At 42.4% G+C, this 72089-nt stretch overlaps 1 protein-coding gene across 1 annotated transcript; it reads left to right on the plus strand.

The window, feature by feature from the left end:
* The first annotated feature begins 12470 nt into the window (after positions 1-12470).
* On the plus strand, positions 12471-50520 carry RASGEF1B (RasGEF domain family member 1B). Its single transcript, XM_065914477.1, has 14 exons — positions 12471-12606; positions 24735-24917; positions 26590-26712; positions 27061-27198; positions 32866-33078; positions 33559-33633; positions 35677-35772; positions 35884-35986; positions 37448-37527; positions 37674-37769; positions 44162-44257; positions 44626-44749; positions 46556-46628; positions 49117-50520. Exons 2-14 carry the CDS (start codon positions 24741-24743, stop codon positions 49139-49141), a joined length of 1419 nt encoding a protein of 472 aa, XP_065770549.1. The 5' UTR covers positions 12471-12606; positions 24735-24740; the 3' UTR covers positions 49142-50520.
* Positions 50521-72089: the final 21569 nt, after the last annotated feature.

Raw genomic sequence — 72089 nt, forward strand, 5'->3', positions numbered from 1 at the left:
ATATGCTAGTGGTGTTAATGTGTATGAGGTTTGACTTTAAAGAAGATGTCTATCCAGACTCAAAGCTCTTTTGTGGGTTTAATACTCATAATACACATCACAGACTAAGAGAATACACACACAGTCACGTCACAGCAGGAGAAAGCTCATCTTGATAAACTCTGTGAGATGCATCACATTCTTTAACAAACTTTTCACATATATAATTTTGTGTGTGTATATGTGTTCATGTGTTTATATGCACGTGTGTGTGCTCATTCGTCTCCGACTCTGCAGCTCCATGAACTGTAGACTGCCAGGCTCCTCTGTCCATGGAATTTCCCAGGCAAAAGTACTGGAGTGGATTGCCATTTCCTTCTCGAGGGGATCTTCTAGACCCAGGATCAAACCTGTAGTCTCTTGCGTCTCCTACATTGGCAAGTGAGTTCTTTACCAGCTGAGCCACGAATTCTCTGGGCTTTTTATTAAGTTATACTTTATAAATGTGATTAATCAATGAGCAGGAAAAGGTAAAACAATAACTTGACCAGTATATGTTGCTTTAAAATGCAAACCTTAAATACAGACATTTAGGGAGTTCCTGGCCTAGTGGTTAGGATTCTGAGATTTACTGCCTAGGTCTGGGTTCAATCCCTGGTCATGGAACTGATATCCTGTAAGCTGCATCAATTCAGATCAATTCAGTTCAGTTGCTCAGTCATGTCTGACTCTGCACAGCACGCCATGAACCGCAGCACGCCGGGCATCCCTGTCCATCAACCCCTGGAGTTCACCCAAACTCATGTCCATTGAGTCAGAGATGCCATCCAACCATCTCATCCTCTGTCGCTCCTTTTCCTCCTGCCCTCAATCTTTCTCAGCATCAGGGTCTTTTCAAATGAGTCAGCTCTTCCCATCAGGTGGCCAAAGTATTGGAGTTTCAGCTTCAACATCAGTCCTTCCAGTGAACACCCAGGACAAATCTCCTTTAGGATGGACTGGTTGGATCTCCTTGCAGTCAAAAGGACTCTCAGGAGTCTTCCTCAACACCACAGTTCAAAAGCATCAATTCTTTGGCACTCAGCTTTCTTTATAGCTCAACTCTCACATCCATACCTGACAACTGGAAAAACCATAGCCTTGACTAGATGGACCTTTGTTGACAAAGTAATGTCTGTAATGTCTCTGCTTTTTATTTTTATTTTTTTAATGTCTCTGCTTTTTAATATGCTGTCTAGGTTGGTCATAACTTTCCTTCAAAGGAGTAAGCGTCTTTTAATTTCATGGCTGCAATCACCATCTGCAGTGATTTTGGAGCCCCCCAAAATAAAGTCTGACACTGTTTCCACTGTTTCCCCATCTATTTGCCATGAAGTGATGAGACCAGATGCCATGATCTTTGTTTTCTGACTGTTGCGCTTTAAGCCAACTTTTTCAGTCTCCTCTTTCACTTTCATCAAGAGGCTCTTTAGTTCTTCACTTTCTGCCATAAGGGTGGTGTCATCTGTATATCTGAGGTTATTGACATTTCTCCTGGCAATCTTGATTCCAGCTTGTGCTTCCTCCAGCCCAGTGTTGCATGGCACAGCACAATAAAAAAAGAAGAAAAGAAATAATTTTAAGGTTATGTAACATAGTTATATGAAAACATCCAATTTTCACCATAAAAATCTTTTGTGTTTTTGGAAGAAATTTATAAAATTTAAAAAAGAAAAGGTATTGACACCTGTGTAGTCACCACCCACAAATGATAATATCGAACATCTTGTTATATCTGTTTTATATCTTTCTTTATTAAAGAAATAAATACTGTATTGGAAAAGACCCTGATGCAGGGAAAGATTGAGGGCAAGAGAAGAAGAGAGTGACAGAGGATGAGATGGTTGGATGGCATCACTGACTCAATGGACATGAGTTTGAGCAGACTCAGGGAGATAGTGAAGGACAGGCAAGCCTGGCGTGCTGCAGTTCATGAGGTCACAGAGAGTCAGACATGACTTAGTGACTGAACAGCAACAGCAAAAACACAACACATAAAGCTGGAGTCCAATTTGTCTCCCATGCCCAGCCCCACCCCACCCCTTCCCAGGGACAGCCATTCTAATTCAGTGAAATAATTAGATCATATGATCTGCTCCATATGTTTTTGTGCATAAAAATATACTTAGTGTTACATTTTTCACAGCAATATTTAAATATATTGAACAGAAATGCTGCTGTTACTATGAAAATAATTGCTGTCCATGAGTCAAAACATCTGGACATTTTACAAAATTAAACTTCACAGAATTATCTAGAAATCACAACAATGCTATAATATTTATGAAAGAGGATACAGTCATGAAAATTATTTTATTAAATTAAATAAAAAATACCTTTTAGGTATACGCTTTCATGATGACAACAGCAAATGCTTACTAAAGAAGGTTTTTAATTTCTTTTTTGCGGGGTGGGCATGCTACACAACTTGTGGGATATCAATTTCACAACCAGAGGTTGAACCCAGACCCATAGCACTGAAAGCTCAGAGTCCTAATCACTGGACTGCCAGGGAATTTCAGAATTTCTTGAGTACAGTTTATAAAGTCTGATTAATAGTCCAAACTATGGTTATGTTAATGATAAAGCAACCAAGAGTTTACTATATTAGTATCTTGAATATTAAATAGATATATGGTATTAGCACTATTTAGAGAAATCTAATAAAAGGCATTAGCAACATCTAAAGAATTCTTCTTTATCATTTCATCAACAAGTATTTAATAGAGAGTATTTGTCATCAATATCTGAAAACAAATTATACTTCCATAACCTCAAAGTTCATCACCAGATGGTCAGCACTGAAATCAGTTTGATTATATTCTTTGTAGCCAAAGATGGAGAAGCTCTATACAGTCACCAAAAACAAGACCAGGAGCTGACTGTGGCTCAGATCATGAACTCCTTATTGCCAAATTCAGACTTAAACTGAAGAAAGTAGGGAAAACCACTAGACCATTCAGGTATGACCTAAATCAAATCCCTAATGATTATACAATGGAAATGAGAAATAGATTTAAGGCACTAGATCTGATAGACAGAGTACCTGATGAACTATGGACAGAGGTTCGTGACATTGTACAGGAGACAGGGAGCAAGACTATTCCCAAGAAAAAGAAACCCAAAAAGACAAAATGACTGTCTGAAGAGGCCTTACAAATAGCTGTGAAAAGAAGAGACGCAAAAAGCAAAGGAGAAAAGGAAAGATATACCCATTTGATTGCAGAGTTCCAAAGAATAGCAAGGAGAGATAAGAAAGCCTTCCTCAGTGATCAGTGCAAAGAAATAGAGGAAAAAATAGAATGGGAAAGACTAGAGATCTCTTCAAGAAAGTTAGAGATACCAAGGGAACATTTCATGCAAAGATGGGCTCAATAAAGGACAGAGATGGTATGGACTTAACAGAAGCAGAAGATACTAAGAGGTGGCAAGAATACACAGACGAACTGTACAAAAAGATCTTCACGACCCAGATAATCACAATGGTGTGATCACTCACCTACAGTCAGCCATCCTGGAATGTGAAGTCAAGTGGGCCTTAGGAAGCATCACTACAAACAAAGCTAGTGGAGGTGATGGAATTCCAGTTGAGCTGTTTCAAATCCTAAATGATGATGCTGTGAAAGTGCTGCACTCAGTATGCCAGCAAATTTGGAAAATTCAGCAGTGGCCACAGGACTGGAAAAGGTCTGTTTTCATTCCAACCCCAAAGAAAGGCAGTGCCAAAGAATGTTCAAACTACCGCACAGTTGCACTCATCTCACACGCTAGTAAAGTAATGTTCAAAATTTTCCAAGCCAGGCATCAGCAATACGTGAACCGTGAACTTCCAGGTGTTCAAGCTGGTTTAGAAAAGGCAGAGGAACCAGTGATCAGATTGCCAACATCCACTGGATCATAGTAAAAGCAAGAAAGTTCCAGAAAAACATCTATTTCTGCTTTATTGACTATGCCAAACCTTTGACTGTGTGGATCATAATAAACTGTGGAAAATTCTGAAAGAGATGGGCATACCAGACCACCTGACCTGCCTCTTGAGAAATCTGTATGCAGGTCAGGAAGCAACAGTTAGAACTGGACATGGAACAACAGACTGGTTGCAAATAGGAAAAGGAGTACGTCAAGGCTGTATATTGTCACCCTGCTTATTTAACTTCTATGCAGAGTACCTCATGAGAAATGCTGGGCTGGATGAAGCATAAGTTGGAATTAAAATTGCTGGGAGAAATATCAATAACCTCAGATATGAAGATGACACCACCCTTATGGCAGAAAGTGAAGAAGAACTAAAGAGCCTTTTGATGAAAGTGAAAGAGGAGAGTGAAAAAGTTGGCTTAAACCTCAACATTCAGGAAACAAAGATCATGGCATCCGGTCCCAGCACTTCATGGCAAATAGATGGGGAAACAGTGGAAACAGTAAAAGACTTTATTTTGGGGGGCAGCAAAATCACTGCAGATGGTGATTGCAGCCATGAAATTAAAAGACGCTTACTCCTTGGAAGGTAAATTATAACCAACCTAGACAACATATTAAAAAGCAGAGACATTACTTTGCCAACAAAGTTCCATCTAGTCAAAGCTATGGTTTTTCCCGTAGTCACGTCTGGATGTGAGAGTTGGACTATAAAGAAACTCAGTGCCGAAGAATTGATGCTCTTGAACTGTGGTGTTGGAGAAGACTCTTGAGAGTCCCTTGGACTGCAAGGAGATCCAACCAGTCCATCCTAAAGAAATCAGTCCTGAATGTTCATTGGAAGGACTGATGTTGAAGCTGAAACTCCAACACTTTGGCCATCTGACGGGAAGAGCTGACTCATTTGAAAAGACCCTGATGCTGGGAAAGACTGAAGGCTAGAGAAGGGAATGACAGAGAATGAGATGGTTGGATGGCATCACCAACTCACATGAGTTTGAGTAAACTCCAGGAGTTGGTAATGGACAGGGAGGCCTGGAGTGCTGCAGTCCATGGGGTCACAAAGAGTTGGACATGACTGAGCGACTGAACTGAACTGAACTGAACCTCAAAGTAGCTCCATAAATTTCAGCCCTGAAATAATTAGGAAGTCAAATAATGTAGTTTTTGAAGTCTTGGACTTACCATCCAGGCTTTTTGACTTGTATAACCTTGGCTCTGACGTTTTGGATGGTCTTGGAGAGATCATCTAATCTCTTAGTGTTCAATTTCCTCAACTAAAAAATGCCTTGTTTGGTGGCATTGAGGTGGGAAAAGATGAACAGAGATGATCATTAATTTTTCTCAGCTGTAAGATTTTATTATTCTATTATTCATTTTCTCCCTTCCCTACAACACTCAATGTTCTAGGACATAGACTGATAATTAGTCAAAACTGAGGGGATTGTCTAGCAAAATAATCATACAATATTAAAGGATATAAGAATTTGAAACATAAAAACTTCTTCTTCATTCATTATAAGATCAACTCCTTCACAAGAAACCAGACCAAACCACTATAAAGAGAAATTTGAACTAGAGAAATAGTATGTTTACCATTCACTATAAAGATTTTACAAGATGAAGAGTATTTATCTAAATAAATTCATGTTAAATATAGTTGAATCTCCACTCAAAAGAATGATTTATTGTTGTTTAGTTACTCAGCCATGTCTGTCTCTTTGTGACCCTATGAACTGCAGCACACCAGGCTTCCCTGTCCTTCACCATCTCCTGGAGTTTGCTCAAACTGATATGTTATGTTAAAATAGTGTTTAAGGTTGTGAAATATTTCTTTTTCTGTATTAAAAAAAAATCACTATGCATTATATAATCAATGATGATAAGACTGTCTCATAACCTTATGATCAGGCCAAGCAATATTACTTCTCAATATCAATATCCCTTCTGAGAGTATTGCAAAAATTACTTGGTACGAATAAGTAAGAATTGGCAAATGAACAAAATAATGATGCTTATAAAGGAAAAATAATATATTTGCCTTCCTGTAGTTCTTATCTAGTATAAATGAAATAGTGGTAGCTTTTACATCTTCTTAGGGCACTTTGAAAACCTACTATGAAAACATACCCACTTTGTGGAATTTTCCATGCAGTTGTGACATTCTTCTCTACAACTTTAAAGTCCAGTAGACAAACAGTGACAGTTTATCACCTAGAGGATCACCTAGATGTGTGGAAGAGACTTCCCTGAAGTTACCTTTTCTAGTCAATTCCCTTTTACTTAATGGTAACTTCTTAGCAAATCTAAATGAATGGCTCTCTATAATATTTTTGGTGATCCCAGGAAAGGAAAATATATGCCTCTGTAATAACCACCATTAGAACTGAGTGACCTTCACGAACTCAGTATTCTCCCTAAATGAGACAGTGCTGTGAAGGAACATTGTAAGTGATAACAATTGTTAGGAATTATTATTGAGGAGACCATTCCAAGGTTGACCCAGTCTTGTGTTTCATTGCAAAAATTCCTCCCAAATGGTAGGGTTCATTTTATTGTTATGAAGGGCCAGGGACTCAGAATCTTGAATATCTAAATTTTCAAGTCCTGTGTTCACCATCCTTCCTTCAGGTTCCAGGAAAAGGTAGGAACAGAGGTCAGTGTCAAACACATACACACTTTATTACTGTGAAATTCCAACATGACCCCCTCATAGGGTAGGAGGGCCCATGGGCAGAATTCGTTTTACTCAGGCTAGAATGAGGAAGAGGCCATGAAACCCAAGCATGCCAAGCAGCTTCCTTCCCTGTTTCATTCTAGGCTCTCAGATGAGGAAGGGGAAGTCAGGGGAAATCATGCTAAAAAACAGGGGAATATGAGGGGGTTTTTTGTAAGGTCTAGAGCCAGGCTGGTCTAATTGACCTGATCAACATCTCATCATACCATTATAGCCAAATGGGGGGGTGGGGGGAGAATCCAAACAGAGAGGATCCCAATAAATCAGACCTCTGGTTCCAAACTGTCTTTGTCTCTACTGAACCACACCACTGTAATATTTCAGCCTCCCTTTGTGAAAAGGGTGCAGTACGGGGAAATCTTGTGGTTTTCTTTCCTCCCTCTTCCTTTAAATTGATTCTCATGCAAAAGCAATCACTTTTCCTGCCCTTTTATATAAAATAATGGTATCTGTGCAGTACCTAGCTATTATAGAGTTTGGTTTCTTTTATCTGTTGATTTAGTTCAGACAAAGGACGAATTAACCAGCTACAAACTTACACTAACATACCTTGCTTAGGAACTGTTTAATGATTTTTCTCAAAATGGCATCTGGTCATTCTTCCTGTTTCTGCTTTCTGAAATTCTTGTAATCTTCTGTCAAAATATACGTGAGGCAGTGTACATCATACTTATAAAACATGGGTTTGTCTTCCTTGGCTTTGAAAGTGAGAAGGCTGAGGATGTGGTCTAGACTGGCTGTTGATAAGCAGTGTGACCTATGCCTTTGTTTCCTGCCATTTGTAAACTGGAGCTAAGATTCCACATCCTTGGGCTCTTCATCTTCATACTTCAGAGTGACACTAAGAAGCTAAATGAAATAGAATATTTGGAAGTGTTCTGGAGAGTTACTTGGCCATTTTGCAAGGCCCTTTAAGATCCAGAGAGAGGGAATTCAATACCAAAAAAGGCTGCTGTTCTATTGGGAGCATTGTTGTTCAGTCACTAAATCATGTCCAACTCTTTGTGACCCATGAACTGCAGCATGCCAGGCTTCCCTGTCCTTTAGCATCTCCTGGAGTTTGCTCAAACTCATGTCCATTGAGTTGGTGATGCCACCCAACCATCTCATCCTCTGTCATCCTCTTCTCCTCCTGCCTTCAATGTTTCCCAGCATCAAGGTCTTTTCCAATGAATCAGCTCTTTGCATCAGGTGGTCAAAGTATTGGAGCTTCAGCTTTAGCATCAGTCCTTCAGATGAATATTCAGGACTGATTTCCTTTAGGATGGACTGGTTGGATCTCCTTGCAGTTCAAGGGACTCTCAAGAGTCATCTCTCCAGCACCACAATTCGAAAGCATCAATCCTTTGGCACTCAGCCTTTTTTATGGTCCAACTCTCACATACATACATGACTACTGGAAAAACTATAGCTTTGACTAGACAGACCTTTGTTAATGTTTTTCTTACGCTGAAGCTTTGGTCCATTCCTTTATACTTTTCCCTATTTGGTTCTATTTGGTGTTCTGGAGCCTTATTCCTCTTTGATAAGGTGCTTTAAGCATTTGAAAGCAGTTATTCTTTGTGAGAATAACATTTAAATTTAAATTTCTTGTGTCTTAAGAAAATCATAAGCCACAAATAATGATATTTAATTTGTGTCTGAGACAAGTGAGAAACCTTGCTTTGCAATGAAAAGAACTGGTCTCTGGTTTATCTACATGTATCTACCAGTTTTAAGAGCAATGAAAAAGCCAGACTCTGGTTTAATTTATGTACACATAGCTACCAGTTTTAACAGAAATATCTTGGACATGTGAAATGACCAAGAAATAGAGGATTTTTTTTTCCAGATATTATTTCAAAAATCTTACAGTAATTATATCCATTCTGCAGAGTGGATTGGAACATTGGAATCAGAGAGAAACAAGTTTAATTCATGGCTTCTACATTTGAATGTTCTTGTCAGCTATTTACCTTCTTAAGCCTTAATTCCTTATCTCATAAATAGAGAAAACAGTACCTATATCTCAGTTTTGGTGAGGACAGACGATAATGTAAACAAATATGAAAGTGAAAGTGTTAGTCAGTCCATAAAACAAATATGATGAAATACTCAACAGCGAGTAAACGAAATGTACAACATCAATTTATGTCAACATGGATGGATAGATGATCAAAACTTAGATAAAAACCACGAGAAAGAAAATGAGATGGATTGCACAATAATGTTTAGGTAAATAAACTCTTGTGGTGCTCACATAAAATATATGTCATCGTTCGTGAAAGGCAGATCCAAACATCTGCACCACATCTGTAAGAAGGAGTAAGTGGCTTTGGGTGAGAAGTGGGGTCTTAGATGGGAAATGAAAGAGAGTGAAATAAAAGGAGGAATGTGGGACATGAATCAGTCGTGACGACTGTTCTAATTTTGTGAGCTTCAGGTCCAAAGGGAAGGGAAGGAAAAATAATGTTCAGCACAGAGCTGGCCACATAGCAGAAGCTCAATACAGGTGGCTGTTTTTATTACCCAAGTGAGGTCCTACTCAGCAGGGGTTTATCTGCATCAACTTGGCCAACATTACTGAGCTTACCAACATGTCAGAGACAAGAACTGAGCTAATGGAGTCCAAAGACCAGAAAAAAACTATAACAAGTAAAGGATGGAAAGAATATCTTTTCATGATAGAAAATAATTAAATACATACTCATAAAAGCTATTATCTACCATTGGCAAGGCATTCATTCATTCAACCAACATATAGATAGTGTTTATTGTGTGTTAGACACTGTTCTAGACGTTGGAAACAGCAGAAAGACCACAACTACAACAACAAACCACAAACGTGGCTCTTATGGAACTTATATTCTAATGAAGGGAGGGAGGCAAACACTAATAAGTAAAATAGACAGTATGTTAAATGGTAGAAAGTGCTATGGAAGAAATAACAAAACAGAGAAGGATAAGATGGATGGGGGGTGATTACAGTTTTAAATAGGGAGATCAGGGGACTTCCCTGGTGGTGCAGCGGCTAAGATTCCACTCTCCCAATGCAGGGGACCCAGACTGGATCACTAGTCAGCGAACTAGATCCCACGTGGTGCAAATAAGATCCCACGTACTGCAGCTAAAGATCCTGCATGCCACAACTGAGACCTGGCACTGTGTGTATGTGTGCTCAGTCGGGTTCACGGTCTATAGCCCACTAGGCTTCTCTGTCCGTGGGATTTTCCAGGCAAGAATACTGGAGTGGGTTGCCATTCCCTTCTCCAGGAGATCTTCCCCACCCAGAGATCAAACCTAGGTCTCTAATGTCTACTGCATTGGCACTGGATTCTTTACCACTAGCGCCACCTGGGAAGCATTAAATAAATAGTAAAATGAATTTAAAAAATAATAATGAGGTCAGATAAGGCTTCTCAAAGGGATGCTTTTCCAAGCTCATTTTATGTTATCCCTTTTCATCTCGTTCCATGAAGAATTTGCTTTTATAAAGCATGACTGCTATTTTTTAGATGGGTCAGCTGGGCCTCAAGAATCCTTCCTTGCCTTTTCTAAAGCTTGATCGCTGGCTAAGAGACAGAGGATTAGAGTTTGAGCCCCCTAACTCTGGAGCAGTGTCCTTATGTGTTACTCTCACACAGAGAGCTGGAAGAGGCCTGGGGGGATGAGCCAGAATGGGGAGCAGGAATGTGGTTTGGAAAAGCACCGAATCAATAGTATCATAGTATCTATTTTAGATTTTTGAGAAATTAAAACAAACATCTTTTATTTGGATGGAAGAAAGAAAAACTGCAGAATGTAAAACTAGGCAAATCTTTTGGGCTGGTGGGTATATCCGGAGGCTACAAAGGATGCCGAACACTTCCATTAAGAAATCATGATTTAGTCCAACTCTTATTTATTGCTACAGGAGCAGGAACCTCAAGATTGGAAATGACTTGCCCAACCTCTTATGGCTTGTTTGCCACAGAATCAGGGTGGAGAACTGAGCTCGAAAGACTAGCCAACCAGCACAACCACAACAGAGCTGGGCCACCCAAGCCTGGTGCTTTACTCGGAATAGCTACCTGGCCATGCCAAGATGTCTTGGCCTTATGGCTCCTTCTTTAAACTGTAGAGAAGCTCAGATACGTGAGAGTGGCTTCCTGGAGGAGGGGGGGATGGGAGTGGAGGGGGGTGGGAAGGTGGGGGAGACCCATTTGTAGAAGAGACGGATGGAGTATAATTAGTGAAAGAGAAGCCCCAGAAGGCACCGATGAAGAAGCTGAGGGGAGGGATGAACTAAGCATAGGCAAGGTGAACTTCAAGAGCACTGTTTCCATCCCAGGAAGGAAGAGGGAGGGAGGGAAGATGGCACAGAGACAAAAAAAGTTCCTCCATCCCAGTAATCCTATTTATAGTCCTATAGGCCAGGTATGAATAGTGTTGTTTTATACATGGGAAAACGGAAGCTCAGAAAAGCTGCTTTACTTATCCAAGGTCACATAGCAGGCAAGAGAGTCTGTTGATGTGTGTGTGTGTGTGTTTTAGCTTTTTATATTGTATTGGAGCATGTAGCCAATTCGGTTTCCCTGGTGGCTCAGACTGGAGCCATGTGTCTGAGGGGCACCCCCGTGCCTGCTTCCCCATCCACAGGTGGCGTTCCCTGTATCTTACCCTGGCCATGCCTCTAGGCCCAGTTCTCAGCTGAACCCTCCTTGCCTACCGCCTGCAATCGAGACCTGGGTTTGATCCCTGGGTTAGGAAGGTGCCCTGGAGAAGGGAATGGCTACCCACTCTAGTACTCTGACCTGGAGAATTTCATGGACAGAGGAGCCTGGCAAGCTACAGTCCATGGGGTGGCAAAGAGTAGACGGGACTGAGCTACTTTCACTTCACTTCACTTCATATAGCCAATTAACAATGTTGCAATAGTTTCAGGTAGACAGAAAGGGACTCAGCCATACATACACAAGTATCTCCTGATGCTTTAAGATTTTGTTCTTTTCTTGCATCTCTTCCTTCCCCTATTTTTCATCTTTTCTTCCCTCCAGGCTCTTTTTCTTCATACAAGGCGAAGTACTGGGGGTTTTACCTCTTTTTCTAAAATAGTTATCAAGTATCCAATGATAAAGTATGAGGTTACCATGACAGCAAGACATTTGCCTCCAGAATCCTATTTCACAGCACAGTTCCCTTTCATTCTGGCACTTGTAACAGCCTCAATTTTACGTTTTGTTCGGGTGACGATTTTCTGAATGTTTGTCCTCCACTAGACTGTAAGCTTCATAATGGCAGGGACCAACCCGGAGTGTGCCCCCAGCGTTTGGCACAACTCTAGCACTCAGGCTTTCCGTAAATATTTGCTGAGCGAATGTTCTTGTGGTTTCTCTCCGCTCTCTTCTGAAAGTTACACGGACAGTAACCTCTAGCTCATAATTATGTTAACAGAGACGGTATAACAAGTCGGGCCGGTATTTACACAAGTAGACGAACACACACAGGCACACACATGACTGCACAAACAGCCTTCGGCAGGTGCACTTGGGAGGAAGCGCACGCCGTCCGAGCGAGCCGAACCAGCGTCGGTAAACACTGCGGCGCCGGGCTCCGCCGGCCTCCGCAGCGTGGGAGGTCACCGAGGCAACCTCGCTGCTGGAGTCCCGGGCCCCTGGGGACGCGTGGGCGGGGCCCGGGCGCCGGGGGCGGTGGCGGAGTGGGCGGGGATCTTCGCCGTGATTGGCCCGTGAGGACGGGCGCGGGGCGGGGCTGCCGGCGGGGGCGGGCCCTCGGAGCCAAGTGGGTGTGCGCCCCGGCCGCGGCCGTAGTTTCAGTATAAACAAGGCACCGGACTGGTTGGACAGAGTTGGGTGTTTTTTTCCCCCCCTTTCTTCCCGCGCGCTTTCGCTCCCTGTCCTTTGGTTGCGTTGGTGGGCACACAATCGGAAAGCCGAGGACGCGGGGTCCATCTGCAGGTGAGTGGTTTCCTGATCAGTAGTTCTCCCGGGCGAAACCAGAGCCGGGCTGCGGGAACGCGCGACCCTGCTGCGCGCTGCCCTCTCCCAGTCTCTCGGACTCGCTCCGGCCGTCGGTGCCCCTGGAGGCGGCGGGAGAGCCAGGCGAGCGAGGGCTCTTGGTGCAGAGCGTTCCGCAAAAGCGAGTGGAGTGGGGAGTTCTCCTGCCTGGCCGCCGAGGGCGTCTGGGGCCACCCTGGGAGCGGTCACGGTGTCAACAGGTGCGGGACCCAAGCCGATGGGGTCCAGGAAGGGACAGGCTTAGGTTTTTGCCTGGTTTCTCTCAACCGGATCCCACAGCCAGGCCTTCTGTCTCGAGATCTTGGTACAGTTTTTAAGGATCTGTCCGAGTCCTAGTCGCTGTTCATCCTTTCTTCATCCTCTTCTCCCTTCCTAGGTTGTTTCCTTCTACTTCTTGGCTACTTTTCGTGCGTGGGTGGGGGGGGGAGGGGTGCTGTTTATTATTGGTGTCGGAGCCTTAAAATCTAAGGTCTGACTCTTAGAAGAGACAAGGGAACAGAAGTCATGTGCTCACCACTGACACGGTGATATTCTTTAATTCCTCCGTTTAGCTGGCTACTTGGGACAGAGTGTCCCCTTGCTCTTGCCTGAGCTCAGGTGAGTCGTCTCGGGTCACCTGGCTGGGAGATAGTAATCTGAACTGTGGGTACCTGGGAGCCTCGCGGGCTGCTGGCGGGAGGGAGGCTCCTTTCTGGGGGAACCGTGGAAACTTCAGTGCTGTTCCTGAGAAAAAGCCGAACAGGGGGGCTGGAGGGTACGTGGGTGTGTCTGTCTGTCTACGTACCACTGGAGTATTGATTCCCACCTTACCCCAACGTGATCCGCGCAGGTCAGTCGAGAGCAACGTAGCTAAGTCCTCTGACAGTGCAGAGAGGCGCAAGTGTACCAAGAGGGCATCTCTAGGGAGCGACCCTCTTTTCTGAGTGGATGGATATGCCCATCTTTGCTAACCAATTCGGTGGGTATAGTGTATATGGATAGATATGCACACAAATTTGTGTACGTGTGTTTGGGTCGAAAGCGTCTCCAAGGAGTCCTTCGTCAGCAGCACCATGTGACGGTGGTCAGGGACTGCTGGAGCGCGTAGATCTATATTTAGACCTCGATGATCTCTGATGGCCTGGGAGGGTCTCTGAACTGGGTGCATAAAGGGGAAGAGTTCAGGGATCAGGCTTTTGCCCTCTTGATTAATGTCTGGTACAGTCAGACTCAGATGGGGTGAATAATTATTCTTTCCTTCTGAAGACAGCGGCTAGAGCTTAGCATGTGATGGCTGTGTCTTAATTTAAAACATAGACCATGGTGATAAGCCTAGGCTAAGAAACAGGGAGGTTACAGTTCACCAGAGTATATGCCTGATCAGAGATTTGGGAGGAAAACAACTAGTCAGGTGAGGTTTAGGACAAATGTAGAAGTGACTTCTAAAAGGAAATAAAAATAAAAATGCTTGGCTGTTGAGATTTTCGTAACAGATTAAAAAGTGTGGCAGCTTGTTGGATCCTATTATTAATGGTTATTTTATTTGGGGGAGGAGGAGGGTGGGGGTTGGGTCAGGGAGGACCTGGGGCATTTTTGACAGAAATCAGGGTTCATAGTTGATGCTCTGTTATGCCTTTCAGGCAAAAAGTGGAGATGATCAGCTACTGATTAGCAAGCTTCTTGTTGGCATTCTGCTACTACATGTTGGTCAATCCTTTGTTTTCCTAGAGGTGGCAACATTTCTGGCTACTAAGTCTAGTACTTTACAGTGGTCTAATGGACTATTAAAGTCTTACAATTTATCTCACCCTTGGTGCATTTTCAGTCTTGCTCTATTTTATATGCTCCACTAGACACTTAATCTGATGCTTGAGATCATACTGACTTTTGGAATAGAAACTCATAAACCATTTATATTTATTGTTTTCTAAATTTAATTTATTCTCATCCATATATTAAATATTTAAATATTATTTATCATAATTCACATTTCTCATATTATTACTAACACTGCATTCTTACAGTCTAAAATTACCTACTAGCTAATAAGCTACAATAGACCAAAAAAAAAAAAAAAAAAATCAAATAACACCACTCTAGGAGAAAAGAGAAATGGTTAAGAAAATTGAAAGGGCAAAGCTAGGCGATGGTCTATGTTGGTAAGGTACCTAATACAGCACAGGTAAAGGTGGGTTCAACTTCATCAGCCTCCAGAGGTGGCCTGGAAGAATCGGACTTTGGAGGAGCATTCGGATGACCCCAGAGAGAGTATCTGCTTGGACAGGAGATGAGGAAATAAGGGTATCTTCCCTTCCTTGGGAGAAGAATCTGGAATCTCTAAAGTGGGGACTTAGAATCTTGATTCTGATGCCACAGATAATAAATGGAAAAGCCATTATAACATTTCATGTAGTCGTAAGGAGACAAACTGTACTATTGAAAATACTGCTTAAGATTGATGAGGTTTTTGTCTTTAGTGGTTGAATTCAGATGTTACCTCCCCTTCAGTTGTACTTTTGGGTTTGCAGTTAAATTGATAAAAATTAGATTTGTGCAGCCCTCTTATTCTAGAATGACAGATGTAGCCAAGTGCTGTAGGCAGTTTCTGCCTTGGAAATAGAGACTAGGGTTCTAATCAGTCTGGAGCCCTAACAAGTCACTCCCTCTCTCTCTATGCCTGCAATATCTGTGAAATTGATGAGTTGTCGAACTAAATGATTTATGAGTCTCTTTTAGCTCTGTGTTTGCTGACTTATTTTGCTATACTATCACTTCATTCATTTGCACCATTTATTGGCTGTGAAAGAATGAAGGCTGAAGTAATGATCTGTGGTTAGATGTTCAGCTACTTTCTGGGTACACAAAAATGAAGACAGGAGAGTGAAATTTCTTATTGATGAAAATTATGTAGACATTTATTATTCGCCTGAACTGCCTTTTGTTTTTCTCCTACAAGTGTTTTTAAAAATGCTAGTTTTCAAGAAGGCTGAAAGAGGAAAATTTTTTGACCTTATAATTAGTGTTACTGTTAAAACCAATCATCTTAAAACCAATCTTTTGACCAGTCATTTTTTCTTAGGTCTGTATATTATTTTGTTTCAAGGTATGTCTATGTCTAGAAGTCATTCAGTTGATTCATATTTTATTAGGAAACCCTGGTATGAAAATTACTGTAACACAGAGAAAGCACAAGTTAGTCTTGTAAGAAAGGAAAGCGCTTTATAGAGAGCAAAATATCCTTCTATTTATCTTAAAGGGAAGAATGGAGGAGGGGTGCGAATAAGGGTAATTTTTCAAGAACTTGCAGTCAAAAAAATAATATTATCCCAGTAACCATGTTAATTGAAAATTACACTTGTTTACTGAATGTCCTAAGTATCAAGTTATTTTCCTACTGAGGTAAATTGGGTTTAGAAACATAAACCCTTTTAGTTAAGGTTGCGTCCCCGTTTGATATTCTGTAATTTGACTTGAAATCTATCATGTGTGAATGATGATTCCACTATTTATCTCCATGCTGTTCAATATGGTAGCCAGTGCTGTTCAGTAACTAGCCACATGGGGATATATGAACTTAACTAAGTTAAACAAAGCAAAAAAATTGCATGAATCATGTTTTAGGTGCTCAATAGCTACATGTGTAAGTGGCTGATGTATTGGCCAGAAAAAGAACGTTTCAAATACCTCAGCAAGTCCTTTTTGACAGCCCCTAATTAGATGATGATGATTTTGATTATCCAGAAGATCATTTTTATTCCTCTGGGAAAATGGCAATTAATTCTCATCATAAACAGCACCCAAGACATAAGGAAATAAGACTGACTGGCTCTGTATGTTTGCAACTGTATATCATGAGCAATGCCACCTTCCAAAGTTCAGTAATTTGCCACAATCACAAACACCAATTTCTCAAAAAATTTCCCCCAGAACCTCAATTAGCATTTCACTTTTCTAAACCAGCACCTATTGCTTCTGCTAGAATGCACCAGCCCTTTCAACGACAAGGAACATGGAGCCATCTACTGTTAAATTCAGGAACTGCATGGAAGTTGTAGATTAAAAAACAGTGCAGGAAGAATATCAACATGCATGGTGATCAGTTCCTACAAAAAAAATAGTAAAGATTTATCTCATAGAAAGGTTTTAAATGATTCCCCAGGCCTGTTTATAGTTTCCATTTACTGAATTGTTGTTTTGTGTCTTGATAAACTGCTGACAAGATATCCCCAAGTCAAAAGATGACAAATTTTAGCTTTGCTTTTCTTTCAGGGAGACCAAAGGATAGTAACTATTTGAGTCAGAATTCTTTTCCTTCATTAATTAGGAATTAGTTTTTTTTTTTTTTATTTAAAGGTAGCATCTAGGACAAATGAAGCAAAATGCAGATTCATTTTTTATATGGAAACCTGTAACAAATCAGGAAATACCCCTATTTCATCCTTCTAGAGAGAAATAGGACCTTCTTTCCTCAGAAATACTGATTATTTCCCCTTGACTGTGAGATCACCTAAGCATTGGTGCTCAGTTCCAAAGAATGTACTTATCTGGGAGTTACTTACTTTTTGTTCTCATGCCAAAGAGGTGAGTCAATTCTTACTTGTCTACTCTGTATTGTTTGTAATCGCAACACAATACCTCTTTTTTTCAAGGAGGTTAGCAAAGGTGTAGCTTTTCTAGCATCCAGAGATGCTACTAGGAAGAAATGAGAAGATAATCTTTGAGATGCTTTCAAGCTCAAAATAAGCATGTTTTAGCTACTAGTGTTGGAAACTTGATTTTACTTTCTTCCAGCTCAGATCCATAATTAGAGAAACACCCTCTGAGCCTACTGTTGGCTGTTGTCTTCTGAGATTCCGCAGTGCCTGAAGGAGGATAAAAGTACTTGAGATCCCACTTGGAGTCAAGTTGAAATATGTGAACCCTTATTTCACTCCCATCTCTGGAACCTCAAATGAGAAAGGGAAGTGGTGGCCTCTCACCGAAGGGCAAAGTTCCTCTGGAATCTAGATGGGAATTTGGGAACCAGTCATTCCCGGATCTTAAATTAAGCCTCTCCTTACTAAGCAAATATGGTTTCGAAGTTCAACTGTGATAAAGTGGCTGTCCTCTACCTCACTGGGACACATGCCCAGAATTTTTTAACAGAAGCAAAAGGATAACCATCAATATAAAGGCATTGGATTTATTAAATATCTCACCAAGGCACTCTGTGATGAAATAGGGATTGAAATACACCTTTCTTTCTTGCACTCCTACCCTTTGCGATCTCATTCTCCTGGGTGTAAACGAAATGCTGACTTGACATCTTGGTAGAGATTTACAAAACACCTAAAGCAGATGTTGAAGGATGGCCTTTGATTTAGTTCCCACACCCATCTTTTCCTGGCCCTCTTTTCCAATTTGCATTGTCACCTGAAACCACCTTAGCCTCATGCACCTGCCTCCCCATAAATAACCTTGTGCAAAAGCAGTCGCTGATTTAAACACAGTCTGCTGTTTCAAGAAAAGGCAGCTTTTCATCTGGTGCCTTAGTTGGTTTGAAACCATTAGGCATGCCTTTCAAATCCATTCATCCCTTAAATCACCCAGAGCCTGCTTCCTTGCTGCTGGATCAATGTCACGCTGAACTCTGGCAGGGTCCTTGAAAGAACATGATATATCTTTGTGACTGAATTAGCTGCTCCTGTGAGATATCTTGTCTGTCAACCAACTTTCCAGGTTCCCAAATTCATTTTAAGAAAGAACATTCATCTTGTATACCTGGGTTGGATATCACTTACTTCCCCTTGAGAAGTTTCCCAGAAGAACCTGTAATCTGTATGCTAATTCTAGCAACTCAAAGCTTTCTTTTATCCTGGGTCATTGTTTTAAAAACCAAATTCATTTCCCACTGTTTCATTGCCTTCTCTCCATTCCAAAGTCCTCAATTTGTGGAGGGTGTGGGAGGAGGGGTGGAAAGGCCTATTTTATTATCTCTTCCCCCCAAAAAAGAAGTGTCTTTTTCATTCTCTTTAACTCCATTGGATCAGTACTACTAGAAAAATAAAACAACAAAAACAAATATTTCTTGCTTTCTAAGGAGCCAGTTTTGAATGTGTTACACCAAGGTTCTCTTCAGAACCACCACGTTCTCCTTCTTTGAGGAAGTGGGTAATAAATACGATCCAAGTTCTGTACAGGCCAGCACACATACTTCCTAATCTGAGATCTGAACTCTCTAAAAGTATATACACATTTGTTGGTTGATTTCTTGCAGAGAAGTTTGTGATCTCCCTAAAAAGCTAAGAGCCACTGGCCAAATAGAATATATTCTGAGTCTCCAGCAACTGGTTTACAAATGAAATGTTTCAAGGTGAGAACCGTTTGTGAGATTAACGTGTCTCTTAAGCCTTATCATCCTGGCAGTAATTTGAATAGAGTCAACAGCTTTTTCAAGCATCTCACATAAATCTCACTTTTTCCAAAGGAGTTAGCTGCTTTGAAGTTTAACTTAACCAGCAAATTAAGGACAGTGCTTAATCGCCTGGGGGAGGAAATGGCAATCCAGTCCAGTATTCTTGCGTGGAGAATCCTATGGACAGAGGAGCCTTCGGGCACCAGTCCGTGGGATCTCAAAGAGTTGGACAAGACTGAGAACAGCACAGCACTTAATACCTTCACTTATTTCAATTTTGGAAAAAAGTGAATTTCTCCTAAACCAGAATTTTTGTTAGCTGGTCCCCACCGCAGGTACATTGGGTTGGGCAAAATTTGTACCAAAGAGGGATGGAGAACGTGGTGGAGGATGTGCTAAAGAAGGATGGAGAAGTTAGTGTTGAGATTATGTTGGAAAGCATAGAGAAGGTAAGTAAATTGAGAGTTTACAGAACCCAACAGACAGAACATAGTAATTGTGAGAGCTGTAAAGAGAAGGTTTGCTGCAGATAAGAAGAAGCCAGAGCTTCCTGAGATTAAAGAAAAGAAATGGAAGCTGTGGGTAGGAACTACCTTAAACTCACTGGGGTAACGTTAGCAAAGGATTCCTGGAATTAATAGCACCCGGGGCTAAATGCTTCTCTGGATTCTCGTGTCCAGTACTTTGACATTCTGTGAATTTGTTTTCTTAAACAAAAACCAAGCCAATATTTAATCTTCTGAGCCTCCCTATTTACTTCTAGAACTGTAGCAAGTTGAACTAAAGTCTTGGACATCAAGTTTGAGTAATGCTAAATAAACAGTAGTTCCTGATGTGGGTAACAAGAGGAGAGATACTTGAGAGAAAAAAATTCCACTATGTTTATCTTTGGAAGTATTTAAAAATCCACTTCACAATCAGTACTTTTTGTGCCATTCTGCTGACCTTTCCCCTTGTTTAACAAATACAGCTATTACACAAGGCAGTTGATCTTTCCAGAAAACAGACTGGCCACTTGCTAGAGATTGTCCAGAAATGAGTGATGCCTACTGTGATCTATGAGCTTTCTTTGTGTCATTTTATCTCATCAGATTCTTTTTTGTTTTTTTTTTTACTGGAACTCTATAAAGTACACACAAGCAAATATTACTGTATTTCATTGAAGCTAAGATGTCATCCACTATAAGATGCCCTTTTATATATTGCTAAAAAGAAGACTGATGGTTAAATGTGTTTTCTTGTCACTCAACTATCTCTCATGAATCCCAATTTCAAAGAAACTAAAATACAAAGAAGTGTATATTAGCATCTCTGAAATCTCTGACTAGAGGGGATTATTCTTTGATGGCAAAGGTCAGTATCTTAAATACTTCTGTTGACAGTGTTGCTTTTTAATAAGAGTAATTAATGGCATTTCATACGTCTTTGGAGCAAGGATTTATATAGAACTTGTAAAGCATATAAATTACTCTAATAGACTACAATTTGGGACAGACTGACAGGCTTTTCATTTTATGGGTAAACATTAGAAGTTCAAAGAAGACCATTTGCAGTATAGCATGATGCAGAGTTGTAAATTTTGAACCTGGAATGTGAAGGCCTGGGTTTAAAACACTTTATGCAAGTGGAATTATCAAGATGGTTTGTGGTCAAATCAATCAGCTGATTAGCAACAGAACTTTGGGCTAATTAGAAGGCAGAAAGCAACCAGTGACATGGTCTCTTCTTAAATTGATTTTTGTAAAGTAAAACTTGATTTTTAGTAAACTAAAACCTCAATTAACTTATCTCAGTTTACCATCCTTTGCTATTTGCAGTATTTTCTTTTGGTACCTGGCGTTTTTTGGTGTGTTGATACTTTTGTACACATTTCCCAGGAACAATACAAATGCCTTTTGTCATTGCTGTAAGAAAATGCTCTAACCTTCCCATAAAGGAAATTGGTAGTTTGTTATTATTTAGAATTTTGGAAGTAGAGAGAAAAAGTGGAAATAATTTTCCAGGTGAAGACTATATCTAGTGGTGAGTAAGTGACTCTCCAAAGTTTTCAAGGCTCTTAAGCCCCAGATGAGGGCTTCATACAGTCCACGTCCTTGTCCAGATCTGGATCCTTGTCCGCTTTATGGGAGTAAATAATTAAGAAGTATTTTTGGTGCTGGTTTTTTTAAAGGGAATTCTGAGTAATTTGTGACCATTTTGTGGGTTAGTGATTCTTGGCAATCAACCAAAGGCCACAGAGGTGTGTGTGTGCAAGAAAGTTCCATTGGGCTCACTTGATGCTGTAGCCACGTGACTGTGTGGTCCTAATCTGGTCACTTCACCTCAATGCACAGGGTCTCAGTTTGTGCATTGGTTGACAGAGGAGAGTGGACCTGACTGTCATGGCTCTTGGACCTTGACTTCTTGCATAACTGTTTTGCAGTCATTGCTGACCCATTAGCACCTAGTTACAGCCTTAGATGCTAAGCCCTTAGCATATGTTCCCCACCTAGTTACAGCCTTTGAATCCTTACTCTTTGTAGGGCCTCTGGGCAACCACTTCAGATGGATTGCAGTTAGAAAGTGAAATGAAACCTATTTCCATCTTCGACTAGTTGATTTCCTATGGTCCTTTTGAACTTTTGGCACTTTCTGATTGTCTGAAATTCCCAACTCCTGGCCAGCTGTCTCCCCAAAGCACTTTACTATGATGGTTTCAGTAGCAATAAGTCAGTGGAAAAATCAAGGAAAATTCATGATTCTTGGCAGAAGGGGAAAAAGAAAACCTTCAAGGGCGTGATGGAGTGAGTTCCACTTGTCAACCTTGGATGCCAAGGATACTGTGTGGTTTTAACCATCTAAAGCTTTTTTAAGCCAGAGGCAGGTGACCACATCCAAATGGAAGGTTCCTTCCAGGCTGTAACTTTTAGATGTTTCCATCTCAGTCTCTGGTGTCCCAGTTTAAGGACGTTTTGACTTTCTCAGGGCAAGGGCAGATGGTCTCTTGTTTTTCTTCCCACCAGGGACAACCCATTTGCAAAGATGATATTGCATGTGAAACAGACTCATTGAAAACTGGCAGTTTGAAAAGGACAGAAGCATACTTTGTCCATTGCCTTATAAAATGTTAGCATTGAGTTGTTTATTTAACTGTGATTCCTGTGTATAAGATCTTACCAACTAAGTGGAGAGCATTTGTGTTAACGTCTACATCTGATTGTTCCTGGTCCCTTGGCCATTATGACCATGTGCTGCCCAAGCGAGAGGGATGTCAGCGATGGCTCTGGTGGATACCGGGCTCCCCAGACAGAGTGACTCTTAGTCCTCACTTTCTTCCCATCTGTGACTATATTTTTGGAGTATAGTTGATTTACAGTGTTATGCCAGTTTCAGGTGCACAATAAAATGATTCATTTACACATAAATATACTGTTGCTATTCAGTCGCTAAATCATGTCTGACTCTCTGTGACCCCATGGACTGCAGCACACCAGCCTTCCCTGTCCTTCACTGTCTCTTGGAGCTTGCTCAAACTCATATTCATTGAGTTGGTGATGCCATCCAACCATCTTGTCCTCTGTCACCCCCTTCTCCTTTTGCCCTCAATCTTTCCCAGCATCAGGGTCTTTTTCCAGTGAGTTGGCTCTTCACATCAGGTGGCTCAAGTGTTGAGCTTCAGCAACAGTTCTTCCAAGAATATTAAGGGTTGATTTCCTTTAGGATTGACTGGTTTGATCTCCTTGCTGTCCAAGGGACTCTTAAGAGTCTTCTCCAGCACCACAATTTGAAAGCATCAGTTCGGTGCTCAGCCTTCTTTATGGTCCAGCTCTCACATCCCTGCATGACTACTGGAAAAATATATTCTTTTTTTCAGATTCTTTTCCTTTATAGATTATTACAAGAGATTGACTATAGTTCCCTGAGCTAAACAGTAGGTCCTTGTTGTTTATCTATTTTATGTATAGTAATGCATATCAATTAATCCCAAATTCCTAATTTATCCCCACCACCACCTCCCACCACTGCTTTCCCCTTTGGTAAACACAGACGCTTGTTTTCTATGTCTGTGAGTCAGTTTCTGTTTTGTAAATAAATTCATTTATATCGCTTTTTTAAGACTCTGCATATAAGCAGTATCATATGAGGTTTATCTTTCTCTGTGCTATTTCATCGTGGATGGTTTTATGTTCTCCCTCTCTTGGTTTATGGATGGGATGGACCACAAAATACTGAAGTTATTATTTTTCTCCTTTTTCACTTTCTTGATGCTTCTTTCCCTAAATGCCATTTCACCTGCCAGGGTGGCTTTACAGTGGGTGTTGTTTGTTCCCAGCACCCCAGCCCTAGCGGCCCCCTGCCCAGGCACGTGGCAAGGGGTGGCAAGGGGGGACCTGGGACAGAGGTGCTTGGAGAGGAATGTACAGCCCCACTCCCTGCCCCTATTCAGATGCAAATATCTTAAGCCTCTTGGAAAGAAGGATTAGTCCAGGTTGTGTCCTCCTGCAGCCTCCAAACACCCTGGGCCTGTCAGTCCAAGCCCTGGAGTTTGTGTTTCCCTCATTGTTTGCCTCTGAAACCTTCCATCTCTGCAGCTCCTGAATGCCTCCATTGTCCAGACGGGCTGCCGGAAATGGGAGTCTGTTCTGGGCATAGGAGCTCGTCCCTCGGACTCCAAGTAATAACTTAAGAGCCTCTGGCTGCCACCAAACCCCCTCTTACGAGGGCTTTGTGAGCAGGAAGGCGCACAGAGGGAGAGGACCTCACAGCGCTCCTTGTGCCTCAATCGGGTGCTTTTTCAGCCTGTGTGTTTACCGAGCAATGAGGCCTTATAGAGCCCTTCACCCCGAAAGAATCTGACACGAAGGGGTGAAAATGAATAGCATCAGACTTCAGTGAAAGCTGGGGAGTCGGCATTAAATCTCCTGATATATATATGCCTCTATAAACTTACACTACTTCCCTGGAGGCTCACTGGTAAAGAATCTACCTGCGGTGCAGGAGACTCTGGTTCGATCCCTGGGTTGGGAAGATCCCCTGGAGAAAGGAATGGCAACCCACTCCAGTATTCTTGCCTGAGAAATCCCATGGACAGAGGAGCCTGGCAGGCTGCAGTCTGTGGGGTTGCAAACAATCAGACGTGACTTAGCGACTAAACAAGGACATAGACACACACACACATATGTACACACACACATACACACACACACACACACTTTAATTCTAGGCTTCTCTTAGGTTTTAGTTTTTCAGTTTTTTAGGTTATCTCCTGATATGCCCAATGCTAGTTTAATATTTCTTAAGCATTATGTAATTCTTTCCTGCCAACTTTGAAGGTACATGCTTCCACCTTAGGATGATATTTGACTGGGAGGAGAAAGCAATTTAAAGCTCAGCCCCCCTCCCTGCCTTCCTAACCAAATGTGAAGGAGTAAGATCTAAACACAGCAGCCAGAGACTTGACTTTAGGTATAGATTGGAGCCTTTGATCCAAGTATTTCATGGTATTTTTTTGGACAAGTTTGGTACTCAAAAACACTCATCCGTGTGCTGCTCAAAAGCAGTGTGCTTCTTGATGGGTTCTTAGATTGTTTCGTAATCTGGGTTAAAAACTGCCTGCTTCTTCATGACTATGAAAGCCTCATGCCTATTAAAGTTTACTTTTCTTTGGGACTGCCTATTACTGACAACATGTTTCTCCCTTTCTTATTCATTTTAGGAAAGCATGCCTCAGACTCCTCCGTTTTCTGCCATGTTTGACAGCAGTGGTTACAACCGAAACCTTTATCAGTCTGCAGAGGATAGCTGTGGAGGGTTGTATTACCATGACAACAACCTCCTCTCCGGGTCTCTGGAAGCGCTCATCCAGCACTTGGTACCCAATGTGGATTATTATCCGGATGTAAGTATTCTCCTGTTTCTGAAATGCATCCTTGGTATCCAGCAGAAATTACAATAGAATGCACAGGGACCCTGGATACTACAGAATTATATCTGGGTTGCTGAGAGTTTTTCTAACAAGAAATTGCATGTTGATTATTGAGTGCTTTGAGATTCAATTGAGCCTGGATATGATAGGTCTGCATATCACTTTTCTTTTCAGGGTTGGCATCACAGGGTAGACAGTCCGAAACCATCTAAATGAAATAACTATAAGGTTTGACTCGTGCGTGTACTGTGATCCTTAAATAGAAATGCCAGAGAACCTTGGATGCTCCTCGAATGTTTAGGGCCTTTTTGGTTTCCAAGACCATCACTATGCTGAGAAAGGTGAAGCGACACATGGAAGCTTGGAAAAGAGAACACGAGTGACATTCAAAATGCAGTTCTTTGTAGATTGGACGTCAGATAATATGCTTATGTTTTCCTTTAATCCCTGACATTTGAAAGGTGATCCTTTCTAATTCAGGAAATCCATTTGTATTTTCTCAGTCTTTAGAGCAATTCCAAGAGACTCGGACAGGAAAAAAACTGAAATTTGGGATTCAGTTGGCACATGGTCTCATGCCCGACATCAGTAATCAAACCCGGGTTTTCTATTTCTAGAGCAAGTGATGTTTCTTCCCACTTCCTTTGTGCTGTGGCTGACCCTGTTACTCAACAGCTGCTTCTTGATAAAGATTTCATGAAAATATCCAGACACTGGATTCAAATGCTTTTATAAAAATAATAATGACCTTGGTGTGCAAACAATAGTCTGTGCTTGCCACTGGAGTTCACCATAGTGTTTCTTACTGAGCTCTCTCTCTCTCTGTGATTTGTTACATAGCATTTTCAAATATGTTGCCACACAGGGAAAACTTGTAATCAAAAGTAAAAGGCATCCCTTGTTCAGCCCTGTAAGTGTTTATGAGCCATAAAAGGGTGCCTCAGGGGGAGAAAAAACCCATGGAATTTTTCTTTTTATTGGGAGTCTGAAGCTATTATAACAAATAAGCATTACTTCATCACTGGCTTCTTGGGAGACAGTGTGCTTAAAGAAAAGTATATAGTGTGATATTATGTTTTATCAAATTGCTTAGCCTTTGAGCAAGTGAACAGATAACTTGAATGCCTGTCTTTGAATATTCTGACAAGCACACAAATGCTCCAGTGTGTAATACTGGACCCACTGGAAAATTCTTGAACTGATGTGGGTTGGGTGGTTTTTTGCTTTTTGTTTTTTAATTTCTATTGAGTTAACATAATATTTGGATGCAGAACAAGATTCTGTATGGGTGGTGTATGTAAGTTAGATTGATCTCCATGGGCTGAATTTCATTCTTCTTTACTGGGCCGAGTTATATGTCCTAATATGCAGGCTCCAGAGGATAGATGTAAAACTGTGCTGTGAATAATTTAGTAGCTCAGCTTATCCTGTACTTCTGTTATTTTTAGTATGGTTTAAGGAAAAGATATATCAGAAGGTAAAGGAGAAATCCATCTTGTTTTCTTGCTAGTAAGCATCACTTTTGAAACTACAGCATTTTCACTTTGATCAGGAGAACTTGATATATCATGTATCATGTTTAAGGAAGATGCTAGTTTCAGATGTAGGATCTAACCATGCTAACTTTTTTTTTCTCTTGCCACAGAGAACATACATATTCACCTTCCTGTTGAGTTCTCGGTTATTTATGCATCCGTATGAGCTGATGGCCAAAGTTTGCCACTTGTGTGTTGAGCACCAGAGACTGAGTGATCCTAACAGTGATAAGGTAATGATATATTTTGAACTTTACTCTTTTTTTAATTGGGTTTGGTAGCTTTATGGCTTAAATCTTGTGAAGTTGGTCTCCTGAAGTAACCATCACTTCTCCCTGGGCTGAGGCGTATCATGGCTATGCAAAGGGAATGGGGAATGATATAAAGAACAAATATAAGTCTAGTGCCATGGAAGATCCCTAGGTCCTTCCTGAAGTTGGTAGCACTTGACATTGACTTGGGAGAGGGGGGCTAGAGCTTCTTTAGCCTCAAAGTCTTTGCCCTAGAAGTTTATCAGTAACATTGTTTGTAATTATTTATTTGATAGATATTACTGAATTCAATTTGCTTTTCCTCCCTAGAATCAGATAAGAAAAATTGCACCGAAGATTCTTCAACTCCTGACAGAATGGACAGAAACTTTTCCTTATGATTTTCGGGATGAAAGAATGATGAGAAACTTAAAAGATTTGGCTCACCGAATAGCCAGTGGCGAGGAGGTTGGTAACCTGAATTGAGTACAGTCATTCGGATTTCCAGGCAGGGTCTTGGTTGGGAAGTGGTGCTGACTTGTGCATTGGCATCCGCACTGCTTCCTCTGGGTTTCTGCCTTTGGGCAAGTCCTCTCCACAGAGTATTGTTCTGTTTGGTGTGCCAAATGGAGCTGATTAGACAATCCCACTTCAAAGGGGTGTGATCTAAAGTTTTATGTGATTAATTTGGGGGTATGTTCATGTCAGTTCATGCAGAGGATTCATGTTGCAAGTGTGTTTTCATGTTGTTTTATTTATACCTTTCTTCCTTCCAAAAAGGTTTGATCTAGCAAGTTAGATAAAGAATATCACAGTAGGAGCTATAAATACTCATACATGTAAAATAGCATATTTGTATATTAACAGATAATAAGGAATATATCACTAAATCAGAAATAGTTTGTATCATGGGAAGGAGAAAACAAATAGTCTAACTTTAAGAACCAGTTGACTAGGACAAGATTGTTGCATTTCACTGTAATCTCTAAGTAAAAGGAAAACACAGATGGTGATATAATTTTCACTATCAGAGGAGCAAAACCATACAAATTCTTCAAAGAATTAAATAAAATTTTTTAAAAATGTCCTGCAAGGACTTGGTAAATATGATCATGGAAGCTGTTCTGTGTTGTGTTTGCAACAAATACTGCTTGGTAAAAACTGCAGCCATTAGATTATTATAAATTAGCAAAGGTAATTCTTTAGGAGTAGAAAAGACAGAGATAAAAGGATTCAAGTCTTGTGCCTGGAAGTTGATTCAAGGCTAGCACCTAGACTAGGTGGAGATGGAAAATAAGTCTGTTAGATAATCTTTCATAAATATCACGTTCCTCAATTGAGCCTTTGATAAGCACTAACTAGCTATGACAAATTCAAGGTTATCCTCTTTGAAGCAAGCCCGGAGGACTGGTATTCTGTGTTGAGGCTTGTTGGGCAAGGAGGCCTTTGTAGTTTCCATGTTGCTAGCGTGCTCCAGGGAACACATTACTTAGGACCAGATACAACCTTCAAAAAAGATAGATGAAACATTTGGCATAGCCAATGGTGTCTTGCTTCATCTGTCTTAAAATGCATTTTCCCATTATGGGTACCCTAACTGGAGAAATCACTCTTCAGTGATGTGCCATCAAGATCCTATAACAAGACACCCTATCTATTCTGTCTGCTTCTGGTGAATACATTTTAATACTGTTTCCCCAAGCTTAAAAAAATCAGACAAAGTTTTCTAAGATTAACACTTGAAAAATGTGTACATTCTTCCCACATTATGTTCTCATGAAAGTGGAATTAATCCTTTTACAGTTCCCCTGTGACTTTGTCGAGCTATGGGTTGGGAAGATTCCCTGGAGGAGAAAATGGTAGCCCACTCCAGTGTTCTTGCCTGGAGAATTCCATGGACGGAGGAGCACGGTGGGGTAGCAAATAATCAGATGTGACTGAGCACATAAACACATATGAGTTTATATTGAACACTGGTGCTCAGAACAGCCATAACTTATACAAGGCTGAATGAGTGGTTCCCTGGGTCCTTTTGCAAATTCTGACACTTCTAATCATTTTGCTAGTTTGTGTGTAACAGGTTCTAGCAAGATAGGAATTGCTATGTTCATCAATCATAAAGGCAAAAGTTAGGCATCACTGTTTTTTAGTAAATCTTTTCTTAAAGGGCTAAGCTGCTATGCTGCTTGGCAGAAGCAGGGCTGGCTCAGTGACCTAAGTTTATGACAAGCCGCTCAAAAGATTAGTGGTTTCATAAGGACTTTTTCTTGTGTGAAGGCTAAGCCCTGAGTCAGTCAGTGCTTCATTTCAGTTAAATTGTGTTTAGATACTTAACTTGATGTGGCAGTCAGCTTCCTTTTTCTCTATCGCCTTTTTAAAAGGTAGAAATGATACCTTGTTTTTTCCCAAAGGAATACCTTAAAAATCTTTTTCAGATACAGTGCCAGATGGATGGCTTTCTGTCCTTCTTGTCATGGAAGTTCATGAGGGGATCACTGCTATCTGTGTTGGCCAGATTGGGTCCGGTCTCTTTTTAACAGGATCAAGCCATCCCAGATTTGGATGGAACCAAGCAAGGGAGCCAGACAGCCTTGTGCCTGGGCTTCTTCTCAGCCCTCCTGTGTTCATAATAAATCCTTGATAAACTTTGACATCTTCAGAGAGTTATAAGTGTGAAAAGAGGAGATGAGAAGATAAGCCAAGTGTAACCACGGAGTTGGTTGATTCATCTAGGGCTTGGGTGGAGAGATGTCACCTGCCATGATTTGATTGGGTTTTACAGTGAGATGCTATTCCTTTAGCCACTTACAACCTGTATTCAGAAATGGGTCCATGGTTCGGCAGCTGGTTGATTTGAGTGCTTCGGCAAGTTCTCTAAGTTCTCTGCTCCTCCTTCATTTCTATCAATCCTAGAGGTAACCCCTGTAGTGATGTTGTAAAGTTTTGTGATTGATGTTCTTATCCTGGGTTCTGTGCTTGGCAGGCCACTTACCTGTCTGTGCTGAAGTGTCTTTCCTTGGAGAGATCTTCCCCCACCACCCAGCCATGGTCGCTCCCCGTTGCTGGCTCCCACCACAGATTTCTTCATAGCGCTCTGTGATTAGTAATTACTTTCTTTATGACTTGTTTTCCCTCCTCTAGACTCCATGCTGTGCCCCTTCTGCTCACATAGCACCTTAACTCCTAGCCCAGTACCTGGCATTTAATGGGCACTCAGGAGTGTTTGAATGGATGAATGAATGAATGGGTTAACAAACTAATCAATTAGTGGAATAGGAAAACATATTTCCCTCCACTGGAAAAAGGATCTCCCTTCTTGGGAAGGAGTGTGAGCTTGGGTTGGGACTTGTTGCATCGTGCCTGGGACTTTTTTTTTGGCAGTCAATAGATCCAGGTGTGCCCTCTATGTAATTTAGTTGAGTTCTGAATCTGCTAGAACAGTTCCACATAATATGACCTAATATGTTTCCTGCCTCGGGATTTGCCCAAAATGAACAGGTTTATTAGGACTTGGCTGCAAGGAACCCAAAATGAAACTGATGATTGAATTACATGACAAATGACTATTGTGGGTAGAATGCAATTTTCTCTTCCTTAAGGGGCTGGTCTTTATTCTATCTTTATTTGCCAGGTAATTACTGACACTGGCATTTGAAGTTATAAAAAAGATTAAGTACATATTTAGCAATCCATGATTCAGGAAGGAAGCATGCTTAATGACACCAAGCTTTGGCTTCTCAGATGGAGTCAAGTGGCAGCAACAAACTTTTCAAAGAGGTCACACACATCGTATCACACATATGTATTCCTCTCTGTCTCCCACAGACAGACAGACAGACACACAGACACACACACACACACACCCCTGTGTGTGCACCTGCACACACACTCGTTCTTTGTTATTTGAATGGCTTTTCCCCTATACCCTATTGCATACATGTTCTCCTCATGTTTTACTGCTTTTTGCTCACTAGGTGAATCCTCCAACTGCACATTCCTCTGCCTCTTCTCTAAAGAGCACTTTTTAAGTGTAGAGTAGGAATCTTTCACCAGATATACTTTGCTGTGTGTCAGAATCACCTGAGGAGCCCTTATTATGACATTTGGGACCAAATACCGCAGAAACCATTTGAAGTTGATGAATTTTTATGTAACTTAAGATTATGAAAGTAGAAGAAGCAAAGGAAATAGGGATGAAGGATTTTTATTTTTATTTAGTCTCATTGAGGTGCGGTTGACATATAACTTTGTATTAGTTTTGAGTGTACAGCATAATGATTCATTGCTTATGTACATGGCAAAATGATCACCACGGTAAGTCTAGTTAACATCTGTCACCTTTCGTAGTTACAAAATTTTTATCTTGCATTAACTTTTAAGATCTCTTAGCAACTTTCAAATCTGCAATGCAGTATTATTAACTGAAGTCATCATCCTTCCTGGACATAACATCCCCATGACTTATTTTATAACTGGAAGTTTCTACCTTTTGACCCCCTCTTACCCATTTTGCTCACCCCCAGGTGAAGAATTTAAAATATCCCTCAATTTGGCCTGAAGTGCTTTGAATTCTGAAGAAAGAGGCATTTTCTTTGAGTGACAAGCATATTATCAAATAGATAGCATCTTCTAAACTGATAACTTTAGTGCTGTGTGGAAGATAGCTTCTTTGAAGGCTCAATTTTTTAAACACTTAGGTATTTCATTAGTGACTTTAGGGTGATCTGTGCATGTAGAAGTGGGGAGAAGGTCATCTAATGCTCCAGTTTAAAGAACTCAGTGGAATATATGCCAGACAAATAGAGAAGAGAAAGAAGGTTGTGTGTGCTTTTCCCCCTTGACTGTATGAGAATTGCTCATTCCCTCCTGTTTGTAATTTTCCTCCTTTTAAGTATGAAAACATCTGTTCATTTAAAATTTTATAATATGTTCTGGTAAAACAAATTACCACTGTTGGAAAAAAAAAAAAGATGGTTCTTAGACTTGTAGGTAAGATGCCATTTAATTTTCAGAAAATTAATCTCAGAAAATGTTATTGTGGTACTTTTTGAAAAGGAGCTGATAAGTTAGTAAAGCATGGATATAGGATTTTCATCTGGAAATTCACCGGGACTGTCCTCCTTTGGGGCTTTAACCTAAGGACCACACTAGCAATGAATTAGCCTGTGTGCCTTTCTGTGATACCAGCGTCACAATTTACTTAGATGGCTAAGTGTTTGGCAATGTCTGGCTGGAAAGGAAGAATAAAAAAACACCCTTAACTTACATCGTGATACCTGCCCCCTATGGAGTGATTGTGGAGTTTTTTTTTGGACTTAGTAACTATTTTAAAAGTCAAGAGGCTAACATTTATCTATAACATGTGCATTGCTTTTAATACTAATTTATCTTAAGTGCGTGGCTGTAGCACGATGTAGTCACAAACCAGGCAACAGCTGGTAGTAGCATTACAGGGAGAATTGCCATGTGAAAGAATTTGATTGTAAACATTAGCACTGACTCAGGAGTGCAAAAGAAACAGACATGAGCCAAATGGAGGTCAGATACCAAAAAGGAATATCCAATGCTTCTTTTGGTGGGAACTCGTGTCATATGTGGAAGTCAGGAAGGTGGTTAGGGGCTGAGTAGGAAGTGATGGTGTATTTCTTTCAGATAGTTGTTTGTACTTAGATGAATGAGATCGGGAATGATAGAAGTAGAAAAATCAAGAAAGTGGGCCTAAGGAAAAAGAATTAGGAAAATGATGCTCTGACTTGAGATCTGTGCATCTTCACCTCCCAGAAGAACACCAGTAGGTTCCTATTTTAGTCCAGAGAACATTAGTTGTATGCAGTTCCTGTTATATGGAATTCCCTCAATAGCTCATCGAAAATATCATTATGGTAGTTTCATGGCCCAACCTGAGTCGCATTCTCAAGAGCAGCCCAAGGAAAAAACTAAATCTTGCAGGTCTGAAAAGACACCGTATGTATATGTGTCTTTTAAATTGTTGGAGCAAAGCTGAATCCTCTAACTGCCGTCCACCAAGGCGGCTGTCCAGCATCAAAGTAAAAGCATCGAGTACAGAGTCTCTGAGTTTGTGGCGCGGATGCACAGGCAGAGCGAGGAGGTCATCCTTTGCTTGTTTCCTGGCAGACGTATCGGAAGAATGTCCAGCAGATGATCCAGTGTCTGATCCGCAAGCTGGCCGCTCTCAGCCAGTACGAGGAGGTGCTGGCCAAAATCAGTTCCACGTCGACGGATCGACTCACAGTCCTCAAGACCAAGCCACAGTCCATCCAAAGGGACATCATCACGGTCTGCAGTGACCCTTACACGTTGGCCCAGCAGCTGACTCATATAGAGCTGGTGAGGCCTTTGGCATCCTTGTCCTTTATAACCCACACTTGGTTTGCCGTGGTAACCAGATAGCATGTTTCTCAGCAGTAATGTTAAGGGAGAGGTGAAAATAATCCAGATGAGAGCTAATCTATGAAATAGCTGCAGCGTGTTTTGTTTAGATATTTGCGTATGACTGTTTCTGATATTCTGAGAATTCACTTGAAAATAAATACTAAGCAAGAGCAAAGAGATTATTGACCTTCCTCATGTTCCCCCTCTAATGAATTTTTCCATAACTTGCTCAGCCTTTTATTTTGTAGTATACATTGACCCAAGCAGAAAACTGTCTCTGCTCAGAGCTTAAAGATGATGACGGTTTTGAAGGTTAAAGGCTCATTTTACAAACTGCCTGTTAAAAATGAGGATAGTGGCAGAAAGTAATAGAATGGACAGACCATTCCTTCTCCTTTTCTTCAGTACTGTTGACCTGCTGGGTTTGTGTTTCAGGAGAGGCTCAATTACATTGGCCCAGAAGAATTTGTTCAGGCCTTTGTGCAGAAGGACCCTTTGGACAATGACAAGGTAATGGGTCTACCCAGAGGTTAGAATCCAATTTCCCCAAATTGGAAATGGAATTCTTTAGTCCATGATAGTGGGTATGAGAGACAGAAATTGGAACAATTTTGTTTTAGGTTTTAGAGATCAGGAAGTTGTTGTTTTTTTAATTTATGTGACTCTGTTTATTGCAATATTTGTTTTATTGCGGTAGTCTGGAGCCAAACCCACAATATCTCTGAGGTATGCCTGGACTTTGTGCACGAGCCTTTTTTTTTTTCTGGATCATCCTACACAGCATGTGGGATCTTAGTTCCTCAACCAGGGATCGAACCCATGCCCCCTGCAGTGGAAGCACAGAGTCTTAATCTTAACTACTAGACCACCAGGAAAGTCCTTCAGAAAGATTTTTTTTTTCCAGCCATGTCTGATTCATCCCATTTTTATTCTTGAGTCTGGTCTCCAAGTGCCGTAACAGTATTCTTACCCTATCAGCAACTTTAATCCTCTCTTTCTCCTTATTGGGAAATTTAATAAGCAAGTAGATGCAAGCATTTGTGGTGATGAAGGTAGGAGATAAAGGATAATGGTTTTAGCAGATTAAGTCAGAGAGAAAATACGAGAGGATGCTCTGCTCATGATTCAACAGTAGCAGAGGCGGTAAAGACAGGATGCATGTCCAGTGTGCTAAGGACAGGTCTTCGCTGCTCTGCCTCTTGTTTTAAGGTGAATCCCTCACGACAGGTTTATTGCCTGAGTAAGCCCATATACTCAGAAACTGATGGTCCGCACGGCTGTAAGATCAGCGTACACACACATAAGAAACTTTTCCTCTCGTTACCTCCAGAAGTATTAGGCAAAGACGGTATCACCCACTAACGAAAGCTCCTCTTTCAGAGTAGGGGCAGCAGCTGTTTTCCGGCCTTAGAATAGTTTCGCTCAGTACAGGAAGTGAAGATCAGGTTTTGCAATAGAGGCTAGTGGACTTTTTTGTTTGCCTCATTTGGAAGGAAGGAAAGAGGGGTGTAATTAACCTGTTTAAGCTTGGCCTTGAACTCTGAGATGAGCTTAACTTCTTTTTGCTTTTGAACAATGTGTCACTCTCCAAAAACCAGGATGGTGTAAACTTCCTCTTTACCTACCTTGGAAGATATTAGTGTTTGCTACACAGTGTTCCAAAATTGTCTCCTAGACTTAATCTTAAGGGAAAATTTTCTAGACCTCTGCACTCTCAGCTTCTCCATGCTATGTGAATAGCAGTAGGTATTCACACCCCTATTAATTGGTCAAGATCGTTTTAGAATGCAGCCAAGACATATATATATATATATATATATATATATATATTGCTAAGTCGCTTCAGTTGTGTCTGACTCTGTGCGACCCCATAGACGGCAGCCCACCAGACTCCCCCATCCCTGGGATTCTCCAGGCAATAATACTGGAAGGGGTTGCCATTTCCTTCTGATATATATATATATATATATATATATATATATATATATAATTTTTTGGAATGGTGCTTCTGAGAACCGTTCTCACCCAGACTAATTTGGTTTCCTGGGAGAGAAGGCACTGTCATGAATGCAGCAGAATAGGATTTTAGATATTCACGTTTTCACAGGACTATACTAAGAGACCGATATTTCTGTCTTGAGAGTCATGGGCTTCCCAGGTGGCACGAGTGGTGAAGAACCCGTCTGCCAATGCAGGAGATCTAAGACACGCATATTCGATCCCTGGATCAGGAAGGTCCCCTGGAGGAGGGCCTGGAAACCCACTCCAGTGTTCTTGCCTGGGAAATTCCATGGACAGAGGAGCCTGGCAGGCTGCAGACCATGAATGTCACAAAGAGCTGAGCAGAACTGAAGTGACATAGCACACACACACACGCAGGAGAGTCAAGACTATTAGTGACTTGTTCTCTTTTTCCCCTCCCTGCTGCTCCCACACATCCTCAAAAGTCTTCCTAATTCGTAAATTGAGAATAAAGGCCCATATCTGACAAAACAAGAGCCTCATACGCCCTCTTTTCCTCCAACTTATCTGTTCATTTTACTTTCTCAATAGAGTTGCTACAGTGAACGGAAGAAAACACGGAACTTAGAAGCCTACGTAGAATGGTTTAATCGCCTCAGCTACTTGGTTGCTACAGAAATCTGCATGGTGAGAAAAGGAATTTTTCTCCCAGCCCTCTATCTTACTTTTTCATACTTCCTTTATATTTGTTGGGCCTAAATGTTGGGCAACTGCTCTCTTTTTTGTCATTCTATACAGCCTGTAAAGAAGAAGCATCGAGCAAGGATGATTGAGTATTTCATTGACGTGGCTCGGGAGTGTTTTAACATTGGCAACTTCAATTCCTTGATGGCAATAATCTGTGAGTGTTTTCTGAGAGATACATGTCCTTTGTTTGTATAGGTTCTGTGAAATGGACCCACTAAGAATTAGCAAATAGTACAGTTTTGTTCATGAAAATGGTTCTCATTAATCTAGACTTGTTTCAGAATGATCAGAAAGCTTTAAATATACAAACTGACACAAATATGTTTAATCTTTTATAAGTGTATAAGAATTCATGGAATATGTTTAGTTAGCTTATCTTCATCTGAATATTTATCTATAAAAGATAGATAAAAAAAAGTGCCTAAATTAAGGATTTTAGAAAGCGTTTGAGCAGCTTGTGTATTGAGCATTATAGAAACATGTGATCTGAGAGTAAATCAAGTGATTCTACTGGTAAGACAAGAGGGTGACCTGAGAAACTGGAACATTTTCTGACTAACCATGTTCCTAGTACTTATCATCTGCTGACCTCATTAGCCTCACAAGGATTTTTAGTGCCAGCGACTATTCATTCAGTAAACATAGGGCATGGGGGTTTCACTGTGTCTTGTTTTTTTCCAGTTTACACCTGTTTTCTTGCTATGATTATTGATAATGACTGTTTCATTTAAAATGTCCTGATTTATATGATAAACGATATGGCTATCTTACACATTATAAGTACTCAGTAAATATATGAATATTTACCTGGCTCTTTAGAATCAGGGTCAGTTTGAAGCCAGAGAATCTACTGAATTTAATTAAATAATTTTAATTTTAATAACCCCCCTCATGAATCCCTTTTTCTCTTAAAAAAAAATATTTTTTCCTCCTTGTTTCCGCCATAAAAATAACTGGTGAATCTTCAACTTATTATCTGGTTTACTGTACAAAAATAGTGAACAGAAAGGTCATCTAAATCAGGGACTTGAAAGGTCCACAGTCTAGGTAATAGGAGATTACCTAATTTCCCTCTTGTACTGTTAAGAAAATGTCAGGGCAATTTATATCACAGGAGAAAGTATTTGTAATACATCTAACTGAAAACTTGTATTCAAACTCTATAAAAGACCCTACAGAGCAACACTATGTAGACAAATAACCCAATGAAAACAAGGGCAAAATACATGAACAGTTCATAAAAGAAGATATACTGATGGACAGACAGTATATGAAAAGAAGCTCTACGTCATTAGTCATCAGAGAAATACAAGTTAAAATTAGAATCACAGTGAAATACATTCACACACTGGAGTGACTGAAATTAAGAAGACTGGTTGAACCAAATATTGTGGGGATTATGGACCAAGTAGAATTCTCAGACCTGGGTGGGGCTGTGAAATGGGACCACTACTTTGGAAAATCGTTTGGCAAGTTTTTTGTTTTTGTTTTTTATTAAATAAAGCTAACTCCCTTTCACTTAGTAATGAACACTTTGTCAGAATGTACCTTAGAATGACTTCTCTGATTTCTCTGTTTCCACTTTCTCTTTCTCGCCTTCCATTGTAATCGGAAGCTGGCATGAACATGAGCCCCGTCTCTCGACTGAAAAAAACTTGGGCCAAAGTGAAAACTGCGAAGTTCGATGTTCTTGAGGTATGTGAAGCGGATCTCTTGCTGTTAAGTCACATTTTGCCCCGGAATTATTTGGACTTTTTGAATCCAGCCTTTAAAGTATGATCTCATAAACTTTCTGCAGGTGAGAAGTGCATAGTTAATATTCTCCTCTCTTTTGTCTACAGCATCAGATGGACCCTTCGAGCAATTTCTATAATTATCGAACAGCTCTTCGTGGGGCAGCGCAAAGGTCTTTAACTGCTCATAGCAGCAGAGAGAAGGTATGTGGTTAAACAAGTTTTATTCATGGCATAGTTGCCACGTGTTGCATGGAAATGCACTGTGTGTGCATGCGTGCTAAGTCGCTTCAGTTGTGTCTGACTCTTTGCGAACACTCCTCTGTCCATGGGGATTCTCCAGGCAAGAATACTGGAGTGGGTTGCCATCCCCTCTTCCAAGGGGTCTTTTCCACCCAGAGACTGAACCCGTGTCTCCTGCAGCTCCTGCCTTACAGGCAGACTCTTTACCACTGAGCCTCTGGAGAAGCCCTGAAATGCACTGTACTCAGCTTTTACCTGTTTAGATCTAAGAAAGAAAGTTCATATGCTGTAGACATGTTTATCACTTGCCACATAGGGAGGGGGGATGCTAAAAAAGGAGGAAAGGGGAAGGTAACTTGGTAGAGAGCTTTGCAAATGTTATTATTACATTATTTAAATGATTATTTTGTAATGTGTCATAGTTGTGTTTCAAGCAATAAATTAAGTCCTACGTTAAGATGACTAATGGCATTAGAGAGTAATTTGATTTAATGGAATACAGACATTTAAGCTCAGCACAAGGTAGCTGACTTAATGTAATCTTTTAAAGAATTAGCTTACCTCCCATGGTTAAGTCATTTATTTTCAGAAAGTAGGTTAGTTGCTGTAGCGTTAGGCCTGCTGTTACTAATTGGGTATGTGGGTGGCGGAGAAAGTGCCAGGATGATGTCTGAGAAATGAATGGTCTTCACTCTACCTGTCCTGCCCTTAAATAGTTTCACACTGTCCTGGATCAGCCTTGCTCCTGACTCGGAAGGACCTTTACCCACATTTCATACATGGGAAGCAGGAGATCATGTTATTTGAGAAGTAAATACTTGGTTACAGTAAATGGGCTAATTAAAGTTGCTTGGTGAAAACTATTTTCTGCTTAGGTTCTACCCATCTTTTAACTTGAACTGTATGCTCCAACAAATCAAAGAAAATGAGAATACAAAATTTTAGGCCCTCTTAGTCACTCACCCTCAAAAGCTTTAGCCTCCGAGATCTAAAATGAAAACAAATGCAAAAAGAAACCCCACCTTTTAAGCACACTAAGTTGCTTCTCACCAAAATCTAAAATATTGGTTCTGATCATGTTTGAGAGCTATTGTAAATGCATTAACTTTCTACATAAAGCAGCAAGGTCACAGTGGGGATGAGGCAGAGATAACTATCTCAATGCAGCCCAAAGGAGTATATGAGCTTTTGTTTTTATTATTATTATTTTCTTTTAATGTTTATTTATTTGGCTGCTCCAGGTCTTAGTTGTGGCATGTGGTATCTAGTTCCCTGACCAGGGAGCAAACCCAGGTCCCCTGTATTGGGAGGGTGGTGTCTCAACCACGGGACCACCACAGAAGTCCTGTATGAGCTTTTAAGTACTACTTTTCCACATCTCAGTACTCCCATGACTAGATTGAGAAAAATCTAATCAGAAGCTTTTTAAGCTTCAGAAAATGAGCACACTTGTGGGAGGATACCAGTACCCTGAAGGCGCAAGGCTTTCTCTGCAGGACCCCTGTGAGTTAGAGGGGTCTCTGTCCTAGGGAGGAAGCGGCTGTAGAATCACCTCTCTTCGTCGGAAGCTGGGTGCACGTGTCTACTGCGACCCCATGGATAGTAGACCACCAGGCTCCGCTGTCCATGGGATTTTCCAGGCAAGAATACTGGAGTGGGTGGTCAGTTCCTCCTCCAGGGGTTCTTCCCAACCCAGGGATCGAACCCGAGTCTCCTGTGTCTCCTGCATTGGAGGGCAGGTTCTTTACCACTAAGCCGCCTGGGAAGCCCCTAGTCTGGAGCTGCAGGACTGGCCAGCCCCGCAGCTAAGATCTCAGTGAGTGTTATACCTGTGGGACTCTGATAGCTTTTTCCAGAAAAGCAGTATTTACCCTTTTGTCATTGAATAAATTCTGTTGACTTTAATGTCATTATTTTCTTAAACCAGTTCTGTCTGAGCATATGGATTGTCTTCTCCAGTTCATAAAACAAATGGTATCACCACCAATTTTTTAAAAAATATGACATTTCTCGTTCACAGTTGTCCTCCAAGTCTGTGAATGAAAGCATTTGGGGGATAAGAGCCACCTTTGATTCAAGAGAATTGGGATCCTTTTTTTCTTTTTTTGAAGTGAGGGTAAACTCTTTACCTCTGAGTTATTGCCTGTTTTAAAGTCTTCCTGGCAACACAGCTAGAGTAATACAATCTTTGATGTTCTTTGAATTATGTTTATGTGGCCAATGTGGTTTCTCTCTAGCAACCACATTAGAACAGATTAAATCTATCTGTCACATAGGGGCCGTTAAATGATCCTTAAGTAGCTGTTTTTCCTATGAGTTCTTGGGTCTCCTGGTTTTTAACCACTCCTCATGCGAGTGTATGGTTTTAAATACTGTCCTCATCCCATTTCTGATCGTGGGAACTTACGCCTCCTCATCACCATTCATTTCTGGGTGTGGAACTGATAACTCCTTTAAGGTGTAGCTGCCAAGTTTCTCAATTTAGAATATAGCGACAGAGAATTAGGAAACATTACTACTTGAGAGGTTTTCCCTCAAAACCTAAAGCCTTCATTGAAAGACTTCTCAGAAACCAAACTTTTGTTCCTGTTAGTAGCCTGTGTGTCTGCCTTAGCTGTGGAAATCCAGAGTCCTTGTAGTCTCCTGATTTTTACTGTGGTGGATTTGCATAGGGGCTGCCGATCTGAAGGGAGCCATTCATGAGGAAATGAGAAGGTGAAGGAGATTGTGAGACTGCTCTGTCTAGCATATGGGCGTCAGGAACAGAGCAGGAATAATAAGGGAGATTATTTCTGTTGCTGCATCTTGGAAAGTAGTTCTGACAATCAATAGTGGATCAGTCCAGCAATTCCACTTTTGGGTACTTATCCAAGTATATCAAAAACACTATATAATTCGGAAAGATATATGTACCCCATGTTCATTGCAACGTTATTTACAAAGCCAAGATATGAAAGCAATCTTGTCCACTGATGGATGAAGAAATTGTAATTTATGTATAATATATATATACACATACATATATATAAAAATATACATACAAGTATATACATATTGCAATTTATTCATTGTATATGTAATGGAATATTGTTCAGCTATTAAAATGAATGAGGTCTTGCCATTTGTGGTAACATAGGTAAAACTGGAAGACATTAAGTGAAATAAATCAGATTGAGAAAGACAAGTACTGTATGATCTCTCTTATATGTGAGATCTACATGTATATATACATATGTGTGTATATATATATATATTTCTTTTTTTTTTTTAAGACAAGCTTATAGATACAGAGAACAGATTGATGGTGGCCAGAGACATGAGGTGGGGAATGGGGAAAATAGGTGAATTGTTCTTTGTTTTTTTCTGGTTTAAGTAAATTTTATTTAAAAAAAAAAAAAGACTGGATTGTATGGCACACACCATGAATGCAAAACTCACATATGTTATAGCCTCTGCCACCTAGCTAGAGGCACGTGACAAGAACTTCTGAAGAGTTTAAATATCCTTGTAAGACAAAAAAAAAAAAATCCTTGTAAGACAGTGAGTGATCAGTACCATATGTAGGTCCACCTTAATTATAATTCAGTCCTCATTTTCCTGATGATGATCCATCAGCAGTATTTGTCCCCTTGTATGGGGCCCATGGGTTTGGGAGGGATGCTTAATTGAGATCAAGCTTTGTATTATTTAATTTAATCCTTGCCTCAACTCAATGAGACACTGTTTCCATTTGAAAGTGACGAAATTAGGCTTTCTTTGTATGTTAGCCTTATACCTGGGGTTGGCAAGCTTTTTCTCTTAGGGACCAGATCATAAATATTCCAGGCTTTGTAAATTGCAGTTTCTGTTGTAACTGCTGAGCTGAGACAGTGGCAGGAAGCAGACATAGCTGATGTGCAGGTGAGTGGACGAACGTGACTGTTTCCCCCTAAAGCTGTCTGGACACTGGAATTTTAACTTCATGCTCATGAAATATCATTCTTTTGCTATTTCCCCAGCCATTTAAAAATGTAAAATGCATGACCTCCAGGCCATTCCAAAACAGGTGGTGAGATGGGCTGGCCTGTGGTCCACAGTTGGCAGACTCCTGGCTTATATGGCCAGTCAAGTGTGGAGCCAGATTTGGAACTGAGTCCTGGCAGAGGCAAAGCCCAACACCTTGCAGGCACAGGTGGTCTTGCAAAGAAGTGAGGTGCAGGCGTCCTTTTATCCTTGTTGTGATGGCTGTTTAGTTCTAAAACCATAGAAAAAATAGCCAGTAGTATCATGAGAAGGTTATGAAGGGACCTTTACGAATTTAGTTTAGAGACTTCCAGACAGTAGCAAATAATTCAGGGCTTCCCTGCTGGTCCAGTGGTTAAGAATCCGCCTTGCAGTGCAAAGGACGCCGGTTTGATCCCTGGCCCGGAAAGATCCCACATGCCTCAGGTCCAGCTGAGCCCGTGAACCACAACTACTGAAGCCTGCTTGCCTAGAGTGTCTGAGCCACAGCAAGAGAGGCCACACACCACAACTCGAGAGTAGCCCCTACTCACTGCAACCAGAGAAAGCCCGTGTAGCCACAAAGACCGAGTGCAGCCAAAAGAGTAAGATAAATAAGGAAGTAAAATTTTTTTTTAAGTACATTCAAAAGTGCTATCAAGAAATCAGCAAAACAAAAAAATAATCAAAGCCTATCTTTTTTAAATGACTTTAGGGGAAAATCTGAATTTCTCTCTAGAACCGAAAATGTCTGCTAATATTTTTGTGTATGAGCCAAAACATATGTTTTCCAGACCTCCCCTTCATCTAGTATAGATGTACCACGTGAGTCATAAGCTTAGGGAAACTTCAAAAACCTGCTCTTGGGTAAACAGCATAGGCCCACCCACGGGTATTTGCAGCATTCTTTGCGCTGTCGGAAATTTAGAATCTTCAGAAGCACGTTAGCATTTGAGAGAAAGTAGAAGTTACAAAGGAGAAGAACAGAGAGTCTTATTCTTTGTTCCTTCTGGATTTAGCAGGAATTAGGTACTGTCTCAGAGATTATAATTTTAGGTTAATTTGTTAAATACCACTCTTTCAAACCAAAGATGTAAGGCAGGAAAGGCTTACTAAAGAAGGCTCATTGTTTTTTAAACAACTCTTAATTTGCGCATTCATGTTCCCACCTCACCTGGGCCTCCCTCACAACATATTGTGCAAGGTATTATACTACTTTGCTGCTTTCCCAAGAGAGCAGGTATTTACTTGTTCTGACACACAAGGCCAGATTTGCTCAATAGGAAGTTTGTAGCAACTATTACTCAAAACTCCCAGTTCTCATGTTATCTTGAGCTGTGTCTTCAAGAGAAGGGGCTTCCCAGGTGGCCCAGTGTTAAAGAATCGCCGGTCAATGCAGGTGAGTCAGGAGACGCAGGTTCCATCCCTGTTTTGGGAAGATCCCCTGAAGGAGGAAATGGCAACCCGCTCCAGTATTCTTGCCTGGAAAATTCCATGGACAGAGGAGCCTGGTGGGCTACAGTCCACGGGGTCACAAAGAGTCGGACACAACTGAATGACTGAGCATATATTCAGTTCTTCAACGGAAAAGAAAATGTTCCTCTAAAAAGAAAAATCATCTGAAATGTAGATGTAATGTAAATGATAGATGTAAATGATAGAAAAAGTATAGATCCTCACAGACAGATGGGTCACATATTTTAAAATCTTACTACCTGTGGGACTTTGCTGGTGGTCTGGTGGGTGACTCTCTACGTTTCCAATGTAAGGGGCCCAGGTTCAAGCCCTGGCCAGGGAACTAGATCCCATAGGCTGCAACTAAAAGATTCTGAGTGCTGCAGCTAAGACCCAGCAGAGCCAAATAAACATTTTTTTTTTAAAAAAAGAATCTTTGTACCTGCAGTGGCAGGTATTCTATTAATATTTGGTTCTAACTGAATGAAAAGTAAGAGTCCTTTAGATCTTGTCCCTTTGATTGTAACTAGAATGTTCAGATTTTACTATATGCTATTATGTTGATAAAAATAAGGAAAACAACCTGAAGCCATCCACCTCCCAGTGCCACTCATCTTTGCTTCATTTTGGTTATTAACAGCATTTGCATGTTCAGAAAAATTATGTAAGGAAGGAAATGGCTGTCATGGGAAGTCAACAAAACACTGCACCCATCCTAATCAATGGTACCCTACTATGGGAGATGGGGAGGGACGGGAGGCCTGGCGTGCTTCAGTCCACGGGGTCACAAAGAGTTGGACATGACTGAGCGACTGAACAGCAACTATGTAATCCCTTCATTAACATCTGGTGTTGTTTGATGAGAGACTAAATGTTTATTTGCCCAAAACAAACCAGAATCTTTTTGTTTTCTCTAGATTGTGATACCATTCTTCAGTCTGTTAATCAAAGATATTTATTTCCTCAATGAGGGCTGTGCCAACCGCCTTCCCAACGGCCATGTCAACTTTGAGGTAAGGGTAGGTTGCAAAAATCTGAGCGCAGAGGATGAACCTCTCCACCAAGAGCAGAGAGTCCAGGCCATCTGAGCTTGATTCTGAAGTTCTCAAACCAAGTTTTCTCTTTCCTTGGTAATCTGTGAGAAGATAACAGTGCTGAGTGGAATAAATTAGCTACACCATTATTATTCTTATCCAGAGATATTTGAGTAACTTTTCACCACTACTTAAAAATGTGAATGACTGATTTTTCTTAAATTAAGAAAATGATGTAGTTCAGAAGATTAGAAGCCAGAAGAGAACACTAAATGGAGTGGTTTCATCCAAGCTCATGATTTTTGACAACTGCCTTTCAATTCAACTTTCATTTGATTCTTTCTTAGAAATTTTGGGAACTGGCCAAACAAGTGAGTGAATTCATGACGTGGAAACAAGTGGAGTGTCCATTTGAGAGGGACCGGAAGATCTTACAGTATCTGCTCACAGTACCAGTCTTCAGTGAAGACGGTGGGTAGCCTGTTAAGCCGTGACCGCTACCAGGATCTGTAGACCCTGTGATCAGGAAATCAATGTATTAAGTGCTTGGTGTCTGGTTCCTTATGTAGTATGAAGCCTGTCTTCTGACCTGTTCCATCTTGAGTTTTCTGTTGCACAAAAAACTGTGTGATTTATCCCTAAAATATTTGAGTCAGGCACTCACTCACTGTTCACCCACAAATAGTACATTTCTGGTTTAAACAAATTTTTATAATATTAGATCTGCAGAGCTTTGGGGCACAAATGGAAAGTTACTGAGGGATTTTTTTCCCCTTGTGCAGGCTTGCTTTAATGGAGAAAAAAGGTGTTTCATGACATGTTGATATTCAAGACAAACTTGAAAAACAAAGCAGTTGCTACCAGCTGCTATTTGTAAAACATAAACCGTGGAAAGTCCTAACCTGTTAAAACATTAGGGACTTTGAGGCAGAAACAGTGATTGTGTACCAAAAAAACTGACAAGATATTTAAAGTTCGTAAAAGACTTGGGAATTGATTGTATTACTCTATTATAGCCTAATATTATACAAATCAATTGCACTATTAACTGTTTCTCATGGTAGATTGATAGTGTTTATGGTAATGACTAAAGAACATTTTGAATTAATAATATCTATTCCAGAGGGGGGCTTGATTGTTATTAACCTCTGAAGACAGGATTAATACCAAGCTTTTAAAGCTTTGAAAATCTTTTTGACTTAAAGGGAAAAACATTAGAAGAGTGAAAAATTGACCTAAAGACCCTAACTTTTTACCTGCTAAAAGGTAAAAGGTAAAAGGTAAAAAGCTAACGGGGTCCAGGAGTCTTTTTAAAAGCTCTGGTGATCCGGTGGCTAAGACTCTGTACTCCCAGTACAGAGGGCCTGGCTGCGATCCCTGGTCAGGGAACTGGGTCTCATGTGCCGCAGTGAAGACTGAAGATCCCATGTGGCACAGCTCAGACGCGGCACAGCCAAATAAATAGATAAATCCAGCAGAAAAGGCTCCCCATCCCATTCCCCCTTTTTGTAAAGAGTATAAATGTGAGTGTATATTCCAGTCCTGTGACTTGCCTTTATTAGCTTTTTTTTGCCTCAAAAATTGTCTGAGTTACGGGCCTCCCTGGTGGCTCAGTGGTAAAGAATCCGCCTGCCAATGCAGGAGATACAGAGTCCAATCCCTGATCCGGAAAGATCCTACGTGCTGTGGAGCAACTAAGTCCGTGCTCCACAGCTATTGAGCCTGCGCTCTAGAGCCTGGGAACCGCAACTAGAGCCCACGTGCTGCAGCTGCTGAAGCCTGAACATCCTAGAGCCCGTGCTCTGCAACAAGAGAAACCAGCACAGTGAGAGCCCTCTCACTGCAACAGAGAGTTGCCCCCAATTGCTGCAGCTAGAGAAAAAGCCCACCCAGGCCAGCCAAAAATAAATAAATATAAATATATATACATAAAGAAGTTTAAAAAATTAGAAAAAATAGAACCTGGGAGAAATGCTGTGGTCATGTCAGACTTTGCATGTCTTTCACAAGTATCCCTTTGAAAAATAATAATAATAAATTGTCTTAGTTAACCAAGTACTTTTTTGGTCTAGAGGCCCCTAGTATTTTGTTGAGAGGGTCCAGCAGGGGCAAAGTGGTATTCTGTGTTTCTAAAGCTTCCCAATTGTAATTTGATGTTTTAATGAGTGTGCTTTGCTGTAGGGTTTGACTGAGGTTGAATGGGGGATGAGTGGAGGTGGGTAATATATCAGAAGAAGGCTTCAGCATTCATGCATTCTTCCTTTTGGTTGATTGTAGCTCTCTACTTGGCTTCCTATGAAAGTGAAGGACCTGAAAATCATATAGAGAAAGACAGATGGAAGTCCTTAAGGTGAGTCCCATTGCTTTTCATTGCTGTGCAAATCTAAACATGCTGGCCTTAAGTGAAAAAAGCCACATGCTTGCTCTAGGAAGTCCCTGCCTGCGTGTTGCAAGCCCTCTCTGTAGCTTATCTCTTGTTTACTGAATCTTTGTGGCTCAAAATCTTCATTGCCATCCTTCAGTTTTATTGCTCTTTTTTTTTTTTTTTTTTTTAAACTGGCAGATATACAGTGACTCTGTGCTGCTTTTTCTCTCCCAGTGTTTTATGAGATGAGGAACTGAAATTTCCCCATGGTGTGTTAAAAAGGCCTCTGACACATTTTCTTCATCTAAAAGATAAGAATTGTTCTAACACTAAAATTCTATTTGACCTGAGATAAAAAAGACCAGTTGGTTCAGTAAATCTGAGAGTGTCACTTATTGCCTCTATCTTGGTCCCCTCTTTGGTTTGAGAGAGAGTTAGGACTTGAAACATAATCCACAATCGTTTCAAATTTAAACATTTTTTATTCTATTAGTATTTTTGAACAAAAGTGGGATAGATAAGTTTGTCTTTTAACCACTTGAGATGCTTTAGTGGACGAAAGTAGCCCAGGATATGGAATTGCTATAACCAAAATTGCTGTGTGTGTATTTTTACTGACTCTGGGAGCGTGTGCCTTTCAGTACCAGGCCCATTTTCTCTTCTTTCCAGAGTCATTTGGGAGCCTTCGTTAAACTCGATCAGGGCTAGGTTTGTATGAACCAGGGTATCTAAGATATATTTGCTTTTGTGTGATTTTGTTTCAAAAGCAAATGTAGGCCTTCTTTGACCCTCTTGTAGAGGAGAGATAAGGTACAGAGGCGTTGGAATTATCATCATTAGAACAAATCGTGGTAATAGGCAAAGGATCGGAGCGGTTTCTTCTTCGCCCTTCTGCTGTGTGAGCCCTTACGCTGAGCACCAGTTCCTCCCTCGTGTTCGCCGCAGCTCTGGACGTGCTCTTGTGCTGTTGGGCAATGCCATTGAGGGTATTGCAGATGTTGGGCAAGGCAGAGCACTCCCAAGGAGGATAAAAAAGAAGCATGCGATGGTTCTTGCAAAACCACACATGCCAAGTGGATACTAAGGCTCATTAAAAGCAGAGACATCACTTTGCCAGCAAAGGTCCGTCTAGTCAAAGCTCTGGTTTTTCCAGTAGTCATGTGTGGCTGTGAGAGCTGGACCATAAAGAAGGCTGAGTGCTGAAGAATTGATGCTTTCGAATTGTGGTGCTGGAGAAGACTCTTGAGAGTCCCTTGGACTGCAAGGAGATCAAGCCCGTCAATCCTAAAGGAAACCAGTCCTGAATATTCATTGGAAGGACTGATGCTGAAACTGAAGCACCAGCACTTTGTCCACCTGATGCGAAGAGCTGACTCATTGGAAAAGCCCCTGATGCTGGGAAAGAGTGAGGGCATGAGGAGAAGGGGATGACAGAGAATGAGATAGCTGGAAAGCATCACTCAATAGACACGAGTTTGAGCAAACTCCAGGAGATAGTGAAGGACAGGGGAGCCTAACACATTGCAGTCCATGGGGTCTTAAAGGGTTGGACGCTACTTAGCAACTGAACGACAACAACAATTTCTCAAATGATGTACCTACCGGAACTAGCAGTTCTCCCAGAAAATCTGAAAGACTTCAGTGCTTAATATTTTTCTGTCCTTTTTTAAAATTTATTTTTAAATTATTTTTTATTATAGTTTATTTACAATATTGTGTTAGTTTCTGGTGTATAGCAAAGCAATTCGATTTTATATATGTGTACACACACATACATATATATAAATATCCTTTTTCAGATTTTTTATAGGTTATTACAAAATATTGAGTATAGGTCTTTGTTGTTTATTTCATATACAGTAGAGTGTATATGTTGGCTTCCTCCATGACTCAGAGGTAAAGAATCTGCCTGCAATGCAGGAGATGCAGGTTCGATCCCTGGGTTGGGAAGATCCCCTGAAGGAAATGGCAACCCACTCCAGTATTCTTGCCTGGAGAATCCCATGGACAGAGGAGCCTGATGGGCTACAGTCCAGAGGGTCACAGAGTCAGACAATTACTGAGGCGACTTAGCGACCCTATATACTTTTATTACTTTAGAGATGTGGAGAAATTCCCAAACTTGACTATAGCAAATCCCAGTGGATTAGTGACTTAGCATGTGTGGACAGTGTGTGTATGTTACTCTAAAAGTCCTAATTTATCCCTCCCCCGCTTTCCCCTTTGGTAATCCTGCTTTGTTTTCTGTTTCTTTGAGTCCTTTTCTGTTTTGTCCATCAGTTCGTTTGCATCATTTTTTTAGATTCCTCATATGTGTAACATCATATGATATTTGTCTGACTTACTGTAAACTATTTAAAAATCGAGCTTCAAACACGGGAAAGACAAAACTAGTGTTACGTAAGGATTTTCATCCTCCTTCAGATCATCTGCTGCCTTCCTTCTGATCGATCGTGTCTTCTTCATTCCTCAGATCCAGCCTCCTGGGCAGAGTTTAACACACAGGCTGCTGGTTGCTGCTGTTGCTGCCGCCGCCGCTGCATCACATAGATCATCGAGGGGCTGGCCTTTGTGTTCGGGCCTCTTGTGCTACAAAAAAAAATCATGAAGTCCCTGCAAGCACGCTCCCTCAAGAGCAGATGGGGACCTTGCTCCCTGCAGCTGACAGATTGACTCAGATTCTGTGAGACTGAAATGTTCACTGAGGACACTTGAGAAAGAATCCTCTAAGGGTCCCAGCTCTGCAATGATTCATCTCCTGGAATTTCCATGTGAATCACAGCTCTGCACCTGGATGGAGCTTTCTTTTGTGTATGTGTGTGTGTGTGTTTTTGTTTTTGTTTTTTTTTTAATTTGGTTCAACATTTGCTGCTAATGGGACTTGCCCCGCTGAGGGCTGGCTCTTAGGAAGCCCATGTTTCTTTGTTAACTTAAAAGAAAAAGGGAGAGAAGGGAGGGGAAGCAAGCCTTCCTTTTAGATCCCAAACTGCAGCTCAGTGGCGTTGCCCCGGAGGGATCAGGCTGGTTGGAAGCCAACCTCGGACTTAGTTTCCCTGAGCTCGGGCTGTGTTGTGAATTCCCCTCTTCACTCTTCCTACGAGGTTTTGAGTTGGCTGCTGGTTAGCAAACTCCTTTTTACCCATATAAGTTATTTAATATAATAATGAAGCTCAACACTGTGGTAGGAAAATAGCCACTAGAAAAAAAAAAGGCAGAGTTTGTCATTGGACTGCGTAATGTTCTAGAACGACTGTCTGTTTTCTTTGCCCTTCTGAGCTGTTTACAACTGACCACTGTGTTCTACGGATGTATTTTTTTTAGTAGTTTTTTTGTTACTTAGTTTTCCATGATGTGTATTATTTCTTCCTCTTGTAAATTTAAATTATCTGACTGTAAGGGTCTTGGGAGAAAAAAACCCCATGGTCTAATTACAATTTAATTTTTTAACAGTCTGTTATTTTTCATTACCTTTTGGAATCTGTTGGCAACTGAACATGTGAACAGAAAACAAATTGGTAAAGTTACCTCCCGCCCCCTACCCACTAGAGCAGTGAACAAAACGAATGAAAAACATCTTGCTGTTAACTCAAGAGGTCGATCTAATTGTGAAATAGTTCACCTTGTTAAACATCTAAACAAATCTGTAGTTGCTCTGCAAACAGCCATTATATTTATTTACTCTAGGAGAATCTGTAGAGTAGTAAACTGTGCTAATGAAAAAAAAAAACAAGACATCATGTTCAAAACAGAGATGTATTTGAAAACTTAATGACATGGTTTCAAAAAACAGAGCATGTCTGTATACTGCACGCCATCTCAGCAGACCGAAAATGTCTCTAAGCTGTCCTTTTACAACCATCAATATATTTGACACTCTGCGGCCTGGAGTTGTGATGCCTTTCTTTTCTTCAATGGATGGAATTGATGGGGGAGGTAGGGACGGTGGGGGACTGGAGTCTCAGTCAACTCAAGCGACTGGCTGGAAATGTGTCTTGTCCTTGGGGAAGTGGCCTTTAGAAGTTTGTGTGTGGATCCTGACTTTCTTGAACCCGGCCTTGAAAACAGGAAAGTGGTAGTTGCTCCGTTGTGTCCCACTTTTTTACGAACCCATGGACTGTAGCCCACCAGGCTCCTCTGTCAGTGGGATTCTCCAGGCAGGAATACTGGAGTGGGTGGCCACTCCCTTCTCCAGGGGATCTTCCCAACCCAGGGACTGAACCCAGGTCTCTTGCACTACAGGCAGATTCTTTAGCGCTGAGCCATCGTTTAATAAGCATCACTTGCCAGACACTTCTGAATGTTTGGCATGGATCATCATCCCCACGCTTCTAGGTGTGGAAGCAGGTGCATCAATAATGATGATAATTTGGTCAAGGCCATGTAGCTAATAAGAAACGCAAAGACTTGACTTAAACCTTCTAATTTCAGAGCCCAGACTTTAAATCACACTCTCCAGCCTTCTCAGACTTCAGTATCGCCTTCAAGCTTTCGAGGAACACAGGGATCTTGTTGACTCGCAGGTGTGGATTTTGTAGGTCTGGGGCGGGGTGCTGGGAATGCTGATGTTGCTGGCCCTAGAATCCGAAGAGCAGCAGGGCGCCCCGCAGCTCTGCCTCCCAGTCCCCGTCACTGCCTTTCCCTGAGTGCTGCATCTGCAGGTGTTGCCATGACAGCAGCAATGGCCATCTTTCAACCACTTACGTTGGAGGGGGGTCCTGCAAATGATGGGCTGCTGGCCAAATCCACTTCTATTTGAGCCACAAGGTGACAACTGTTGGAAAAAATTGAGAAAAAAGTGTTTCACGATACAAGAAAATGATATGAAATGCAAGTTTCCACATCCATAAATGAAGTCTTTGGGATACAGACACACTCACTTGCTTACACACTTCCTCGCAGCTGCTTTTGGCTACCAACCAGGGTCTTATAGTTGCAACAGAGACAGAATGGCCCACAAAGCCTCAGATATTTACTCCCTGCCCTTTACAGAAAGAAAGTTTGCTGCTGACCTCGACTCTCTTAACTGGTTGTTCCGAGCATTACAATGAGTTTGCAAATATGCTCTAAGATTTTCTATTTAAGGCATTGTTGTTGTTCAGTTGCTAAGCTGTATCTGACTCTTTGCGACCTGATGGATGACAGCACACCAGGCTTCCTTCACCATCTCCCAGAGTTTGCTCAAACTCATGTCCCCTGAGTCAATGATGCCATTCGACCGTCCCATCCTCCTCTGTCGTCACCCCCTTCTCCTGCCCTCAGTCTTTCCCAGCATTAGGGTCTTTTCCAATGAGTCAGCTCTAATGAGTGACACTGGATACATAAATGGGGCTAGTGAATATTTTTTTTTTTCCTAAAGTGATAAGAGGCTTAACAAATTAGGGATTTTTAGATATTATAAGGCTGTTTAAACAAAAACTCTTCATGGAAAGAGTTACCATTCTCATGCGTGTCTCTTGTTTTCACGCCCAGATAAGCCAGCGGTTTAAACCAGGAACTAACTGAGCCGTGGCAGTCATTCACCATCCTCGTCCGGGTGCCGCCCTCGGGTTTGGGTCTAGGTGTCTGGATCATGGCTGCGGCTGGATGGAAGTCTGGGTAAACACAAGTGTGAACGGCACCCCGTAGGTGTGGATTCCGATGTGTTCTGTTCAGGCACGCCCTGCATTCCTCGGCTGCGGGCTCTGAGCTGAGGCCTCACATCAAGCTGAGTTGGGTGGGGAAGGAAGAGAGCCCCCTTTCAGGATTTGAAATGTCCTTTGTGTTTGAAGACAAACCCCTGTGTTTGAGGACACAGACCCAGGTTCCCCAGCGGTAGCCCGCCTTGCATCTAACAAAGAACATCATTGGGAAAGGGTTGCCTCGCGTCTGTCTTTGAAGGTTTTCAGCCTTCCCTCTCCACTGGCCCCAGCTCTGACACCCCTGCTGTTTCCTCTGGTACCTCTTGCACCTTCAGCACACTTGTGCTTCTTTCTGTTCTGCTGCCCATTAGCCTCCTGCACGTAGAGTCCCGAGAAAGCATGGCCCAGCCTTGGAAGCTGAGTTGCTCAACTGTGTAGGAATGTTCAGCTACAAACGATGGAGGTGCTCTGCCTTCCACTTCGGTGCGTTCTGTTTACCCTGTGGCCTGTCTTAACAAAAGCCTCTGCCTCTATTCCAGGCATGTCTTGCTATTCTGATGGAGAGTGGACCGCTGGGGATAGAAACGTGGACTAGAAAAGCTGATTTTTGTGAGGGGTGGGGGTGGGGGAGCTAAGAGTTCAAAGGAATTCCTGAATTTGCTTCCTGGAGAAAAACGTGCTTAGTGACCTGGAAACTAACTAAACATATCGAACTCAAAGAGATTCTGATGATGACTCAATTAACTTTACCCTTAAGACATTTTGAAAAGGAAAGACTTTTGTCAGACCTGGGCTTCCAGAGTTTTAATAGAAAATTGGGGACTTCCTGGATAAGTCAAGCCAAAAATTTTTTTCTGGGTTTGAAAGATTAGGCAATAGATTCAGTTCTCTGCTTCATGTCATCAAGATCACTTGACTCTATTCTGTGCTAAGAGAAGAGATGTTGGGATTTGAGATTCAGGTATCCAAACGCTGCCTTTGTTAGAGGTTAGAGGCTTGTCATTTGAAACTAGCGAATAAGTCCGGATCCATGCAAAATAGACCCTAATTAAAAATCTGCCTTAATTCCGTACTTAAGAATCAACTTCTCTTAAAGGATGCATTTTTTTCCTTTACTTAATGCAATGAGGATGTTCACAGGTAGTCAGTTCCTTCTTTAATGCTAGCAGGCTTCGGCAGGTTTAAACCCCACTCCACAAGCCTGAACCCTCCTTCATTTCATTAAGATTTGATTTAATGAGAAATGAAACATCCCAAAGTGTGTACTCACATTCTGGATAGCATGAGATAGCTGTTTTAGAATATGCTTGTGCGTGATTCTCCAGGCAAGAATACTGGAGTGGATTGCCATGCCCTCCTCCAGGGGATCTTCCTGACCCAGGGATCATCAAACCTGCATTGGCAGGTGGGTTCTTTACCACTAGCGCCACCTGGGAAGCCCCAAAATATGGTTAGTTGTTAGCAAACTTAAGTTTAAATGTGCACATAATCCAACATGTTGGGACTTCTATGGAATGGTCTATGGAACACAATTTCCAGAAGTAAAGAAACAGGGAACTAAGATTTCTCAGAATAATCAGGAAAATTTTGTGTTCCTTGAAGAGTGCCAAATCAGTGGGCTTTCTACCCTAAAAACAAGTTTGCTTTTTTCCCCTCTTTCCACCTACGCTGCTCAGAGAAAATGAAAGCATGAAATTGTCTTTTCCTGGATGAGTCACTGTGGGAAAGTCCGTTCAGCAGTGTTAGTCCACTTGGTTGAGACACAGCAGTGGGAGGACCGTGGGTCTTGTTCATTTTTCACAATGCAGTTACGGATCCTCGTACGTGCAGGTGAACCACGTGGGGTCTTCATGTGCGCTCAGGACTAAACGGTGAATCCTAGAGCTGGTTACCTGTCTGGGAATTGGAGCTTCATGGGTTTTTGCTTTACTGGGGCTGAATAAATCCCAAGTGCCCCCCTATAATAGTTGGACTTTGGAAATGAGTATAAATTTGAGTGATTCTGATCCAGTCTCTTGGTGACCCCAAGGACTATAGCCCGCTAGGCTCCTCTGTCCATGGGATGCTCCAGGCAGGAATACTGGAGTGGGTTGCCATGCCCTCCTTCAGGGGATCTTCCCAAACTAGGGGTTGAACTCGCGTCTCTCATGTCTCCTGCGTTGGCAGGCAGGTTCTTTACCAATAGCGCCATCTGGGAAGCCCAAAGAATGGGAGGCCTATGGGCTAAACCTCACTCTCCCCAGATTTTCTGGACTTTGGGAGAAGTTTTCCCCCCTTTGGGACCTCAGTGTCCTCAACTGGAAGTAATGGGTCTGGATTAATTGATGTCTGCTGTTCATGGTCTGAGAGTTTGTGGTTTGGGAAAGCCTTTCCTCAGCTTACTGAACTAAGAGGTGGGTTAGCAAGTCAATACAGCATCCTGCATTTATGCTGCCAACCCCTTCTTTCTGCCTGGCTCTTTATTGTTTCGTTTGTTGTATCTGAAGAGGGAAGGGGTAAGAGGATAACTGCTACTTGATTGGAGACAAAGAAGTTACAACGGCTCAGCTCCCCCTTCCAGTTCCACTTCACACAAAGGGATAGGGTTCCTTACGGTAAGGAGTGATTGCTACCCAGACCAGAAACCAGAAAGTCCCCTTTGTGCAAGTTCAGTTCTGTGATTTCAGAGGTGCTAGATGAAGAAAGCATAGTTTCCAAAGACCAACGACTACAAAAATACTTTGTTGTGTAGACTATATATTTGCCACGGCAGCTGTTGCAGTTACGCTGGTTTGTATAGATAAAATCTTAAAGTGCCAGTTCACACCTAGTCATTTACAAATGAGTCAATATTTGGCTTAAAAGACCAAAACTCAGACTCATGATGATCATCAGAGACCACTTCTGCATTTTGTCAATTTTCATGTCTTAAAAATGATTGGAGGCCTCCTCTGAAGACTCCTGAATTTGACATACCTTTTACAGGAAGTCCTACAGAGAAAGAAACCAGAAAGGGCATGGACCAGTCATGTGAGTGTGGATACCTTCTCTCCTTTGGCTACAAATGCTCCCTGAATCCTAATCCAGGAAGACCTGTGCAAAAGAGAAAAGATCAAAGGAAGGAACAGGCAAACAACTCAGAATAGAGAGAAAACCATAGAGGGATATGTAAATGACAGAGCTTTGGCAAGTGGAAGAATTTGAAGAGATGTAGCATTAGCAGTTTTGGAGCTTTTGAAATACTCAGACATTGACGATCTAATAAGAAAACGAATTAAGGAAGTCTGTCCTCTTGGGAAACTACAAGTTATTTAGCTACTAAAATTGGTATTAGGGAAATGGACATAACTAGATAACCAGGGAGGATATTTTTAATTACAGTAATTTACTGAACTCCATAAAATAAAGTTTATAAAATTCTGGAAAACAGGCATCACCAACCCTTCTCCACCTATTCAAAAATTATCAAGGCCTTTGTGCAGGGCAGAGAAGAGCTGGCAGGAGGGCATGCTTTTTCAGGCAGTTTAGACTCAGATGGGAAATAAGGATAACCCACAGGGTTCCTAGATGCCCTCCTCAAAGGCTTAAGATTTGTAAAATGCTCTTTTTCTTTTAGGGTGTTCACTTGGCTTACAGATAAACCCAGCCATGCTGCAATGGCTAGGTACACAGTGGGATAAATGGGATCCCTTAGCTCTGTTCTTAAACTTTATAAGGAGGTGGGGGTGCAGGCCTATGACCAAGGTACGCTTACAAAGAGAACTTGCAATATTCAGAGATTTCAGAGTATGGTGCAAAATCATTCTTGGATTTTTCTTGAGTAGTTTTTCAGCCTGTACTCTGTTAATCTGGAAAGAACCTGAAGGGAGTTTTACGTTGCCCTCATGGAAGGCAAGAAGCTTTCCAAGTGGTGCTAGTGGTAAAAATCCTGCCTGCCAATGCAGGAGTGTAAGAGATGCGGATTTGATCCCTGGGTCAGGAAGATCCCCTGGAGAAGGGCAGGGCAACCCAGTCCACTATTCTTGTCTGGAGAATCCCATGGATGTACAGAGCCTGGCAAGCTATAGTCCATAGAGTCGCAAAGAGTTGGACACGACTGAAGCGACTTAGCACCTGGAGGGCATGGGGCTTCCCTTCAGATGGTAAAGAATCTGCCTGCAATGCCGGAGACCCAGGTTTGATCCCTGGGTCAGGAAGATTCCCCCTGGAGAAGAAAATGACCTCCCACTCCAGTATTCTTGCCTGGAGAATTCCATGGACAGAGGATCCTGGAGGTTCCCAGTTCCTGGGGTCACAAAGAGCTGGACATGACTGAACAACTAACATACATGGAAGGCATGAAGGAAGATAGTTCTGTAACCGCTAATATCAGGGGAACCACTGACTGAAACTGCCTGCATTTCGAGCAGGCATAGTGATAACCAGTTGCATGAATTATCTTAAACAGGAGGTCCTGGTAAGGGATGTGGGACGAACAAGATACCACCAACTGGAAGAGTTCAGGAAAGGTCAAAAGGAGAGTGGAAACACCAGCCTGCATATGCTCCCATCCTCCTAGAATCCTCCTCGCTGGAATCCATCTTGGCTGAGTGATGCACGCGCTGCCAGGAAGGACCCTGATGGGCCAGCCAGAAGCAATTCAGAAACTAACCCCATCACCATAAAACCTGAGACAGAAATCACATGGCAGAGTGGTTCTCCTGGGTTCCCTTACCTTCCTGTTCTCCACCTAGCTGTCCTTCCCAATAAAGTCTCCTGCTTTGTCCGCAAGCAAGTCTCCCCAGACAATTCATTTCCGAGTGTTAGACAGGAGCTCACTTTCGGGCCCTGGAAGAGGTTTCCCTTCTTGCAGCATTAAGCTTGGCCATCTCTTTCAGCATAATCCCCAGGTGCTATAGTATCTATGGAGCCTCTTTTCTTTGCCTTAACAAAGAGTCCCATCCATTATCCTTGCTTGGAATGGGCCTTGGCCCCGGGAGGTCGGTGGGCACGTGCTCTAGAGGGTAGGGGATGAATGGAGGCCACTCAGCCTTGTTAGTATCAGACAACACGATTCCCAGCGAGGCTTCCACAGCCCCACCTCCCATCCTTCCCCCTTAACATTCTCCGTGCCCTGGAGCTTCTCCTCACTCCTCTCTTCAAATCAAAAAGTGCATTTCTTTAGGGCCTGCTATTTTAGCTAGCAATTTAAAGGTTTAAATTTGTTAAGCCAACTCATACTATTGAGCGATTGACAGAATCATTTCAAGTAGGTTGTCTAGCTGGTAGAGTATTAGGACATATGTGTGCATGCGTGTGAAGTCTCTTCAGTCATGTCCCACTCCTTGTGACCCCGTGGACTGTAGCCTGCTAGGCTCCTCAATACATGGAATTCAACAGGCAGGAAGACTGGAGTCGTTGCCATGCCCTCCCCCAGGGAATCTTCCTAACCCAGGGGTTACGTTTCCTGCATTGGCAGACGGGTTCTTTACCACTAGTGCCTCCTGGGAAGCCCATTACGGCATACAGTAGAGTAGAATTTAGAAATTCTAGTAGAATTTAAAAACTTAGGCAGCAAGGAGAGAAATGTGGACAAGAGGACCTTATAAAACCATACATTGGAAGAACTTTAAAGGTTTGACCAAGCAATTGATTCCTCTAGCCATCAAGCTAGTTGGTGAGTGGCCTGGGACTAGAGCCACAATCTAGGACCATTCCTTGCCCCTAAACGGCTTCCCTTCGGAGCAGGTCAGCCTGTCTGGGACTCTGCCCAGGTTCACACCCTCAGCAACTTGTGCTGTTTTCAGCTAATCCAGCACTTTTGAATTCACAGTTTCTACTTTTCAAAAAAAAAAAAAAAAAAAGGAAAAAAATCTCATTTTAGATGGACAGAGTATACTGCACAGTGTAGTGAGTGCTGAGATACTGAGGTGTGAATAAGACCCAGAACCAAGGTTGAAGGAGTTCACCTTCCCCTGAGGAAACTATCCTGCAGTGAAATAAGTGTTGGGAGTCCATCTTCCCTAATTCTCCCATAGAATTTTCTATTCTTAACTAAACAGCTTGGGAGATCAGAGAGCTTTTCCTTGTGGATGCAAATCTGAGACCTTATGAATGTTTGCCTGGGGAAGTCCTACTGATGTGTGTGTAGGGTCAGGAAGCTCTATATGGATGTATTATTTTGTTCTGATTGGCCCTGAAATCCATCCCCAAGCTGTGTATGGAGTCTGTACCGAGGCAACATCCACCCTGAGAAAGGAGGGCTTTATTGTAATTCATCCTCCCTGATGGGACACTTTTTCCTACTTGGCACAGAGGCTCTTGCATGCTAAGAGCAGCCTTCCTAAAGGGCACAAAGAAAATACGCCATTCAAAGAACCACCTTGTGTTTGTTACATGTGAATTAGGGTTTAAGCTGAGGCTTGACAGGTCGTCAGGATCCAGAAGGAGGAAAGGTTGGAGATCTGTGCTGAGAAATGGCACTTTATCCAAAAGGTCTATGCTGAGCCACTGAAGGATTTTTAGCAGTGAGGTGACAAGGTCAGACGTGCATTTTAGCAAGAAAATACTGGTTGCTCAGTTCAGTTCAGTTCAGTTACTCAGTTGTGTCCAGCTCTTTGTAACCCCATGGACTGCAGCATGCCGGGCTTCCCTGTTCATCACCAGCTCCTAGAACTTGCTCAAACTCATGTCCATCGAATCAGTGATGCCATTCAACCACCTCATCCTCTGTCGTCCCATTCTCCTCATGCCTTCAATCTTTCCCAGCATCAGGGTCTTTTCCAAGGAGTCAGTTCTTTGCATAGGGTGGCCAAAGGATTGGAGTTTCAGCTTCAGCATCAGTCCTTCCAATGAACATTCAGGGCTGCTCAGCAGAGAACGAATAGGTGCTGGCGGGAGGGGTGGGGAGGATGGAGAGGTGGGTTGGGGAGGGATGATCTTATAAGAATAACTTGCAGGGGCTGGGTAGGTGATTCTTGTCTTAGATCAGACAATAAATTAGGAGGATATGGGCCCAAACAGGGAAGACAGAGAGGAGGAAATAGGTTCATCAAACGTCAAGGAGGCAGAGATAAAAGCCCTGGGGGAAGGTGACTGACATTGTGAGTGTCCTTGAGAATGAAGAGGAGTTGAGGCTGGGGGCAGCAGTTGTTTGTGTTATGGGCTGCATTTTATCCCCCCCCAAAATATATCTTGGAGTCCTGGTACCTAGGATTTGTCCCTACATGCTCTCTTGGTCCGAGTACCTCAGAATGGGACCGTATTTGGAGAGAGGGTCTTTTTCAGGAAAAATCAAGTTAAAGTAAGGTTATTACTATGGTCTCTAAAACAATACAACTGATACGCTTCTAAAGGGGGAAATGTGGACATAAGCACAGACACACAGAGGGTTCAGTTCAGTTCAATTCAGTCGCTCAGTCGTGTCTGACTCTTTGCGACCTTGTGGACTGCAGCACGCCAGGCCTCCCTGTCCATCACCAACTCCCAGAGTTTACTCAAACTCATGTCCATTGAGTCGGCGATGCCATCCAACCCATCTCATTCTCTGTCGTCCCCTTCTCCTCCTGCTCTCAATCTTTCCCAGCATCAGGGTCTTTTCAAATGAGTCAGTTCTTCGCATCAGGTGGCCAAAGGATTGGAGTTTCAGCTTCAGCATCAGTCCTTCCAATGAGTATTCAAGACTGATTTCCCTTAGGATGGACTGGTTGGATCCCCTTGCAGTCCAAGGGACTCTCAAGAGTCTTCTCCAACACCACAGTTCAAAAGCATCAATTCTTTGGCGCTCAGCTTTCTTTATAGTCCAACTCTCACATCCATACATGACTACTGGAAAAACCATAGCCTTGACTAGATGGACCTTTGTTGGCAAGGTAACGTCTCTGCTTTTTAATATGCTGTCTAGGTTGGTCGTTAACTTTCCCTCGATATTGCCATGTAAAGATGGGGCTATGCTGCCACAAGCCAAGGAACTTCCAGAAAGTAGGAGATTGAGAGCAAGTCCTTCTCTGATGTCTTCAGAGGGACCATAGGTTAGCCAACACCTGCATCTCAGACTTCTGGCCTCTGGACTCCAGAGGTCATACATTTATGTATAAGCCACTCAGTTAGTGGTTCTTTCCTACAGCCGTCTTAGAAAACTAACCATCTGTCTCTTTTATGATTAAATTATATGTTAGTTGGAATCTGCCATTAATTAGTGTTGTGACATTATTTCAACCCCTCTAATAAGGAGGAGGTTTATAAAGGGATTAGGTAATCCTTCCTACGTTTTACCTTGAACTCTGAAACTACTCCTTCCATTTTATTGCCAAACATCTTTTTAGGGTTCCATATTTTATTTGCTGATTACCTTCAACTGCTCCAATCTTAATCAGTGTAAAATGAATAGGGAACTTGAAAAGTTTGCACAAGCCAGCGAATGTTGTTAAATACACATCATGGAAATTGATGTGATCTGGACCTAAGATCCAAACCAAGGTGACATGGAATATGTGGGCCAAATGGTAGAGTCAGAAAGAACTAAGGAGAAAATAATATACCTCTCATACATGCATACATTGTGGTCCAGAGGATTTATGTGACCTGGAGCTAGTGTTTAACAAATTTGTGACAGGGTTGAAAGTTAAGATTTCATCTCCTGACCTGTAGTCAATTATTTCTCCTATACTGCTGGTTCAATGTTGAATTTCTCTTTGCTCTGAATTGGTCTGAGGCCACTCCCAGGTTTTGAATGCAGATGCTAAAAGTCAAATGATATAAGGCACTCTATCTTGCAGGAGTTCAAGAAAAGTGCTGTTATAAAAATAAATATCAGCATATGGGCGAGCAAGCACAAAGTCAATGCAAAGAGAAAAAGATATTTATTATCAAATCGGTCTCACTGGCTACATCTCCGTCTCCTTTGCTAATTGCTCCTCAATTTCAAATACCCAGGGATCAGGGACTCCTTTATTTAACATCACTGCAGTGGCGACTTCCTTCAATCCAGTTGCTTTAAAATTCTCTGCTACCTGGTGACATTCCCATTTGCAGGATAAGAATATATATATACATGTTCTTTTTAGACAAGCTATTGAATATAGTTCCCTGTGCTACATAGTGGAGAAGGAAATGGCAACCCATTCTAGTATTCTTGCCTAGAGAATTCCGTGGACAGAGGAGCCAGGTGGGCTGCTGTCCATGGGGTCACACAGAGTCAGACACGGCTGAACTGACCTAGCAGCAGCAGCAGCAGTGTTATATAGGGACTTATAAATAGTAGGTCCTTGCTGTTTATCTATATTTTATATGTACATTGTGTATGTATCTGTTCACCCCAAACTCCTAATTCATCCTTCACCTTTGACTTCTTAACCTTAAATAAAGCTTCCTGTAATATAAACTCTCGGTTCCACAAGCCTGGGTCCACCCTTTACTGTCCCCTGGGACTCAGACATGTACACTCCACCTCCACTTGGATGGTCATGTCCAAAAAATGAAAACAAAAACACTCCTGCTTTTCTCATCAGCGGTAGTCACTGGGGCTAGTCACCAAATACTTCCATGTCTCGGATTCCTAGGCATGTGCTGGGTTGCATTTCCCATCACATCTTTGAAGTCAGGCAGAGGCCGGTGGTGGCTTTGTCTGGTGAAATGTGAGGGGAAGTGACTTCATTTCCCAGCAGGCGCTTGAGAAACCAGAGTACAATTCACTAAGCTCCCTTCCCCGGACCTTAACCTCGGAATTTCTTCCCTCTGGCTCTTCCCAAGTTCTATCCTTTCATAATAAATGGGTGATTTAGCAAGGAAATATATCTCTGAGTTCTGTGAGCTGCTCTAGCAAATGAGTCAAACCCAAGGGGGAGGCTGTGGAAATTTTCAATATATAGCCAATAGGTCAGAAATACAGGTAATAGTCCATACTTGTGATTGGCATCTGATGTAGGGGAGGTGGGAGGTCTTGTAGGACTGTGCCCTTAGCCTGTGGGATCTAACTCAGAGTTCAGTTGAGTTGTAGGACCTCCAGTTAGTGTTGGAGAATTGCTTGGTAAGTGTGGGAAGAACTCCCCTCCACGTGATGAATTAGTGATCATAACTGTTTCCCCTAAGCACCAAATCCCTCCCCAATGCTTCCACTAGTTTGTTATAACATGTATGGAATTTGACTGTGAAATGTTACGTGTGTGTTGTGTGTTCAATCGTGTCCAACTCTTTGTGACTCCATGAACTGCAGCTCACCAGGCTCCTCTGTCCATGGAATTTCCCAGGCAAGAATACTGGAGTGGGTAGCCATTTCCTTCTCCAGGGGATCTTCCCGACCCAGGGATCGAACTTGCATCTCTTGTGTCTTCTGCATTATCAGGCAGATTCTTTTACCACTGAGCCACCTGCTATGTGTTAGATTCTCTGTTAACTCTGGATACAATAAACTTATTTATTTACAATGATATTATGCAGTGGAAACCATTCTTACGTTTACTGAAGTGTTAGGGAAGCCGTGGCATAGAGATGTTAGCACCTTGTTTAATGTCACAAAACTGAGTGGCATAACTCAGATTTATCTATGGCAGACTCTAAATTCACGTTCTTAATTGCTCTATGATTTTGCTCCTTAGATTAGGAAGATTTCGAAGATATAAGAACAATTGATTCTGGCAATTTTAAAAATAAGTATTCATGCTATCTTATGGGTGAATAAATTCAGACCTTTGCCAGCACAGAATTCAGAGCTCACTGCACAGCGGTCCCCACAGACTATAGATGGATGTCAGTGTTGCCTGGATACCGGTCTGGCAGGGAATGACAGCATTCCCACATGATCCTGGTCCACTCTCATTTTCATCACTGACCGGCATGAAGATTGAAAAGGTCACAAAACTGATGTGGCATCAACATTCAAAAAATCTATGTTTTGCTGCAATAAGGAATAAAACCTGGGGATCCCCTGGCAGTACAGTGGTTAGGATTCCAAGCTTCCACTGCTGGGGGCCTGGGTTCAAACCCAGGTCGGGGATCTAAGATCCCACAAGCAGTGGGGTACAGACGAAAAAAGAGGGAAAAAAAGGAATAAAACTAAATCAGATGAAGCTTGACTGGCTGAAGTTAGGTTCAAAACTCACTCTTATAAATGCAAGGAAAGAGAATGTGTCTTACAAAAGCTCAGATAAAGGGCCCCAGGGATCTAAATTGACCTCTCTCTCCAGTAGACCAATAGTGTGGCATCATGCAGGTGCTTTTAGCAGCCATCTCAATCTCACTTAGAAAAATCCTGGGGCTTCCCTGGTGGTTCAGTGGTTAAGACTCCAAGCTTCCAAAGCAGAGAGGGTGGGTTCGATCCCTGGTAGGGGAACAAAGATCCTGCATGCCACGTGATTCACTTTGTGGTACACCTGAAACTAACACAGCATTGTAAATCAACTATACTCTAATGAAATTTAAAAATAATAATAATAATAAAATCTAAAAAAGAGAAAAATACTGCGTCTGGATATAGGACTAGAGGTTTTTGACCATCTGTGCTGCTAAACCACATCTGTATTTTCATCACCTTATTGTATTTTCATCCTATTGTCTTTGCTTCTGAGGCTTTAAGAGGGACATTGATAAACTCAGGAGCACCAAAAAGACAGTGATAAAGATAGTGAAGTTTTAGGAATCCAAGACACGTGAAACTTTGGCCGGACCCACAGCATCTCCAGGGTCATGGGTGCTGGGAGGCAGGAGGAAGCCACCAGGAGCAGAGCAGGCAGAAACTGGAGCAAGGTTGTGAGATAGAGGATAACTTGGTGAGAAATAACCACCACCAGAAGCTTTCCGTCTATGGTGTAACAAGGAATAGTTAGGGCCCCAAATTGAAAATCACAAGGATACAGACTTCAAGTCAATGGAAAGAATTTTCTAATGAACAGATATGCCCTGTGTTCCTAACGGTTTCAGGAGATATTCTCATGGATGGTAATAGAACCATACCCCTGCCTTCAAAGTGCTCACTGACCAGTCAGAGAGACAGCTCACTGACTTGTTGACCTGCTTAAATGCAAAGCTTTGAAGTTGCTGGAGAAGTCAGCACCGGCCCAGGGCAAGGAGTGATTGATTCTCCCTAGGTGGTCAGGGACACTTCACAGCAGTGATCACTAAGCATAACTTGGAACCACAAGTATGAGTTTTGCAGGGGGATACATGCAAGGGAAGCGTTCCCAGGAGAAGCTGGTAAGGGAGTTCAGGATATCATATGAAGATGGGAGGGAGTGTGTGACTGTCAGTCGCTCAGTTGTGCCTGACTCTGTGTGACCATCCAGGCTCTTCTGTCCATGGAATTCTCCAGGCAAGAATACTGGAGTGGGTTGCCATTTCCTCCTCCTGGATCGTCCCGACCCAGGGATCAAACTCGGGTCTCCTACACTACAGGCAGATTCTTTACTGTCTGCGCCACCAGGGAAACCCAAAGATGGGAAGGAGCCAAGCAAGAGTGAAGTCCCAGATTCAGCCTGAGCTCTGGAGCATAAATGACACCTCAGTGTTTGTCCTCCTTGAAGCGAAAGATCTGGGCTTCTGTAATTCCACACCAATCTGTCACTGGTAATGGGCTTCCCTGATGGATGAGCAAGGGGAGGGGATGAAACTCCGCAGCGTACCAGGAAATACACAGCATCTCCAGGGTCATGGGTGCTGGGAGGGAGGAGGAAGCCACCAGCAGCAGAGCAGGCAGAAACTGGAGCAAGGTTGTGAGATAGAGTTAAAGGATCTCGTGGTTCTGGCAATCTGGTTTCACTCTCAGAGTTTTGTGAAAGTGAAAGTCGTTCAGTTATGTCCGCCTCTTTGGGAGCCCATGGACTGTAGCCTGCCAGGCTCCTCTGTCCATGGGATTCTCCAGGCAAGAATCCTGGAGTGGGTTGCCATTGCCTTCTCCAGGGGATCTTCCCACCCCAGGGATCAAACCCAGGTCTCCTGCATTGCAGGCAGATTCTTTACCATTTGAGCTCCAGGGAAGCCCAGAGACATGGAAGGGAGCTAGCCAAAGAATCAGCTGAGTGAAGGTACAAAAGTGATGTGCGCTTAGAAAAATAGACGCAGTATTTCTCAACACAGAGGGTGAATACAACAGAAGCCAAAAAGGCTAAAGAGCTAGAGGGGTAGATTTTTGTGGCACCAAGTGAAAACAAATTCCAGCAGGATCAGGAGACACAAGAATCTCAAGTAATTCTAAGAAAAAGTACTGCAGTATGTTGACTCATGATGGAGTCTGATTATGGAAGGTCGTTCAGGATTCCAGGGTGCCCTGAGGGTCTCCTAGGCAGGAATTAATGGAGGCATACTTTTGTTCTCTGACAGATTTTCTCAGACTTTCCTGGTTCAGAATTCAAGGTTTAGAATCGCTAAATTAAACATCACCAACTTTTTGTCTGAGCAGAACTTTGTGTATCAGCATACTTGTGAATCTGCTATAAACCTCTCAGAGGTACCTGACCTGGGTGCCCAAGAGTTGTCACGGATGTACAGAGCAATATGTCATAGGTCTCGGGTACTCGGACACATGTCATAGGACATGGCAGGGAGATTAAAGGACCAGTGGCCAAGGAACCAATTTGAGAAGATCCTAGTATCATTATGCATGTGTGCTAAGTCACATCGGTCATGTCTGACTCTTTGTGACCCTATGGACTGTAGTCTGCAGTCCTCTGTCCATGGGATTCTCCGGGCAAGAATACTGGAGTGGGTTGCCATTTCCTCCTCCAGGGCATCATCCTGACCCAGGGATCGAACCCATGTCTTAAGTTTCCTGCATCAGCAGGTGTGTTCTTTAACACTGATGCCACCTGGGAAGCCCTCGTTATGTGTAGCTGGGTACCCAACTATGCAGGACCAGGCCTAAGGTTAGAGGAGGGGGTGAGTAAGACACCCTGGGTACACAATTTAAAGAGCTTCATGTTCAGGGTCATGGAGGTACGAGTGAAGTCCTCCTTAGATTTTGCACCCTGAGGCCTCACTTCCCTGACCCTGGTTCTGATCATCAGTCACCCCAAAACTCAGTGGTGGTGGCTCATGAACCTCTGGATCAGTAATGGGTCTGGGGTGATCCAAGCTCGGAGGTTCTTCTGCTGGTCCAGGCTGTGTCCATGTGTCCGTGGTTTGGCTGGTTGATGATGGCTGGAATGTCTAGGATGACTGGACCCTTGCTCTGTGTGGTCTGTCACCCACTGATTTGTTCACACGGATGTCTGAAGTTTCCAAAGAAGAGTAAGAGAGAGCTTTTAAAGCCTCTGCATGTATCGGCTTTAATGTTGTCCCAATAGTCAAAGCAAATCGCAAGTCCAAGAAGAAGGGGTGGAGAGATTGACTTCATCTCTCGATGGGAAGAATGGCTAAGGCACTTTGCAAAGGTGCACGCATCCAGGGAAGGGACAATTTTGTTGTCATTCTTCAGTTTACCAAAATCTCATGTGCAAAGGAAAGGGGCATGATTCCTATCCCACAGTCAAGGGAGCTGTGGAAGACTTTCAAGCTATGGAGTCATGATCAGATTGAGCGGCAAGAGATGTCTCTGTAGCAGCTGGAAGAAAAAAGGAAGATTGGCGACAGGAGATGGGGAGTAGGAAATGATTAGGTGAAGGTGAAAAATGGTGAAACCTTGTACCAAGAGAGCAGCAGTGAGGATGGATCAGGAATGTTTAACACTTAGAGTGAACAAGTATGGAAGCTGTCACCAGCTGGAAAAGAAAGCTGTGGGATTAGAGATGGAAGCCACTTACGGGTCAGGGTCTCCAGACTCAGTTGAGCTCCAATGCTTCCTTCTGCCTGTGGTCGGTCCAGCCATCACTTTTTAAAAAGAATTCTTCTTCATATTCTTTCCCATTGTGGTTTATCACAGGGTATTGAATACAGTTCCTTGTGCTCTACTTTGCTGCTTATCCATCCTACATGTAACAGCTTGCATCAGCTAGCCCCAAACTCCCAATCCATCCCTCCCTCCCCTACCGCTCAGCCTTCCCTTCAAAACCCCTTCCACCCTCACTCCTATTCACTCTCAGCTGACGATCTTGCCTCCTGATACACCAAGAAAATTGAGGTCAACGGGGAAACCCCAACCCAACTTCCATCTTCCTCTGTCTACTCCCCACCCTCCCTTCTAACTTACCTCCATCCGCATCCACTGTGATTTCTTGCCGGGGCTTTCTGAGGACACTCTCTTCCTGTAAATGGTTAAGACCTCGTCCTGTGATTTTCATCCTGTTTCCTCTGCTCTCCTTGAATCTCGTTTCATCTCCTTTTACAAAAGGTTATCGTTCCTGTTGTAAAGTTTAAGTATGATGAGGACAGAGATATTAAATGTATTATAATATATGGTAGAGGCACTTTCAAGATTTCTGTTATGTGTAGAGCTGGCCAAGAGTCAAGCACTTTAAAACCAGTTTGGACATTTGGTACAAATAAAGTGTTGAAAGTGTTAGTCACTCAGTTGTGTCCAACTCTTTGTGACCTCACGGACTGTAGCCCGCCAGTTTTCCATGTGAAAATACTGGAGTGGGTAACCATTCCCTTCTCCAGGGCATCTTTCTGACCCAGGGATGGATCGAACTTGATTCTCCTGCATCGCAGGCAGATTCTTTACCATCTGAGCCACTAGGGGATCCCTAAGGTGTTCCATAACAAAGTTTTTTTTTGTTTCTGGTTCCAACTTTGAAACTGTATTAAAAGAGTTAATTCTCCTCTGAACGTGCACACCCTATATTTCTTCTGGGTAACTCTGGAGGTATTTTACCTGAAACAATAACTTGTCAGTGAGAAGCTCTGGGGCCCAAAAGAGATGGAAATACTGGAAGAAGATCAGAGAGTAAGGACAGACATGACTGAGGGAGTGGGAGGGATTCATTTATGTGGAAACATGAAAGCAGAACTAACTAGGCAGTGACTAATAAGATGATAACTGTCTACAAACACCCATGTGTATAAAGTGAATGCCAAGAAGTCATCGCCTCTTTCAGCAAGAAGATATAATCTGATAAGTAACACGGTAGACAAAAAAAGAAAAACAGAAAAGCAGAGCATCCTTAATTACAGTCACGGGGGAAAATAAAGAGTCGAGACTGACATGATATCAAGAAGACTGCTTCCTTTCTCTGAGGACAACTCGTATTCATTCATTCATTCATGAACAAACTTGAAATACTTAAAGAGCTATAAAGAAGCCACCTCTTCAGGTTTCCTGGCTCAGCAGGTCCCAGCCTCTAACTTTTCCTTCATTTCTTGAGGGGTCTTTCTGAGTCCTCTCCATTCAACATTCAGTCAAGAAATTATTGTTAAAAAGCCGCACACCGATAGCATCTTGATGTATAATTTAACTCATCTCAGGGGAAAATATCCACGGAAGGGTCGGCATTGCATTCCAGTTGACTGTTGGTCCCAGAAGCATGCCAGCCTAGAGGGATGAAGGTTCAGCGTGGAGGGAGGTCACCCCCACTGTGAAAGCCCACCAAGGGTTGTGTCCCGATCAGCACGCTGCTCATAGTACTCCCAGAAACAAATTCTCCCCTTCTCCCATGTGACACTGACTTACCCATACAGCCTCCATCTTCCTGGGTTACCAGGGCCAGTGCAAGGCCCACGTCAAAGCAGACGTACTGACAGTATGCCTCTTCTAGGGAAATTCATCATCAGCATCACTGAAGCAAGGGAAATGGCCTTTTCACAATGACGCATTCATTCTGTAAACCCACATGGAGGGCAGACATGGCGCAAGGCTTGCTGAAAGCTTAAAGCTGGTCTCACAAAGAATGCCCAAGGTATGGACTCAGTTTCAAGGAGGTGTCTCAGGGCTTCTTGCACCACCAGATACAGAGGGATAGGAACTGCATTGCACAGGGCTGGTGCCTAAAGACCTGTGAGGATGATGGTAATGCAGGGTCATGGGAGTCAGGAAGGAGTTGGAAGTTCAGGAACTATTTGAAGGAGGAACCCAAGAAGGCTTAGTTAGTTCTGGTTGTTGTTGCTATTTAGTCGCTCAGTCGTGTCCAACTCTTTTTGACCCCATGGACTCCTCTATCCATGGGATGTCCCAGGTAAGAATACTGGAGTGGGTTGCCATTTCCTTTTCCAGGGGATCTTCCTGACCCAGGAATCGAACTCGAGTCTCCTGCATCTCCTGCCTTGGCAGGCAGATTCTTAACCACTGAGCCTCCTGGGAAGCCTGTTAATTCTGGAGGGATGCGGATTAAAGGTGGAAAATTACTAACTGTATTAGGCCAGCCACAGGGAAAGTGTGCCTGAGAACCCTATGTTAGCTCCTGAGGACAGCTCCCAGAGTGGTGAGGGGCCTCCTGAAAGATGGGGCAACCTGCTCCCAGCATCTTGAATGGAATGGGACTGGGAACCATAGATAAAGCACGGATTGGTGAACTTTTGGAGTTCTTTGTTTAAAAATTTTAATTGAAGTATAGTTAATTTACCATATTGTGTTAGTTTCAAGAGTCTCACAAATTGATTCAGGAATACATATGCATTCTTTTTTTTTTTTTAATTATTTATTTGACTGTCTCAGTCTTTGTCATGGCATGGAGCTCTCTAGTTACAGCATGTGGGATCTAGTTCCCAGAGATGGAACTTGCATCCCCTGCATTGGGAGTGCTGAGTCTTATCCACTGGACCACCAGGGAAGTCCCCATATGTATTATTTTTCAGATTCTTTTCCATTAAAGGTTATTACAAGATGCTGAATATACAGACTTCCCTGGCGGTCTAGTGGTTAAGACTCTGAGCTCCCAACAAAGGGACCAGATTCCATCCCTGATCGGAGAACTAAGATACCACATGCCACATGACATGACCAAAAAAAATGAATATAGTTCCTTGTGCTATATAGTAGGTCTTTGTTATCAATTTTATACCTAGTAGTGTGCAGAATTACCAACTACCAAAAAAGAAAATGAGAATTAGATGTTGAGGGGGTCTTTATCCCCATCAAGTGGTGGAAGAAGGCAGTGCTAAAAAAGTTGGCTATGAATTAAATCTTTCTAACCTGCAGAAAGGCTGGAGGCTATTACATTTGAACGTACCGTTTGAAAGCCTTTATTTCAGTAGCGCACAATCACAATTTTGGAGCTTTTTTCTTTTTATATGTTTTATATTAGTTATCCCCTCATTTCTACTTCCAGTTAGATCTGCCCATTCCGTCAGCGGTCATTGCTGACGACCGTATCGTTGGAGCAATGCTGCCACCTTGTGGCGAAGTGGAACGATGCGCTGAGAGCAAGCGGGACACCGTCTGAGCTCTGTGAGGAGGAAAACTGTGACGCTGGCAGAACTAACCTTGGACGTTTCCGTCCTTTTTGCAGGAAAAGGACACACACTACTTTGTAATTGTAGTTTGATCAGTTCTGTGTTGTTATTGTTCAGTCGCTCAGTCGTGTCCAACTCTGCGACCCCATGAATCGCAGCACACCAGGCCTCCCTGTCCTCCACCAACTCCCGGATTTTGCTCAAACTCATGTCCACTGAGTCAGTGATGCCATCCAACCATCTCATCCTCTGTCGTCCCCTTCTCCTCCTGCCCTCAATCTTTCCCAGCATCAGGGTCTTTTCCAATGAGTCAATTCTTTGCATCAGGTGGCCCAAGTATTGGAGCTTCAGCTTCAGCATCAGTCCTCCCAATGAATATTCAGGGTTGATTTCCTTTAGGATGGACTGGTTTGATCTTGCTGCCCAAGGGACTCTCAAGAGTTTTCTCCAACACCACAGTTTGAAAGCATCAATTCTTCAGCGCCCAGCCTTCTTTATGGTCCAACTGTCAGGAATGTGTTAGCTTCACTTTCCTTATCTGTAGACATAATGACATATATAGAACACAATTAATATTATTTTCTCTATTTTTTGCCTTCTTTCGTACAAGAGCTTCTTGTGTTTTTCATCTCCAAAACAGAAAAAAAAAAGTGCCTGGTTTACATTAATTCACACGAAAGCATGTGTACCTGTTGCGCTGTTTCATGATTATACTGCTGCTATTTAGCCACCGCGCTGTGTCCAGCTCTTTGTGACCCCATGGACCGCAGCCCACCAGGCTCCTATGTCTTTGGAACTTTCCAGGCGAGAATACTGGAGCAGGTTGTCATTTCCTCCTCCAGGGGATCTTTCCGACCCAGGGATTTAACTCAAGTCTCCTGGTTGGCAGGTGGGATTCTTTGCTATTGAGCCAAGGGGGAAGCCCTTGCTCTGGATTTTCTGGGGAACATTCTGCCCTCCCAGCAGCCAGCAGGGGGAGGCTGCCGCTTTCTCTGGGAATGAGGCTGGACTCCAGCTTGGCAGCTCCTTGGCCCCTTCCCAGCCCACAAGTCCTTCTCCCTGTAAGAGTCTTGGCTTTGCCTTTCTTCAATTTACAGTTTTAAGAACCACGGAATCATAGATGCTTCAGCCTGAGAGGGACCAGGCTTATTTACAAATGTATCTCTTAGGAAACACTTAGAAGGCTTCCTTGAGTTTTAGGTAAATGCTGAAGAAAGGGCACTTAGAGAATGAAGCCGTTTCTGTGTCAGCTGTCATTGCTGAGAGGTGAGGAGTGTGTTTAGGCGGGATTTCCAAAACGTCTCTGAAAAGTCCTTCGGAAAGTTCAGAGCCACAGGTGAGGTGGGTGGACAGCGCGGCAGGGTTGCTCCCGGCTGTCTGGTTGCTGAGTTATCCTCTGAGACATGGAGGGCATGACCTTCCGGGAGTGGGGACCTGATCCCCGTCATCACCTCGGGTTCCTGCTTTGTTTCCGAAAGAGACTTGGACGATCTCGGGTGCCCACAGGGGCAGCTTCCCATCCGCCCGTCACTCACGGGTCCTGCAGGGGAGCCCGCCTCAGATCGTCTCCTTCCGATTAATGACAAATGTTCTTTGCCTCCAACTCAATTCCATCTCT

This window comes from Muntiacus reevesi, chromosome 22 (genome assembly GCF_963930625.1).
Source record: "Muntiacus reevesi chromosome 22, mMunRee1.1, whole genome shotgun sequence".
NCBI lineage: Eukaryota > Metazoa > Chordata > Mammalia > Artiodactyla > Cervidae > Muntiacus > Muntiacus reevesi.

What these genes read in the sequence shown, in the direction of transcription:
- RASGEF1B (XM_065914477.1), top strand. Translation starts at nt 24,741, where the DNA reads ATGCCTCAGACTCCTCCGTTTTCTGCCATGTTTGACAGCAGTGGTTAC. An exon ending in GTGATCCTAACAGTGATAAG is followed by an intron (nt 26,713 to 27,060) that starts GTAATGATATAT and finishes TTTCCTCCCTAG; the next exon opens with AATCAGATAAGAAAAATTGC. An exon ending in ACGGCCATGTCAACTTTGAG is followed by an intron (nt 44,258 to 44,625) that starts GTAAGGGTAGGT and finishes ATTCTTTCTTAG; the next exon opens with AAATTTTGGGAACTGGCCAA.